A 61,394-nucleotide genomic window follows, 5' to 3' on the forward strand; every position below is an offset into this window, starting at 1 on the left:
GCAGCAGGAGCCTTCTTCTTTGAAGACGTGACATTGGCAAGATCACTGATCCCAAATTTGGAGGCTGATTTAACGGACCTGGCAGATTTTCCAGCACCTACACAATCAAAAAACAAGATAAGTTGCTTTATTAATCAAACAATCCTACATATAATTTATTTTCTGTAAGGATACTTACTTGACATAGTGGCAGATGCAGAGGATACTTCTTGAGAATCTTGGATGGTGACTTGGAAGCTTCTGACTTCAGGATCAAGCTTTTTAAAAGCTAACACTCTTTCTCTGGCAGCAGGGGTCAACTTTAAGTGAGCAACGGAGATAGCTGCATAAAAAGACAAAAGAAAAAAGACATCAGTGATCCTCATCATATGAGAACAGGACTGATAGTGATCCTTCGAGGATCCTCTACCCTACCATGAGTGGCCCATTCCTTGGGCAGATCCTTCCCATCCGGGATGGAATCCCTCTTAACAAAGAAAAACCGACGTTTCCAGTTTGTATCATTCTTGGTAACTTTGAAGATAGGGTGATCCTCCCCAGCTTTCCGTTTCAGCAGATACCGATGTGATCCAAACGTAGTAAGATCATAGAGCTCAGCTAGCTCCGCCATCCCCAGGTCAATTCCTTCCTGCTCAATGATCCTCTCGAAGGTATAAAGAACCCTCCAGATCATCGGCATAGCTTGGATGTAAGAGATGCCGGTTAAAGAAAAGAAAGACTGGGTAAAGTCTGGAAAAGGATATGAGTAACCTATAGCAAACGGAGTAGCAGGAAAAGCCACCCAGACATCTGAGACAAAGTCGCTCAAAGCAGTAGGATCAAAGGATTTAAAAACAACATTCGCCGGAAAGCAATGACGAATTTTATCTATGTGGGCATCAGTAAAGCAGCACCTCTCCGTAGGAGAATCCTTAATAATCCCCTGGCTTTTTAAGGGACTATCCTTCTTGGAATCCTTGTGCGGAGAATTCCGAAGCAGCATGTTTGGAACAGAAACAGGGTAGAAGCAGAAAACAGAGCAAAGAAAAATAGAGAGAAGAAGAAAGAGAAGAGTAGAATACCTGATCAATCTTCGAGTGCAGAATATAAAGGGAAGTATCTTGAATTTAAATACAAACTGATCCTCACCCTATCTCCTATTTATAATCATGATCTGCAGGATTGTCACATCTCTGACGTAATGATCACAACGGCTAGTCCGAACATAACGGCTAGTTTCTTGGAGTCGCCCGTTAGAGATAAGATCGAAACAAAATATAACTCGTTTATTTACAATTAACTCCTTATATTTTGGGGGCAATTGTTAGGGCTGGATTTTACTGTAGGTGATCCTTACACATGATCCTAACCAGTGATCCTTCTTTCTTTGGCAGACAGTGATCCTCAGCAGAACTTCAGGATCAGGATCATGGGACATTATGGTGATCCTCACACTAACGGCCACTTCCGCTTAATACAATATTGCTTTGCAGGAACATCTAGCAGGATATACTCTAAAGACCATGATCCAGGGACGCGTCTTCACAAATATGGCAAGAGCTAAATCAGAGATAGACGTTGCACAGGATATGGAAACATGGCTTGATTCATGGGCAGCAATTTAGGCTAGATTATCTTTATTTCTAAAGGGGTAATGAGCTGATATTTAGTCATTTTACCTAAAATAAGTCACCTACACATGTATAAGTACCACTCTTCTTCATTCGGAAGAGGACACACGACATACGACACAACTCTCAAACACTTAGACACTCAGTGATCCTTGTACTCAGCTCATTACTATCCGAAGTTGTAACTACATTTTTATTATATTGAAGTTGGTGATCGGTAGTTGCCATCACCCGAGGTTTTTTATGCCGGAGATCATACATTGATCAAGGGCTTTTTCCTCGTATAAATCATTGTGTCTTTGCATATTTCACATTGAAGTGATCCTTTACTTTTTCTACAAACCAAGCATCATACCCCGTTTACTTAAAGTTTGGTTGCATTATCCTTGTGTGATTTTTGACCAAAACAGAAACACGAAGACATGACAGGTATATCTAAAGATGTAATCACTCACAAACTTGGCATTGATAGATCCTTCAAACCAATCCATCAAAAGAGGATGAAGTTTGCACCAGAAAGAAATGCCATTATCCAGGAAGAGGTAGAGAAATTACTCCAAGCAGGTATGATTAGAGAGGTTAAGTATCCAAGATGGTTGGCCAATGTGGTTGTTGTTCAAAAGAAAAACGGAAAGTGGAGGGTATGTGTCGATTTCACTGATTTAAATAAGGCATGTCCCAAGGATCCTTTCCCATTACCCCACATTGACTCCATGGTGGATGCAACGGCGGGTCATGAACTGTTAACTTTTATGGATGCTTCATCTGGATTTCAACAAATTCAGATGGAACCATCTAATCAAGAGGATACAGCCTTTATGACTCCAACTGGTATATACTGTTATATTGTTATGCCGATTTGACTAAGGAATGCAGGTGCAACTTATCAAAGGCTAGTGAACATGATGTTCAAGGATCAAATTGGACAATCTATGGAGGTATACATAGACGATATGGTTGTGAGATCCAGAAAGGCTGAGGATCACCTAAGGGACTTGGAGGAAGCATTCGATATCCTGGACAAATATAACATGAAACTTAATCCTTCAAAATGTCACTTTGGTGTTAAAGCAGGTAAATTCTTAGGATATATGGTGACAAAGAGAGGCATTGAAGCCAGTCCAGAACAAATCAAAGCTATAGTGAACATCAAATCTCCTGCCAATGCTAAGGATGTCCAGAGGCTAACAGGCAGGATTGCAGCTTTGAACAGATTCATATCCAAATCCTCAGAGAAGTGCAAGGAATTCTATGATATCCTAAGGAAGAACAAGAAATTTGAGTGGACTGAGAAGCATGAAAGTGCCTTAAGAGCTCTTAAGGATTACCTATCCTCGGCCCCGGCCTTGATGAAACCAGAAAAAGGAGACGTGTTATCCTTATATCTTGCGGTATCCTCAAAAGCAGTAAGTGCCGTCCTTGTTAAGGATCACGAAGGTACACAATATCCTGTCTATTATGTAAGTAAAAGTTTACTTGATGCTGAATCCAGGTATTCACACCTCGAAAAACTTATTCTTGCTTTAATTATGGCATCTACTAAATTGAGACATTATTTTGAAACTCATGCCATTATTGTTAAAACTAATTTTCCAATTAAGAATGTCCTCAGGAAACCTGAAATGTCAGGAAGGATGGCTAAGTAGGCAGTGAAGCTTAGTGCTTATGATATAAGATATGAGCCTAGGACAGCCATTAAATCCCAAGCATTAGCTGACTTTGTAGCAGATTTCAGTAGTAATTTGCAAGAGGAAGCAGAATTAGAAGTCCAGTAGCTAGAGGAGACCAAGGATCCTTGGATACTCTATACTGATGGATCCTCAAATGTCAAAGGCACAGGGCTCGGAATACTACTAAAATCGCCACAGGGGGACATAATACCCCACTCTATAGCTTGTGAGTTCCAAACTACTAACAATGAGGCTGAATATGAAGCCTTGATAGCTGGTTTGTAAATCGCTAAGCATATGAGGATCAGGTATCTTGAGGTACATGTAGATTCATTATTAATCACTAATCACTTTAACGGATCCTATGCTGTTAAAGGTGAAAAGCTAACCAAATATTTGGAGATAGTCAAAGAATTGGCACTCTCTTTTGTTTCTTTTAGTTTGACACAGGTACCAAGGGAAGAAAATACAGAAGCTGATGCATTGGCTAATTTAGGATCATCTTTGAAGATCCCGGAGGATATAAGTATCCCCATTATCCATATCCTGGCTCCTGCGATCGAGGATCATGTGGCTATGGAAATAGGAGAGGATACTGCAATTATCCCTAGTGAGGATACTCAATCTCATTCAGGATCATGGATCCTCCCAATTATGAGATACTTACAACATGGAGAGATTCCTACATGAGAAAACCCTAGGGCTTTCAAAATCAAGGTATCTCAATTCACAATATTGAATAATATGTTGTATAAACGATCTCTTGCAGGACCATATTTAAGATGCATTGAGGATCCTGAAATCCAAGAAGTTTTAAAAGACTTCCATGAAGGAGACTGTGGAAACTACACTGGGGGCAGGGCATTATTCTCAAGGATCCTGAGGACAGGATACTATTGGCCAACTATGAAGAGAGATGTTGTGGAGTATGCTAAGAAGTGTGATCCTTGTCAGAGACACAGCAATATCCTTCATCAACCAGCTGAATTTTTGCATCCTATATCCTCCTCTTGGCCATTTATGAGATGGGGTATGGATATAGTTGGTAAGCTCCCTAAGGCACCTGGTGGAAAAGTGTTCATGCTTGCTATGACTGATTACTTCTCCAAGTGGATAGAGGCGGAAGCTTTTGCCCAAGTCAGAGAAAAGGAAGTTATATCCTTCATTAAAAGAAATATTATAACTAGATTTGGTATTCCTTCTGAAATTATATGTGATAATGGTTCCCAATTTATTGGGGGCAGAACTACTAACTTTTGTGACAGCTGGGGGATTAAGATGATAACATCAACACCAGTCCACCCACAAGCTAATGGTCAAGCAGAATCATCCAATAAGATCATCATCAACAATTTGAAGAAGAAGCTTGGATCCAAAAAAAAGGGAAATGGGCAGAAGAGTTACCTTATGTGCTTTGGGCTGATAGGACAACCCCCAAGAATGCTACAGGCCAGACTCCATTCTCTTTGGTATTTGGGGCAGAATCAGTGATCCCTACAGAAATGGTGGTCCCAACTGCTAGAACAAATATTCGTGATCCTGAGGAAAATGATGAGAACTTTGTTCAAGACCTGGATACTATAGAAGAAATCAGGGATTTGGCAAGGATAAGGATGGCGAGTTATCAACAAAGAATGGCTGGTGTTTACAACAAAAATGTCAGGATCAGAAAGTTCCAAATTGGTGATATGGTGTTAAGAAAAGCATTTCAAAATACCACCAATCCTGCTGATGGAAAGTTGGCACCAAAATGGGAAGGACCTTACTTGATTGAAGCTGAGGCAGGAAAGGGGGCATATCGATTGCTAACAATGGAAGGTGATTTGCTACCTAGAGCCTGGAATGTTGTCCATTTGAAGAAATACTTCATGTGAGCAGAACCCGTGATCCTCACATCATAAGTATCCTTGAAGGATCCTTAGAGCACAGATGATCCTTACTTTGGTAACATTCTAAGCTCAAACTATTTCATTTCCTTACTTTCTCACATAAGGATAAGGATCTTGTATCCTCTATCCACCTTTCACGTGATTCTGAGTTTTGAAGGTTCAGGTATCCCTAGCAAAAGGATGGTTATCCACAAAAGCAACCAGTTACTTGGGTTTGACCCCAGTTATTTAGGCCTGACCCCAGTTCCGCCTGTAGCGCATGATGATCCTGGTATAGTTCATGGCAGTGGGACCAGTACTCGCTTTAAGGGCTGATAATTCCATTGTACTGGCTATACCTAGGATCCTACGTATAATGGTAGACGTACCATACATCCGTTCCTAAGGTTTCTAACGTTTTCATGTTAGCTAAGGTTTTGGCATTTTCATGCCACTAAGTTTGGATAGTCGCCAGTTAGGGCCATACTCCAGTTTACACACGATCCTTGGGCTTGTCCCCAGTTATCCTTGGGCTTGTCCCCAATTATCCTTGGGCTTGTCCCCAGTTGCTAACTTTTATCTTATATTGGCTTAGTCCCAAGTCATGTTCTATTTCAGGTCTTTGAAGTTAAACAACCAAGGATCCTTGATCCTTACTTCTTACTAAGGTTTGTCTTATAATTATCCTGGTTGTGGTATTAAGGGTTAGGATCCTAACTTGGATCCTCAGGTATGATCCTTAACTATTTTAATTTTGTTCATTGTTTATTTGAATAACCCTTGTACTTTGACAACTGAACTTATGATCCTTAAAATATACTACTTTTTGGTCTTTTTCAACTGTAAGATATTTGATCCTGGATCATATCCTAAATATTTTTTATCTAATTTGTTCAACTTTTCTTATTTAGACAAGTGTATATCAGAACAATTGAAAATTAAAAGGATATACAAGGATAACAACACATGATAAGCCAAAAAAGATTAAAGTTATTTTATTAACAAAAAGTTTAACCGTCAAAAGTTGTCAAAATTGCCAACCCACGTTTCTACCAGCAAAACGTGGCCCGTCCACATGGGTTGGCAACGGGTGTCCATTGTTTGTGTGGTCATAGCATGCAGGAAATAAAAGGCGGCAGGATCACAATGGCTTCATCCCCTAAACAGAGGATCCCTCCACCATTTGTAATCCTACCTATTGTCCAAAGGATCCTAGATCCTTAACCCTAAAACTATTGTTTAAGTATAAACCAACCATTGTTTAACAAAAACTACCATCAAACCTATAAAATTGGGCTCCGGCTATGTCTAGAAGTGTCCATCATTGCCCAATCATGCAGCCTACACCTTCGCTGCATCACCATCCCCAACTCCACTAGCTTCACCACCATGATCCTTGCCACTGCCTCCAGCCTCGATCGTCAGGATCTCCTCAGCCTCCTCCTCGTCATCCAGCTCAGCCAGCCTTGCCTTCCAGCCTTCCACATCCCAGGTGCTCCTATCGAAGTTGGGATCCTGAGCTTCCAAGGCCATCTGTAATTTGGTCTTATACATCGCTATGGCAGCAGAGACTTTAGCATCCTGGGTTATCTAATGCTTCTCGTAATCAGCATTGATTAGCACCTTGGCCGTCTCATTTTTGGCATTTTGGAGGTCTTTTTGGAGGTCGGCAATCTTAAGATCCTTGAGCAGTGCAACTTGTTGGACGTCAGCAATCTTCCTGTCCTGCTCCTCAACATTCCCCACATAATCTTCAATCTCAGCAAATTTCTGCAAAGAAGATAAAGAACAGTTCAAGACCAGGTGATCCTCAAATAAGCTGGATACCAAGGCAGGGACAGTGATCCTTACATAGTTGAAATACTCAAGGAATTAGTGGCGGATCAGGGGCAGACCTTGCAGATCCTCAGCTTCAGAGGCTTTTCTTTTCTTGCCTCCCCTTCCTTTGGAGGGTGCCTTGGGGATCGAAACAATTGGGCTAGCAGGAAGCTTTTTCTTGGTGGATCGCACGTTATCCAGATCGGTCACGCTGAACTTGGAGGCAGATTTTGAAGCTTTTCCAGCACCTGCACAAACAAAGCAAGATAAGTATCCTTATCCTATTTCTATTTAACTATTTATTCAAATCTTTAACTATACAAAAAGCAGGATACTTACTTGACATGGTGACTGAGCCTGAGGATACCTCTTGTGAATCCTGGGTGATTGTCTTAAATGATCTTGTTTCAGGACTGAGTCTTCTAAAGGCAGCAAGCCTTTCTTTGGTAGCAGGAGACGGTATGAGGTGTGAAACAGTAACAGCTGCATAACATAAAATAGAAGGGAGTTAGTGATCCTATAACGCCAGCAAGATTATCTGGTGATCCTTCTCAGGATCCTCTATCCTACCATGGGTGGACCACTCCTTGGGTAGATCCTTTCCGTTTGGAATAGAGTCTCTTCTGACGAAGAAGAAGCGTCGTTTCCAATTTGTATCGTTTTTGGTAGCTTTGAAAATGGGGTGTTCTTCACCAGGTTTACGTTTAAACAAGTATCGGTGGGATCCAAAAGTAGTGAGATCATACATCTCGGCCAACTCTGACATTCCTAGGACAATCCCCTCCTGCTTAATGATCCTCTCAAGGGTATACAAAACCATCCAGATCATTGGCATAGCTTGGATATAAGAAATGCCAGTAAGAGAGAAGAAGGATTGGGTAAAGGCTGGAAAAGGATAGATATAGCCTATGGTGAACGGGGTAACAGGAAAAGCAATCCAAGTTTCAGAAACATGATCACTCAAAGCAGTGGGGTCAAAGAATTTGAATATGGTGTTCGCTGGGAAGCAATAGCGGATTCTATCGATCTGTGGATCAGTGAAACAACAACGTTCTTTTGTGGAATCTTTGATGATCCCTTGACTTTTCAGAGGGCTGTTCTTCTGGTGATCCTTAGCGGGAGAGTTCCGGAGCATCATTTTCGACGAGATGATGGTTAAAGAAGTAAAACAGAGTAAGAGAAGGAAGAAGAGGAAAAGAGAATACCTGATTGATCTTCGGATGAGAATTTAAAGGGAGTTTCTCTTGAATTTAAATGCAAATTGATCCTATCTCTAACTCATATTTATAATGATGAATTTGCAGGGTAAGTCACCTCAGTGACGTCAGGATTGCAACGGATAGTTCGATTCTAACGGCTATATATCCGTTAGTTTGTTGCGGATAAGATCGATAAAATACAACTCGTTTATTTACATAATCACTCCTTATATTTTGGGGGCAATTGTTAGGGGAGGATTTCCTAATGACCTGTGATCCTCAAGTGTTATCCTGTTTGGTGATCCTTACTTCTGTGACAGATAGTGATCCTCAGAAGTGCTTCAGGATCAGGATCATGGATCATCCTAAGGATCCTTATACTAACGACTGTTCACTTTGAATTCGGTATTGTTTTGCAGGAGTACCGGCTTGGACTTGGTCATGGCGATATTCCTGGAGAATATTCCCTTCAATTCTGCACGTGCTTGACCATTGTGAACGTTATGGAGAACGTGGGGAGAAGGCACGAAATGCGGACAGTTAGTTAGGCTAGATATTTTCTATTTTTAAAGGGGATAGCGAGCTATTTTTAGAACACTTGGCTATTTTTTGGTTACACACACTCGTACAACTGCACTCATCAGCTCACGGCTAAACACTTAGCAATTTTCATACATTTCTACACGATACACTATAATGATCCTTGTACCTAGCTCGCTATCATCCGAAGTTGTAAAAGAATTGTTGTTTAATTTGAGTTGGTGATCGGTAGTTTCCATCACCCGAGGTTTTTTATGCCGGAGATCATTGATCAAGGGCTTTTTCCTCGTATAAATCTTTGTGCCACTTGTGCAATTCATTTCTGAGTGATCCTCATTGTTGTTTACCAATTCAAGCATCATACCCCGTAACAGAGAGTTTGGTTGCATGATCCTTGTCTGATTTTTGACCAAAACATATACTAAGACTACATAACTTCATTCCTAAGTTAGTTTCCAAACAAGAAATTTGTCCATCAAACATGTCAACTAAAACATAAATTATACAAGGCTGAAAAGGTGTTCAAAGATCATGTCAACAAACTTCAAAGTGTATTTTATCTCCTCTTACACTTTTTTCTTCGACTAACTCAAACCTTAGCTTTTTCCCCACAGATATTCCTGTTTCATCCATGATACGATGCCAGTCTGTATGCATCACTAGATGGTTGTTGTCGTCAGGTGTTCTAGGATCTCTCCTAACAACCAGTTGTACCAAAAACTTCACATGACCAAATGACAGCACAGCTTTACGATAATCATTTAGCTGGTGTTCTCGAAAAAAGTTCCTCGGTATTGCATGTAAAGGAAAATTTTTTATTTAGTTATTCATTCAAAATAGCATATACTTTAAGTAATAACAGATAGATCCAAGATTATAAGTAAAATCAACTATATTAAAAGTGGATATGTAAATACCAAGCTGTGTGTCTGTAAAACATGGTATTCAAACTGTTTTTTTATAATGTGGGCGCCTTTTGCAGTGTTGGTGATTGGTACGGCTGCAGTGATGTTTTGTCTCTCCGTGAAGTGCAATCCCATCTTTGTTAAGAACCTTCACAGTAAAGTTAAAGTCGTCTTCAGAAGTACTTCCCGTCCATTGAAACAACAGTTCGCAGCTTTCCTCAATATCATTTTCAAAGCAAAAAGTTGTCCACCCTGGTCCCATAAAACCAGCAGCTAATCCCTTTTTGTTTTCAGGAGAGAAAACATAATGGACATCAACTTTACTACTCTGCTTTGGTCCATGTACTTTGGCAACCAAGTTATCAATTTTTAATCTCCTTTGCAACAACAGCTTCAGGAAATCGTGTGGTAAATGCTATAATTTTCATAAATTTTAGAAATGTCATATTAGATTTTATATAGGATACAAAATATAAATTAGAAGTTTTGGTAACAGTTCAAAAGATACACTGGCAATATATAAAAATAAGTAGGAATTTTTAACCTGCTTGCAGTATGTTTCTTCTTCAGCCTGTATCAAGAATCCATGAACATAATCTCTGTTCGATCCATCTTTTCTAATCTCCAATCCCTCATTGTCCAAAACATTTATCTCAAATTTTGCTTGCTTCAATTTTTTAAACACAGCTTGTCTATGTTTTTATTTCTATAAGTTTCAACGAACCGGGTCCATTCTGGCCCGTTTATCCTCTTACTTTTATGACCGATGCTCTGTACTGCAATCTTATACTTAAAACCCGTATAATCAACCAACTTTATCACTTCACACTTTCTTGGTAATTGGTTAGCCATTATCTTTGGAAGTATCTATGTATATAAAATACACAATATTTAATATATCTTTAATTATATAAATACAGTTTTTAGCATACAATTGTGATTTGAGCTAATTTGTTCTAAGAATATAGCTTACCAATCCCTCATTTAGGTCTGCCAATTGAGAGACGTTGATAATTATCATAAACTCCATCTGAAAGTAAAAAATACAATAACAGTTAAATACTATAATATAAAATCAACTGTATCTGAAAAGCATTCTATTTAAGGTATAAAATAATATCCAACACTGTCTATGATCAAACTTATATGTTGTGTATTTCAATATGGTCCCTACAACCAACAATTTGAATCTAACACTGTGTACTTAAATGGAATGAATCAAAATGTAACTAAATAGGTTGATATAAATCTTATTATAAAATAAAGAAAACAAGTTCATATAAGTTTATCTATTATAACATCAGTAGATTATGATTTTGATGTTTATATAATTTGAAATGAGGAAACTGAAAGGAGCATGTTAAAGCATACCTATAAAATACACAAGAGAACAAAAAAAATACCTGATCTAAAACTTCAAACTTCTGATCGTCAAGTCTGAGGAAGAAGAAATTGTAGAGTTTTTTCGCCGGAGAAGAAGAGGTGAGATTGTATTGGGATTGTTGAAAATAAGATATTTATCTATTAACTTCTAATTATTTATTTATTTAACTTATAATAATCTTTAATATCGGGATTTAAAAATTATTTTTAATTATATAAATATAAATATATTAAATTAATAGATAAGTTTTTCGTATTTACCAATATAAGTGGTTATTGCTGTCTAAAAATTGCGATGTTTCAATGTAAAAGGGGGTAAAGTATAAATTTTACAAAATTTAATTTCAACCAACCAGTGTAAATGTAACATCTGTATTAACTCCATTTAATATACTTTTCAACTCCATTATTGAATATGAGCTCTAGAAAAGATATTCGGAAGTTTTCTCAAATAACTTTCTTATCAAAATCGGTAAGGTTCTATTCCATATTATAGATAAAATCAAGTATTGTTTTTTTGAATTTATTCTTTGTATTATATATGTTTAGATTATTTTATGTTATGAGTATGTGTTTGTCACTGACGACGTTTCATATTCTCTCTTGAAGCAAATAATAGTTTCTGTAATCAGGTGTATTTTTATTGATTAAGTACTGCATTAACTTAAATGAAGTTACCGATAGCATTCTCTGTCACAATTTGTGCATGCATTTTCGTGATGTTGTCTTCTACATTACGATTGATAAATCAACTATATAATTTTTGGTTAACGCTCATTTGCTTAATTGTTGTGAGAGATGATGATTTTCGTTTTGTGCTTTGTTTTTATAATACCTTAAGTGTGTGAATATACCACTTGATTTTTATAATAACTTGTAAGTTTAAATTGTTTATTTGCAGATATGAATCTATCCAATCAAACACAATCCTTTTTACAATTCCTTAATGAAGATGATATTATATTTTTGGTATGTTTTTTAACTTTCTTGCTACTATTAGGAATCTACGTTAATTTTTGATGTAAGATGTTTGTTAAATACTGTTGCAGAATATACCACTTGATTTTCAGACTCTGTTGTGGGGCAAGGAGGTCCCGTATGGGCGACTCGTAGAGTTACTTGATGGTGACAAATCATGGTTAGTACGAGTAAAGAAGAGAGATGATCATTGTATATTTACAGATGGATGGACAAAGTTTGTTAGAGATTGTTGTTTGAAAACGAAAGATGCTGTAATGGTGAAAGCTATTGGACATTTGTCATTCATTATCTCATGTTTTAAAGAAAAAGTGTACGAGAACTCTTACATTTCAGCAAATATAAGCCCTGAAGTTGGAATGACTGTAAGTAATGATATATTATTTCGTTACTTACTCTAAATATTTTATGCTATCTCAACAGCTTGCTAACATCTATTTGCCCTTTTAACGTTTGTTTCCTTATAATCTTAACATCTGTTGACTAACCTTTTTAACTTCTGTTGACTAAGTCTTTTAACCTCGGTTGACTAACATCTGATATTTAAGATCTGTCCACGTTGCAACATCTGCTGGACATAATGGATGACAGTTGTTACGAAACCTCTGTTGGATAGCAACAGAGGTATGTAATAGTTGATAGCCAAACAGTGGTTAGGTTGTGTGTAAATACTGTAACTACTGTTTTCACACCCCGATATTTCCACGTATTACCGATGGGCCCGGTGGGGAGTATCGTGACGTAGTTGATATCATCACAGTCAAACAACACAAATTTAAATGCACAGCGGAAGCAAAAGATGAATCTCATTACAAACCGAACATTTAGTAATATCAAAGTATCACAAACGGACTGTAACGGATCCACAAGCGGATCAAAATAAAAAGGAAACATAGTTCATCAGACTTTAGCATCTAGAGCTTGCGAGACTTAATTAATGATGCCAGGAGTAGCCAGCCTATTTCGTCTAGTACCTGCATTTAGCCTTTTTGGAAAATACGTCAGTTTACACTGGTAAATACAATTAACTGACTCATTTTGAAAATGTTTTAGAAAATTGATTTGAATGCACATGGCATAAAAGTATTTTTATAACTTGGGATAATTATTAAAAATAATCTTGTATACAGTTTTTACTTATTTGTCGTCCGTCAGGGCCGGTTTGTGTTGGTGCAGTTGTCTGTCGACTACATCTTAGTTCGAGTCTTACGGCAGAGCTGATTGTATAGGAATAGGAGAGTGAGAAAGCTTGTATAGAATTGAAGTAATTGGACCGCTCATTAGTCCATTTAGGTTTAGGACCGCTTTTAGTGCATGATGATGGACCGCTTATGTGGTCATCATAGTGAACCGCTTATATGGTAGTCATGTGGATCGCTCATATGGTCATGTCCATATGAGCGGCCCATAACTTCTATATAAGTGGTCCTAATGAGCGATCCATATGGTGGCAGAGTACGGATGTGTGTGTAAAAAGGTGTAGCTCTGTCCGTTTGTCTCCACAATCTTGTAACTTGTTAGCGGATCAATAAAGGAGACAGTTAAATAGTGAAATCAAGCTTTACGAAGACTAATTCAATGAATTCCGCCTCTGAACTAGTCTAAGTGCTTTTCTGATCGACTCATCGGGTCTGCAAACGATCCTACATGTGGTATCAGAGCTCAGGAGGAAGAGTTCTTGCCGTTTAGCTCGATTTTCGCTTGAAATTCTCACTTCTACACTTTCTTTCCTGGTTCGATAAGATTTCACGGTCGAAATTTGTTCAAAATCTCAGGGATTGTGTGCAATAGTACTGTGACAAACCCTGGAAAGTTTCAAATCAAAACTCGAAGTTTAAGTGGGTTAAAATTGGAATTGATTGTGGACCGTTCGTTCGAATGACCTTGGACCGCTAATTCGGACAGTTCTGAATCGCTCATTCATACATTGATTGAACCGCTTATCCGGACGGATTTAGAACCGCTTATTCGGTCGAAGTGTTCTTGGACCGCCCATTCGGATATATTTGAATCGTCAATCTGTACATCAGGAACCGCTCGAACGAACAGTTGAAACCGCTCATCCGAACAAGCTTAAACCGCTTGAACGAACAAACTTAAACCGCTCGAACGAACAAGCTCAGATCGCTCGAACGAACAGCTTGGACCGCTTATACAAACGGTTGAATTCGCTTATTTGGATTAGTGATTTGAACCGCTTATTGGACAGTTTGTTTGGACCGCTTATTCGACAAACTTGTTTGGACCGCTTATTTGATTGAGTAATCTGGATCGTTCTTTCGGTAGATTGAGTTTCGGTCTGTTCATTCAGTTCGCTTGTTGATCAGATTGTTTGATTGCTTATTGGACATCCTTTTATCCGAACAGTATTTTTGAAAACATGAAAAGAATTCCGATATTTCCAGATCTCGGAAGTGATGTTGATACTGATGATGAGGAAGAGTATCTCAACAAATGCAGAAAAAGCACTGATCCTAACAGTTTTAATTTTTTCTATGCAGACAAAGTTGAGATGCTGAATCAAAAGAAGATTGCTCGGTTGCAGAGAGAGCTTGATGCAGCAAAGTCACTGGCTGATGAAAAGGTGAAAACTGAAGCTGTAGAAAAAGTAGTGGAGAAAATTGTTGAAGTCGAGAAACTAGTTGAAGTTGAAAAAATAGTTGAAAAAGTAATTGAAGTTGTTAAGCCTTGCGTGAAGTGCTCCGAATCTTGCAAAGAATGTGATGAGAAAGACAAAAGATTTGCTGAGTTAAAGAAAGCTGAAGGACAGAAAACAGAAAAAGAATCTGTGAAGAATGACTCTTCAAGTTCTGCCTCAGTGTGTTTCGAATGTGACAACTTGAAGACCGACAATGACAAACTTGTCAAAGATGCGGAGAGTTTGGCACTGGAGATCGAGAAGTTGAGAAATGAGAAACAGACTGATGATAAACAGATTCGTATTCTGAAGGAAAATAGTGCGAAGTTGAAAGCTGATAATGACAAACTGTTGGATGGTTTGAGCAGTTTGACTTCAGAAAACAAAGTTTTGATAGAAAATATAAATGGTTTTGAAAACAAACAGAAATCATCAGAAAATGAAGATTTCTGAATAAAATTGGAAAACAAAAATCTGAAAACAAATGAATCAAAGCTTCAGGAACAGATAAAAGTTCTGACGAATGAAAAGTCTGTTCTTGAAATTTTGAAAAATGAAAATGAAAATTCAATCAAGTCTCATCTTGAGAGAATATCTAAGCTTGAGGAAGAAGCTAAGAATTCGAGGATCAAGATTGATGAACTTGAAAAGAAATTGATCGGTTTTGTGAATTCATCTGACAAGCTGAATATTCCTTGTCCAAAACCAATCAACTCAGTTCCAATAAGTGACAATGTCACAAACTTTGACTCTGTCAAAGTTGAAGATTGTGATGAGACACCTGATGATGAAAATGTTAAAAAAGAAAAACAAAAATTGTTTTTAAATTTGAAAGAAAAATTTCAGAAAACTGTTCTACAATCGACTGAAAAAGGTGAATGTTCTAAACAGAAACCTTTGAAGAAGAAAGTGGAACAGAAACAAAAAGATAATAAAAGTTCATCGGGTCGATCGTCCAATCAAAAGAAAAAATTAGAAAAAGTAAAAAATGAAAATTCTAAAATTGTAGGTAATAAGTGGTGCAGGTTGGACCACAGTGCGTCAAAGCCAAATCCAGCAAATTGGAGGAGAGAATATCACCAGGCCAAACAATGTTACGACTTAAATGTTTGGTACAACGATGGTGATAGGTACGATAACAGGGTATGCTACAGCTGCGGCTATCAGGGGCATATTGCTGTTAACTGCCAGTATTGGAGGTATGAGACCAGAAGGTGCTTTAATTGCAATATCAAAGGTCACATTGCCAGAGACTGCCCGAGGAGATCAAGTGAAAGATTGAGGGCTAAGTCTCAGAAATTGGCAAAAATTCCAGTCAAAGTCAAGCCCCAGGAACAGAAGGTTCTGAAACCTAAAGTTCAAGATAAGTCAAAGCAATAAAAGAAAGTCAAACTTTCACAGGGGCAGAAAGACAGACTGAGGAAGAAAAGGAAGAAGGCGAGAGAGTATCTCGAGAAGATTTTGTCCTCGGGTTCACGGGATAAACAGAATAATAGTTCTGATGAATCTACTCCCTCAGTTGCAAAGACAAGCAAAAAGAATTCATTAGATACAAATCTGGGGACAAAAGAGGAAAAGAAAAAGAAGAAAGTGAAGTTTTTACTTCCTGGCGATGAATCTGTTTCTTCGGAAACAAAGGAGCCACGTGTCGGCGATGAATCTGACAGGTCAAAGTCAGACAAGCCACATTCAGGCAATGATTCTGGTATGGTAAAACCAGAGGAGCCGTTGGTTGAGGTAAAAAAGGAGAATTCAGGTTTAGCAATGGATGATGCAAATTTTCCACCATTGTTGAACAAGAATTCGAAATCACCCAAGGATCGTCAGGCTTGGGTGAATCTGTTTAAATGAAAAACCTGACTTGCTGGAGATCCCAAGTTGGTAATCGTGGATCAGGAATCGGCATCTTTCTAGTGTTTGAAAAGTTTGTTTGAAAGATTTTGAATAGTGTTTGAATGTTTACAGGTGAGAGGACTACGCCGGAGCTTCCAGGTTGGTAAGTGCGAAGCAGGAATCGGCATCCTGATTGGTAAAATGGTGATGTAGACGTAACATTCCTACAAATGGTTATTTTTACAATTGGTTTAGAGATTGCCTGATTGCAAATGGTAAATCAGGGACATTAAGTTGTACTTGATTTACTATATATGGGTAAAAGTAAACGAGATGAAGAGATAACCCCGAATCTACAAATGATTGTTACACAAACTAATTTTTCCAGAAAAACCATTCTGATTAAAATAAACTTAAGTGTTTTGAAATCATTATGGGAAAATAGTTTGTTGTGAGAGGGAGTTCTGATTGTTTATGCCAGATGGATGGAGAATTGATGTGATTCTCATCATGTTGTCATTTTTTTTTGTACAGTTTGTTTCAAATTTTCTCAGAAAATCAAAATTGAGACATATTTTGATTTTAGGGGGAGAAAAATTTTAAAAAAAAATTAGAAAATTTGAAAATGTCAAAAACATTGAAAAATTGTAAAAATGAGTTTTGTTGCAAAACAAGAGGAAATGATAGTAAATCAGTTGGACTATCACAGCACGCTAAAGAAATGTAATGCAAAAGGTGATAAACGATCTCACTAAAGATGTGACGATAGGCTCAGCTAAACTAGTAGATTTGCGATAACGATACAAATATAAATGAAAAAGCCTAGTTCTAGTGGGAAACATGGTTGAAAGCATAGTACTTAGTTTTGTCCTTCTTGACTGTGTGCCTACTCGGTAATCGCTGAATGCCAAAAAGCATAAAACTGGTTGAGTTTGTGAACTTTCACAACTTTGCTGAAAAGTCGCTGTGATTGTGCATTTCATTTTGCAAAGATTTAAACTTGTTTGATTTCTTTATTTTGTTTAAGCATCGGACATCCTCTGCGTATACGGAAGTATCGACCTGGATGTTGTTGCCTAAACGTTCTGCTTTATTTTCTTTGGTGTTTCGTTTAAGCTTTGGACCTCCTCTGCGTATACGGAAGTATCGACCTGGTGGTTAAAGCCTAAACAACTTCAACTTGTTTTATTTTCTTATTTTGTTTAAACATTGGACTTTCTCTGCGTATACGGAAGTATCGACCTGATTGTTAATGTTTAAACATTCTGCTTTGTTTTCGCACAAATCACAGTTGATGAAAGTTTAAAGGCATTACTTGAGTTAGTGTATTGCATGATGAGGGGATATGCTGAGATCGTGGGGTCCATAAGAACTTAGTGCATAATTAATATACCTTAACGTATCGGTAAGCATTTCGAAAGTTTTTAGATTGAGCTTAAGTGGACAACAATATCGTCAATCAACGTGAATCGTTTAGAACTTAAAACGATTAAAAGCTTAACGGTGCTTGTGTTATGTTTCAAAAACTGATATGATCCTCATACACAAACTCACAAAAATATGTTTGTTTGCATTTAATTTCTGTTTTTGCATTTATGTTTCATATTTTAAAAAATCTAAAAAGATTTTCGACAACTGATGGTGAAGAGCTGATTTTCAAAATCTCAAAGGTTAAACTTGATGAACAGTCAGTTTGGTTTGGGAGAAAGTGTTAGATTGTGAAGATTTAAAATGCAAAAGTGGTTCATTAACTTGATGACTATAATTAATGTTAATCAACAGTTTGATCTTCATAATTTTTCTTATATGATTTGCTGATTCATTAAGTTGAATTGCAAATTGTATTAGTTTGTGATAGTGTGGTTAAGTTTTGCAGGTTTCTGATCCTGTTGCTTCGGATAGCCAGGAGATAAATCAGAACCAGAGAAGATCTGAAATGGAGAAAGCCAGGAGTTGATTTCAATGGTGATAACGATTTCCAGACAGAGACCCCAGCATGATGATAGGGGGAGTCTGATGAAAGTTAGAGCCAGAGAATGATCCAGGCATATGATTCCAGGAGGAAATTCCTGAAGAAAAGAGTTAATTCCAGGCAGAGTTCCTGAAGAAGACCGAACAAGAGTGAAGAGCTGAAAATGATTGAAGACTCTCACTGAAGATTCCGTCAACATTCAAGGGGGAGTCTGTTGGTGCAGTTGTCTGTCGACTACATCTTAGTTCGAGTCTTACGGCAGAGCTGATTGTATAGGAATAGGAGAGTGAGAAAGCTTGTATAGAATTGAAGTAATTGGACCGCTCATTAGTCCATTTAGGTTTAGGACCGCTTTTAGTGCATGATGATGGACCGCTTATGTGGTCATCATAGTGAACCGCTTATATGGTAGTCATGTGGATCGCTCATATGGTCATGTCCATATGAGCGGCCCATAACTTCTATATAAGTGGTCCTAATGAGCGATCCATATGGTGGCAGAGTACGGATGTGTGTGTAAAAAGGTGTAGCTCTGTCCGTTTGTCTCCACAATCTTGTAACTTGTTAGCGGATCAATAAAGGAGACAGTTAAATAGTGAAATCAAGCTTTACGAAGACTAATTCAATGAATTCCGCCTCTGAACTAGTCTAAGTGCTCTTCTGATCGACTCATCGGGTCTGCAAACGATCCTACAGTTTGTAGGGCCGGACAAGATTAACTGACACGCCACAGGTATAATGCCCACAAGGTTGATTCCTTTAAGTGGATTACCAGTTTTTTTTACATATTGCAACTGTCAGGTGTACGCCTACACCTCGTGCTTAGGTCGTGGCGATTTCTTTGAATGATGCCAAGGATATACAGGACATGGTCATTTAACCCCCAAGGGCCATACACCAAATAATACAGATTAAACGAGATATGTAAATGCATTAATCACAATCCGATTTAAATGACTACATACCCGACCAAGCGGTATTATTATAATACCGTATCCCAAGCCCGTATAGGGAAAATAAGTTAAGAGTATTTACCTGAGCAAAGTATAAATCAAAAACAGCAAGTGCATGTAGCTTTTACCGGGCTCCTAATCTGGAACGAAGGTTTTTAATAACCTATTAGAATCCTAACGGGTCTTTAATTAGGCCTAAACTTAGACCGGTTAGTTTTAAAAGAGGATACGGTCCGAAAACGCATAATTAAGCGAAGACCGGATTAGAATGTGGTTTAGACCCGACAAGCTTGGATACCTTTTTAATATGGGTAAACTAAACACATTCTGGATTTTGAGATGAAAATGATATGGTTTGACCCGTTTCGGCTACTATATGTAAACTAGTTACATAAGCCGATCCGAACGCGAAAAGTGCGTGACGGGTAACCAAATGAGTCATATACAGGTTTCCTAAGTTAATATGCTTTAAATATGTCGTGACATCAGTAAGATATCTCCTATTATGCCCCAAATTAATTTAAACTCAAATTATGCCCTGTAAGGGCATTTTGGTCATTTAAAAGGTTATAAAAGAGTTTAAATATAAATCTGAGTTTCGGGTCTGATGTAATCAGTAAAAATACTTAATCTACTAAGTTATATCAGTAGGGTATAACCTATATGTGAAATTTATCATTTCTAACCATACTATGCACCGAAGGGGCATTTTGGTAATTTCACCTAAGGTTTAAAGGTCAAATCTGGAAAACTGAGTTTAAAACTTTTGCTTACTGCTAAAGTATAAAAATTTACTTAAAACTTCAATAGGTATCAAGTCTTATATATCTAAAATGGTTTTAATACATACTATGCGCTTAAAACGCGTAAAAAGGCGATTTTAAGCGATTTTCGGGTTTTATAAGAAAAGCTGATATTTTTATTATTCCAGAAGGCTTAAATTATTCTATTTATCATATTGGATCAGTAGAAAGAGGTTTGGTATCAAAAGGATTGGTAAAACTCATTTTATAGCCTAAAAGGGCAAAACCGGCAGTTACCGAATCAAGCTTAGAACTCTATGTTATGCTTAGCCTAAAAATAAATAAAAATCTCCAAAAATCCCAAAATATTATTTTATATCAGTGGGTAAAAAGTTTGGTATCAAAAATCGGGTTTAGATAGGCTATATGCTAATTATGCCATTTAATTACTAAAAAGCTTTCTAATTACGCTAATAACTCTTAATCTAGACCTCAAACTGATGTCAAATTTTAGGTACAAGTTTATAATTCAGTAATTAAGGTTTCTAATCTTTTACATTTTCAAAAATCACATTTTAAGGTCATATGGGCATAATAGTCAACATTTAAGCACTTAACGGAAACATGCATATGAATCGGATAACTAATGAACCAAGTTGTATAATCACAGAGGGTTATACTTATATGAAACCTGGTCCTAATTAAGCTCTAAGACATTTCTAAACTATGCTCTAATGGGTCAGAACTGAAAGTCAAAGCAAAAGTCTACTTTTGCGACTTTCGGTTCCGAACCGAGCTTAAACTGAAAATTGTCGAGTTGAACATGTTTAGACATGTTCTTACATTAATTACCAAGTTATATTAATGACAAAACAGGTTGCATAGCTTCTACATTGCTAATTATGCGTTTATTTGAAAATTAGCTTTCTGTTGACCTTTTAAGATTAACTTTGACCCGACAATTGACCTATTTGGAGTGGGAATCAGAGGGTGCCCTTTTAAGGGTTTATTGCCCACATAATTACCAACTCATAGGTACTTTCAATTTGAAATTTGACTGGACAAATTAAGATTAATGACGAAGTCAAATCTTAATTATGACGGTTTGACTTTAGGCTAAATAACTAAGCAAAACTGAATTAAGGAAGGTTAAGGACACTTACAAAGGTCCTAAGCACGACTAGAGATCACTAGGAAGGGGTCTTGAGCTCCAGGAACCTCCAGAAAATGAGTTGTGAAAGTTTTGAATGCAAGTGTCCAAGTCTTGCAACAAATGGGTCTTTATATAGGAGTTTAAATTCACCAAGATCATGCCAAATAAGTTTATGGGATGATTCCTGATCATCCCAAGTGTCCCTAGGCCTTTATAAACCGACAAACAAGCCCCTAGAATCGAAAACCATGCTTTTAGGTCCCTGGTCCTTCCAAACGTGGTTTTAACTTCATTTCTTGCACTTTTGGCCCTCTAACTTGACTTTTAAGGGCTCCAAGACATAACCAAACACCGTTAAGTCCTCGGTTAACTTTGTGATCACCCGTAAAGCCTTAGATTTCAACGTTGACGCTTTTAACCCCTCGTATACGAATATTATCATAACTTTCTCATACTTTATCGAAACCTTGTGAAATTTTTATCACATATTCTAGTGGATATAATTTATCGTTACAAAGCTTTGGGTTCGCTAAAAGGTCACTCAGAGGTGTACTTTAAACATGTTGACACATTTAACCCCTGTAGTTTGTAATCTCTCACTTTCTTTCACAATTAGCTTCGTATGATCCATGATTCATTCGTTTAAGGGTATAAACATCGTGTAGGGTTTTTGAAAGATATATTTATCCATTGTTAACACTTTAAACCCTTTTATTCACATACTTTCCTTGTTTGTCAACTTTAGTCCCTCTAAAGCAATTTTTTACACGTTTAAAGCTTATAACACGTGTCGATACATTATTGGACATGAATTTACGAGGTGTTACAACTGTTGACTAACCTTGTTGAGTAATTCTCATTTTAACTTTTGTTGACAAATTCCTTGTAACTTCTGTTGCTCAATAGTTCATATCAAATTTGCAAGTCTGCGCTAAATATTCCTTTGCTTATTCTATAGCTAATTGCTGACAAATTTTGGAAAAATTTCTATGGTAAAAATTACGAGTATGGGATGGCAACTATCTATGTTGGCGAAAGGTTTTGGAATGTGATGATGAAAGGATGGACTGATGGATGCGGATTTACTGATGGATGGTCAAAGTCAATTGAAGAAGTTCCCATACCAGTTGAATCTTGGTTGGTTTTCACCATGATTGCATCTAAAACATTTGTGCTTTCCGTTTTTCATTCCGAGACTGGAACTGAGGTTTCTTTCAAGAAGGCTGATGTAGTTGTTATGATTCAGTTTATGGAGATGATGGATTTGATTTATTGGCTGCGGTATAAAATTTTGATGATATAATACATTGTTTGATAACATGACGGTGATAAGTGACTTTTATTATATTATGCTAATAAGTTTTGAAATCTCATTTTGTAGGTTAAACACAAACAGCTTTTGGATTCCGGGGAAGTTGCTTTGGATGATGAGGATGCTGGAGCTTTGGTTGGTAATCCTAAGCAGCTTACGAGTTTTGAGGATATTTTTAATGTATATATACATATGTAATATTTTTATATTATTATGATTTAAAATATGGTTTCTTATATATGATTCTTTTTATAAATATAGTTTGCTGATGATGGGCTATTTGATTTAAAGATTGCGTGTCTGGTTGATGAGTCAGATGTTAAAAATGCTGTAAATTTATAATTTTCTACGCATATATTTTATTGTATTATAAGTATAAGAAGATTTTTTTTTAATTTTGTTGTAGCCTGAAGATCATTCTGTAAAAATAGCTGATGATGTTAACGATCGTCAACTACAGTCTAAATATTTTCCTGTTCGAGATATTTCCGCTTCTTCAAGTGTTGATAGACCATGTAAAGTTCGAAAGGTTTGTTTAGTATCATCCACTTGAGAATCAGTCTTACACTTCACCACACATGCTGAAGACAGACTTGTAAGCTTTTGCAGTCATTGCTTTGTTTCGTTATTTCAATAACTTCAGTTATATATCAATATTTACAAAATTCACAGTTCAATTTTCTGTTTTTTAGCAACTGCCATCAGATGTATCTTCTGCGTTGGATCTGCATACTGATAATCCTAAGCCTATCAAGATCCAGAATCTTAAATGTGAAGTCCAGGAACTGTTTACAACATCTCAAAAAAACCAATACCAGATTCAACTATGCAGTTGTTGGATGGTCTTCTTATCTGAGATCTTGCAATATTGCTTTTGGTGATGAACTTTCGTTAGAGTTTCACAAGTCTACTCAATTGCTGAAGTTAAAAAAAGTTGTGCATATCGTGACAAAGATAAAGTCCTCTTAGTTTCATGTCATGATTGTTTGTGGTTGTACATTTGGTTCGTTGCCGGTACTAATTTTGCTTCTTAGACATGTTCTTTATATAGTTATGTCTATAAACAAGTTTCATTGTCAATGGGTGGGTGCTACTTTTTTTGTGGATAGTACAATGGAAATACTCATATGTATGTTATATATGACCTGATGATGCATGTCTATAGTTGTCTTTTACCTATAATAGATGTCTTTTAGCTATAATGATAACACTTTTGGTACAATATCTACACATATGTATATGTTCTATCAATATTTGTTTATCTATCCACCTGGCAAGCTCTGTTGGAGATAATGGAAATACTCATATGTATATGTCCTGTCTATCCATCTGGTAAGCTCTGTTGGAGATAATGGATGACAGTTCTTATTAAAGTTTGTTGTAAAGCAACAGAAGTTTTTAAAAGTTAGTAGATAACAGTAGTTTGCTATCAACATAATGGAATTGTTGTTGAATAAATCTATTGACCATTAGTGTATATCAATTTTATAAGTCTGCACTAATTATTTTTTTACTCTCTGTTGAATTCTAAATGAGATGTTGATCAAAAGTCTAACAGATGTTTACCAAAAGTCAAACAGTTGTTAACCAAAAATCAAACAGATATTGACCAACAGATAAACAGATGTTGACCAAAAGTGAAACAGATTTTGAACCACTAAGAATCATAGTTTTGCCAACAGTGGTTTGACTTTGGTCAAAAAGAGTTTTTAAAAACAGTAGTTTCACTTTAAGCAATCATCAATGGAATTGGTCAACTTTATTTGCAAAAATTGGTTTTGACTTTATTTGAATTTAAATTACAAGTACCGTATATTTCTCATTCTTATTGCAAGAATTGTCTTCGATCTAAAGTTAATAAAATATAGTATCTCAAATGGTTTTGAAAACAGTGGTTTCACTTTAAGCTATCCATCTGGTAAGCTCTGTTGGAGATAATGGATAACATTTTTTAGGAAAGTCTGTTGGAAAGCAACTGAAGTTTTTAACAGTTAATAGACAACAGTAGTTTGCTATCAACATAATGGAATTGCTGTTGAATAAACCTATTGACCATCAGTGTATATCTCTTTTATAAGTCTGCATTAATTATTTTTTTTACTCTCTGTCAATATGGGCTATGCATGGTTTTCTAAGAAACGACCCGTGTTTGCACACGGGTCATACCGCTAGTTAGATATAATAAAGTAAACCAATGAGGGACACATGTCATTCTATGAGGTGATTTCCATGGAGTTTTTCTACCTAAAAAAATGTGTTATCTAGCTTTGTTTCTTTTCCGTATATCATCATCCCACCACCTACCTCCACCACCACCACCAACATCGCTTCCCACCACCACCACCAACATCGCTTCCCACCACCACCATTGCACCCCAACAAACCCTTAATCAATAGGGATCCAACAACTAACAACCACCAGCAACGCCACCATAACTTTCTCCTCTGTCGTGTATCTGAATCAGAGATCGAAGTGGGAGTGTGTGAGTAGGAGTAAAATCGGTGGCCGCCTAAGGTGGTTCCTGTTGTGGATAAGCAATGGTGGTCAGTGGGGTTGATTTCAATTGGAGATGGTGAACGGTGAATGAGTGATGGTGACTAGTGGCATTCGGTGGCAACGTAAGAGGGTTGGTTTTCGTAGATAGCGACTGAGTTGGTGGTTGAATCAGGCGGGAGCAGAGGGCGGATTAAGGTGGGAGTTTGACTTTGTGGTGGAAGTTGCAGGTTTAAGGGTTCTTAGGTAGGTTGTTTGGTGGTGGAAATGGAAAAATGGTAGAGGTGTCTTGAAGTGGTGGTTGCAGAGGGTTTGTGGCCAACACTACGTGACATCGGAGGTAGTGGTTAGGTGTTGTGCAGCAGAGTGGGATGGTGTGTAACAACTCTCACCAAAACTATTATTTATTATTATTTATTTGGTCCAATAGAAAACCCTAATTAAGACCCCCAAGTAGTATTGCACGACCTCTAAAATTTTCACTAAACGCTGCCACGACAAACAGGGTAATAACTCGATCGCTATTACGATTCAATGTCTGATCGATTGAAACTATCCAACGGATGTTTAATTGCTGCCCACATTAGGGTTATACTTTGTCATTCGTCGTGAACTCGATGGATGTTAAGTATCGCACTTTGTCATTCGTTGTGAGGGTTTGTAGCTCGTGAGTTATCGTAAATGCTGTATTAGTTACTGACCTAGTTTTCGTGTGCATTGTTATTTGAATTTAGGTTAATCAGGCTATAATCAGTAGGCTAAACGCTGCCCGTCTAAACTTACAATGTGAGTCATTCTCTTTTTATCAATCATGTTTTACAATACTCCAAATTATTTTCAAAAGTTATAATTACAGGGATTAAGTCGTGGTTATCTTAAATCACTGGCTAGTGGGGTATTGTGCACATTACTAAATTCTCACAGTTAGGCTAATCAATCTAACAGTGATAATCATCACTACTTGGGTGAAAGGTGTAACACCCTTGTTATTATTTAACGTTTATCGTATAATTTAAACTCATAATCATGTAATTATAGTCACAATTATACTGAAAATACGGGTTTGTTAAAAACTTTTACAATTTAAAGTGATACAACATAATGTGATTTTAATTCGCCGTTATTGAATAACGACGAAACAACATTGCGGAAGCTTTGTTTAACGTGTGTTCGGTTCTTGCTCGATGCTTGATCTTCATCCGGGACTCTCGACATTCACCTGTGATCAAAACCAACTTAAAGGTTAGTTTTGATAATTAAATAACCAATACAACAAGGAAATTAGGAAAATCCAACATTGAAATCTTGATCCAAAAACAATCACTTAAATTTGGCCTCCACCGTAACTTACGGTGGTCACCGTAAGTTACGGTGGCCCCTAAATACTAAATTCCCCCACCGTAACTCAGGGGGTAAATACCGTAACACTTTCAGCTCCACCGTAACTTACGGTGGACACCGTAAGTTACGGTGGCCCCTGTAACAGCCCAGTTTTCACTTTGCCCTTTTTGACACGAAAACTTTCGTATCTTTCAATCCGCTCGTCCGTTTGACGTACCGTTTCTTCCTACGAAATTGTAATTTGATTCTCCACCTTATGGAGTTAAAATCCAACATTCAAACTAATAAAATTCTGGATTTCTAAGTATTCGGCTTATTGTTCAAAATTAACATTTGACCTGTTTGTATTTAAGACCTCCCAAACTTGATTCTAGTTAATCAGAATTCTTAGACCAAGGTATTTAACTAAAAATATCTATCTTGGATTCATGAGTTTTGTGAATTACGCGGCAAACACCCAAGCTACGCGCGTGATTCATTTTGACCCGTTTGGGGGTTTTTATGCATTTAGGTATCAAATCCGCTCTTCTCTTTCACGCCTTATATTTCAAAATTTAAGTGTCTACTTATTTTCCACCACAACTATTTTTGCGGTGGATTTAACTTAAGAAAACCCGAAATCCCAATCTACCCTTTGTTTAGTTACTTTACGCTAATGACCCCTTTAGGGCGTTTAACTCGCAGAAGATTTTGGCCTAAGACTCATATACGTGTCTAAGGGCTACATAATCACAACACAAGTTCCTAAACAACCTCTAAGGGTCGTTTACCCGGTTTATCTAATAAGGGCCTTTTGGTCAATTTTAGTCCCTCATTTTACGACAAGGACTTTCGCTATAATTTTGACCAAAAAATCACTTCTACTAGAACTCTAAATATGCGTACCTGGCTCGGGTCATAGCATCGACCCGTATACATACTTTTTGCTTTAAATTTTCTAGTTAAAGCAACGCAAATACATGTTATTTCCTGTTATACAAAAACTCAACAAGTAGTCGTTAGTTATTATTGTCAAATGGTATTTGCACACTATTTGACCCGTTTAGTCGACATGACCATTTGTCAACGTATGATGGTAGATTAATACCATAATGCCCTTTGAACCTATTCCGGTTCGCGCCATGGTTCTTATTACTTAAAAACAATATTTTTAAATTGTTCGACCCATTATAACTTTTACCAAATGGTGTCTTCATTTTGATCACTTTTATTTTTAACTAATAATTTGACCCATTTGGTTGTCGAGTGAATCCCATCACTTCAATGACATAGCAACAACAACCATTTTCGCTACTATATACATTACACATATTTAAACTAAGCTTGTCTACATAAATGTAACGAGATGACAAGCCCCGTACCTTTAAAGCATTCCCTTCAAGCGCGTGTCCACTCCGGTTTGTCCGCTTAAAGACTCGATTCCTTTGTCTATAGAGTTCAATCAACGATTTTTTTAAAACTCCATTCATGACATATAACACATATTTCACTATGTTATTTGAATATGCGTTTTTATTTGAAACTTAACATTTTAGCTTTCTCTTAGGCATTCTAACAAACACCTTATGTGCATCGTTTTACAAAATTATTGACTAGTTTCAAGACTAGTTATTTAACCACTTTTAACATCCTCCTTAAGTTCATATGTCTAATTTTATTCATTAACATTCTAAGCTTGCTTCATAGAGCTCAAATAACACTAGTTTGACAATTTTAATTCTAGTGTTCATCCTATTTCTACAAGACCCATTTAACCCATGAGTGGATGATCATGAATCTCATAATTTGAACATCAATTCAACAAGATATTGACTAGGGTTTACTCCTAGTCATGATTTCATTCCTAATTTCATTCGAACATCAATCATGCAGACCCAATTTTCGACTTCAATTATTATCAAGAATTCAAGATGAAATCAAACAATGAAATTAAGCATACCTTATGATCCCTTTACTGAGGTGATCACAAATTTAGTTAAAGCCCCAATTCTCTAGCTCTATTTCCCTTTGATTTTGTTGAATTTGTGGGTTTTAGGGTTTTGAAGGAACCCTTCTTGTGCTCCTGATAATGTACGACCAAACACACACTCAAGTGTGTGTTTTGGTGTTTATTTATTTTAATCAAAAACAATCTTTCATCTTTGCCCCCTTTTGGTCCCTCTAGTTTCAAAGGTTATTTAAAAGGCTTAGAAGTTCATGCGTATATATTGTCTTAAAAGAAATAACTAACCAGGTTGATTATTCCTAGTTAACTTAGTGGGTTCCGGGAGTTATAACCCGTTTATTTTAAGTCCCGTTAACCCGGGCTCCTTATAACTTTGTTTTTTCTCAAAACATTTATTCTCCTTTTTTTATATATTAGGATTATTTGTTTAAGTCCTAATATTCACGGGGTTAATTTTACCACTAACAGTATTTTACCCGTTCATCACTAATAGCGAAGTTTGATTACCAGACCCGATTTTGGGGTGTTACAAGTCTACCACCCTTAAAGAGGTTTCGTCCCCGAAACCTTATTTACATAGTTTATCGAGTTTTAAACTCAATGCATTTGACCTGGGTAATCTTTTAAGCATTACTCATACCTTAACCAATTATTAGCATTACCCGAAAAATACGGTACTATCTTTTTGGTTACAAAACATCTACGTACCTCATACGACATAATGCAACTCGAAATAACGTAATTTCGTTATTTATACTAGTTTAGTTAACTTAGTGATATTCATTGCTTCTATATATTATCGAACTCTTTATGAATCCGTTACTTTGATCCATTTAAAGGTCTTTAGTGAATTTTTTTTTTCACTTTTAGCAACTATTTCTTTTGTTTTCAAATTCATTTATTCGGTTCAGTTATACTTAATCCACCACTTACAAGCAACCAAATTTTATTTAAATGACCTTAACCGGTCTCACTAACTAGACTTATTAGTCCAGTTACTTTTTTTTTACCGCTTACTCGGGCTACAATGTGATTATACTTCACATTACCTTTCTTGGCCGTGATCACGTCACGCCATGTTTGGGTTTATATTAACCTTTTATCATCGAAAATCCTCTTTTTGAATGCATTGTTTTTACACCTATCGGTGTCTAGACCTAAATCCTTTAATATTAACCTTTTCTTAACTTCTCTCATAATACTTATATATTTGTTATAACGTCATTTCTTACTAAAACTAAATTTTAGTTTAACGTTTTCTCTTCACCTTGTCTTATATCCTTTTCTTACTTCTAGAATTTTTTTTTTTAGTCCAAGGATTCATTCATTTCCGATATTATTTAATTCGTGGAATTAGAATCAGTTCCCACACTTAACTCAACCGACCCGTAGGTTCTTTTACTTATCCTCGTAGGCTATTCCTATAGATTTTTTTTTTTTTGCCCCTTTTCAAGGTGAGATGTTAGCAGTTCGTTTCTTTCTACTTATGACCCAAGGGTCTTCTTGGTCCCGTAGACCTTATCACTACGTTTAATCCCGTAGGTTATGATGATCTCGTAGATCATCTTTTATTCGTATTCATTTTCAAATGTATATATACCTATATAGCTTCGAGGCATCCCTTGTTATGTTTGGAATCATTTGTTTTTGCTTTTTGAACCTTAGTTGATCTTGACCGTAGTCTAAGACTTCATTCGTTTACTTTCGGACTAACCTTCCGACTTATGACTTCTGACGTTGCTTACGCGTCAGTTTGTCCTACGCTCACCGCTTCCCCGATTTATAAATTTATTTCTTTGAAACCCTTTACATAGGTCCATTAATATTTCGCACTTTTTTTTATTCGATTCACGCTTACTTATATTAGCAATCGTCATCATTTATTTAATTCTTTTGACTTGTTCGTATGAAATTTCATTGCTTATGAATGAAAATTTTCATTCTTTATTCAACCCGTTCAACTTTAAAATAGTTGAACATAATTTATCAAAATTTCAATTTACAGCTTCTTATCATCTTTTAGTCATGACCTGAAACCCGAGTCTTTTGAGTTTCCATCCGCGTTTCCGTTTCTCAGTCTCCGAATGCGTTTAGATCCTTACCCATCAACCGGGTATTTTACCGAAGTCGTTATTATTGCAACCCTCCCGGTATGCATTAAGACTTCGTTTCACTTTTATATTCCAACTTTATCCTCAAGTTTGACGTTTTACAAAAACGGCCCGTTAAGAGACACATTTTCATTCTCTGGGTTCGAGTGTAAATACACCCCCTCCCAATGCATATCTTAATCATTTTATATTGATCTTTGTCCCTTCACTCGGGCTCATTATCTTAATGTAATACGCTTCCGTCACCCGGCTGTGCGTTTACATTATTATCAAATGTTTTGCTCATTTGACTCATTTAGGTACTTTTTAATTTGTCCCATTCACCCCATCCTTACTACATCGGACGTAAATGTATCCGCTACAAGAAGTTCATGGTATCATATGCCACTACTTACTTGGCCAGAGTAAGCGATCGACACATGATACACATGACCTTTTTATAGTTTTCACATCACACCCTATGCAAGTAACGCCTCTATTTATTTCATACCTTTTTTTAGTGAAACTTTATTTAATTGTCAAAACAACAATCATTAGTTTTACTAGTTTTACATTTGAACATATAAAATGTTTTTTTTCTATCAAACTATTATATAATCGCACCCGTTATTGTGATCGCTACTTTTCTCAATAGCATTATATCGAGAGTTTTCCACTTGGAATATTACCACCGTCCAAGTTTCCATATGAACTAATCCTGTTATTTCTTTGTTATTCATCATCGTGAATAACACATTTTCTATTAAATTTCTCTTGGAAATATAATCCTGAATAGGTATCCTATTCAGGTTTTCTAAGTTCTATCATATATATACAACCGTCATTCTTTACGTGTTTGTTGCATATGACTACTTGTGCAAATAAATTTAAAGCGTGCACCTGTAATGCTTGCCCCGACGGGCGTTCCTTGCCATTATTCCTATTCACGATTGTTACGCAACTTGGTCCTTAATGAGCATGCTCCACTTGTCATACTTCGGACCGTTCTTCTATCCTATCCGTCACTTGTTACACCCTCGCCATCTTCGGATGCGAGTATCCTTTCATTTAAAACATTTACAAAGATTAGTAATGTCAACTTCACTAAACGCCCGTATCAAAATACAAGGCTTTTCAACCGTACGTGTCAACGCGCGTAGTTTTGTTAACTATATCTATCAATTATCGATTTGATTGATGTAACTTGAATTACACCATAACTCTATGTGTTTATTCACAACACTTTAATCGTATAGAACCATTAATATACATGTACTTACCGGATTTGCGATCAAGCCTCGAACCGAACACTAATCCTTATCAAGAGCGTAAGGTTTAAGTCCAAGCATGGTTTTCCACACCATACTTGAATCCCTTAAACTGGGGCTCTGATACCAACTTGTAACACCCTTGTTATTATTTAACGTTTATCGTATAATTTAAACTCATAATCATGTAATTATAGTCACAATTATACTGAAAATACGGGTTTGTTAAAAACTTTTACAATTTAAAGTGATACAACATAATGGGATTTTAATTCGCCGTTATTGAATAACGACGAAACAACATTGCGGAAGCTTTGTTTAACGTGTGTTCGGTTCTTGCTCGATGCTTGATCTTCATCCGGGACTCTCGACATTCACCTGTGATCAAAACCAACTTAAAGGTCAGTTTTGATAATTAAATAACCGATACAACAAGGAAATTGGGAAAATCCAACATTGAAATCTTGATCCAAAAACAATCACTTAAATTTGGCCTCCACCGTAACTTACGGTGGTCACCGTAAGTTACGGTGGCCCCTGAATACTAAATTCCCCCACCGTAACTCAGGGGGTAAATACCGTAACACTTTCAGCTCCACCGTAACTTACGGTGGACACCGTAAGTTACGGTGGCCCCTGTAACAGCCCAGTTTTCACTTTGCCCTTTTTGACACGAAAACTTTCGTATCTTTCAATCCGCTCGTCCGTTTGACGTACCGTTTCTTCCTACGAAATTGTAATTTGATTCTCCACCTTATGGAGTTAAAATCCAACATTCAAACTAATAAAATTCTGGATTTCTAAGTATTCGGCTTATTGTTCAAAATTAACATTTGACCCGTTTGTATTTAAGACCTCCCAAACTTGATTCTAGTTAATCAAAATTCTTAGACCAAGGTATTTAACTAAAAATATCTATCTTGGATTCATGAGTTTTGTGAATTACGCGGCAAACACCCAAGCTACGCGCGTGATTCATTTTGACCCGTTTGGGGGTTTTTATGCATTTAAGTATCAAATCCGCTCTTCTCTTTTCACGCCTTATATTTCAAAATTTAAGTGTCTACTTATTTTCCACCACAACTATTTTTGCGGTGGATTTAACTTAAGAAAACCCGAAATCCCAATCTACCCTTCGTTTAGTTACTTTACGCTAATGACCCCTTTAGGGCGTTTAACTCGCAAAAGATTTTGGCCTAAGACTCATATACGTGTCTAAGGGCTACATAATCACAACACAAGTTCCTAAACAACCTCTAAGGGTCGTTTACCCGGTTTATCTAATAAGGGCCTTTTGGTCAATTTTAGTCCCTCATTTTACGACAAGGACTTTCGCTATAATTTTGACCAAAATATCACTTCTACTAGAACTCTAAATATGCGTACCTGGCTCGGGTCATAGCATCGACCCGTATACATACTTTTTGCTTTAAATTTTCTAGTTAAAGCAATGCAAATACATGTTATTTCCTGTTATACAAAAACTCAACAAGTAGTCGTTAGTTATTATTGTCAAATGGTATTTGCACACTATTTGACCCGTTTAGTCGACATGACCATTTGTCAACGTATGATGGTAGATTAATACCATAATGCCCCTTGAACCTATTCCGGTTCGCCATGGTTCTTATTACTTAAAAACAATATTTTTAAATTGTTCGACCCATTATAACTTTTACCAAATGGTGTCTTCATTTTGATCACTTTTATTTTTAACTAATAATTTGACCCATTTGGTTGTCGAGTGAATCCCATCACTTCAATGACATAGCAACAACAACCATTTTCGCTACTATATACATTACACATATTTAAACTAAGCTTGTCTACATAAATGTAACGAGATGACAAGCCCCGTACCTTTAAAGCATTCCCTTCAAGCGCGTGTCCACTCCGGTTTGTCCGCTTAAAGACTCGATTCCTTTGTCTATAGAGTTCAATCAACGATTTTTTTAAAACTCCAATCATGACATATAACACATATTTCACTATGTTATTCGAATATGCGTTTTTATTTGAAACTTAACATTTTAGCTTTCTCTTAGGCATTCTAACAAACACCTTATGTGCATCGTTTTACAAAATTATTGTCTAGTTTCAAGACTAGTTATTTAACCACTTTTAACATCCTCCTTAAGTTCATATGTCTAATTTTATTCATTAACATTCTAAGCTTGCTTCATAGAGCTCAAATAACACTAGTTTGACAATTTTAATTCTAGTGTTCATCCTATTTCTACAAGACCCATTTAACCCATGAGTGGATGATCATGAATCTCATAATTTGAACATCAATTCAACAAGATATTGACTAGGGTTTACTCCTAGTCATGATTTCATTCCTAATTTCATTCGAACATCAATCATGCAGACCCAATTTTCGACTTCAATTATTATCAAGAATTCAAGATGAAATCAAACAATGAAATTAAGCATACCTTATGATCCCTTTACTGAGGTGATCACGAATTTAGTTAAAGCCCCAATTCTCTAGCTCTATTTCCCTTTGATTTTGTTGAATTTGTGGGTTTTAGGGTTTTGAAGGAACCCTTCTTGTGCTCCTGATGATGTACGACCAAACACACACTCAAGTGTGTGTTTTGGTGTTTATTTATTTTAATCAAAAACAATCTTTCATCTTTGCCCCCTTTTGGTCCCTCTAGTTTCAAAGGTTATTTAAAAGGCTTACAAGTTCATGCTTATATATTGTCTTAAAAGAAATAACTAACCAGGTTGATTATTCCTAGTTAACTTAGTGGGTTCCGGGAGTTATAACCCGTTTATTTTAAGTCCCGTTAACCCGGGCTCCTTATAACTTTGTTTTTTCTCAAAACATTTATTCTCCTTTTTTTATGTATTAGGATTATTTGTTTAAGTCCTAATATTCACGGGGTTAATTTTACCACTAACGGTATTTTACCCGTTCATCACTAATAGCGAAGTTTGATTACTAGACCCGATTTTGGGGTGTTACAAGTCTACCCCCCTTAAAGAGGTTTCGTCCCCGAAACCTTATTTACATAGTTTATCGAGTTTTAAACTCAATGCATTTGACCTGGGTAATCTTTTAAGCATTACTCATACCTTAACCAATTATTAGCATTACCCGAAAAATACGGTACTATCTTTTTGGTTACAAAACATCTACGTACCTCATACGACATAATGCAACTCGAAATAACGCAATTTCGTTATTTATACTAGTTTAGTTAACTTAGTGATATTCATTGCTTCTATATATTATCGAACTCTTTATGAATCCGTTACTTTGATCCATTTAAAGGTCTTTAGTGAAATTTTTTTTTTCACTTTTAGCAACTATTTCTTTTGTTTTCAAATTCATTTATTCGGTTCAGTTATACCGAATCCACCACTTACAAGCAACCAAATTTTATTTAAATGACCTTAACCGGTCTCACTAACTAGACTTATTAGTCCAGTTACTTTTTTTTTTACCGCTTACTCGGGCTACAATGTGATTATACTTCACATTACCTTTCTTGGCCGTGATCACGTCACGCCATGTTTGGGTTTATATTAACCTTTCATCATCGAAAATCCTCTTTTCGAATGCATTGTTTTTACACCTATCGGTGTCTAGACCTAAATACTTTAATATTAACCTTTTCTTAACTTCTCTCATAATACTTATATATTTGTTATAACGTCATTTCTTACTAAAACTAAATTTTAGTTTAACGTTTTCTCTTCACCTTGTCTTATATCCTTTTCTTACTTCTAGAATTTTTTTTTTTAGTCCAAGGATTCATTCATTTCCGATATTATTTAATTCGTGGAATTAGAATCAGTTCCCACACTTAACTCAACCGACCCGTAGGTTCTTTTACTTATCCTCGTAGGCTATTCCTATAGATTTTTTTTTTTTTGCCCCTTTTCAAGGTGAGATGTTAGCAGTTCGTTTCTTTCTACTTATGACCCAAGGGTCTTCTTGGTCCCGTAGACCTTATCACTACGTTTAATCCCGTAGGTTATGATGATCTCGTAGATCATCTTTTATTCGTATTCATTTTCAAATGTATATATACCTATATAGCTTCGAGGCATCCCTTGTTATGTTTGGAATCATTTGTTTTCGCTTTTTGAACCTTAGTTGGTCTTGACCGTAGTCTAAGACTTCATTCGTTTACTTTCGGACTAACCTTCCGACTTATGACTTTTGACGTTGCTTACGCGTCAATTTGTCCTACGCTCACCGCTTCCCCGATTTATAAATTTATTTCTTTGAAACCCTTTACATAGGTCCATTAATATTTCGCACTTTTTTTTATTCGATTCACGCTTACTTACATTAGCAATCGTCATCATTTATTTAATTCTTTTGACTTATTCGTATGAAATTTCATTTCTTATGAATGAAAATTTTCATTCTTTATTCAACCCGTTCAACTTTAAAATAGTTGAACATAATTTATCAAAATTTCAATTTACAGCTTCTTATCATCTTTTAGTCATGACCCGAAACCCGAGTCTTTTGAGTTTCCATCCGCGTTTCCGTTTCTCAGTCTCCGAATGTGTTTAGATCCTTACCCATCAACCGGGTATTTTACCGAAGTCGTTATTATTGCAACCCTCGCGGTATGCATTAAGACTTCGTTTCACTTTTATATTCCAACTTTATCCTCAAGTTTGATGTTTTACAAAAACGGCCCGTTAAGAGACACATTTTCATTCTCTGGGTTCGAGTGTAAATACACCCCCTCCTAATGCATATCTTAATCATTTTATATTGATCTTTGTCCCTTCACTCGGGCTCATTATCCTAATGTAATACGCTTTCGTCACCCGACTGTGCGTTTACATTATTATCAAATGTTTTGCTCATTTGACTCATTTAGGTACTTTTTAATTTGTCCCATTCACCCCATCCTTACTACATCGGACGTAAATGTATCCGCTACAAGAAGTTCATGGTATCATATGCCACTACTTACTTGGCCAGAGTAAGCGATCGACACATGATACACATGACCTTTTTATAGTTTTCACATCACACCCTATGCAAGTAACGCCTCTATTTATTTCATACCTTTTTTTAGTGAAACTTTATTTAATTGCCAAAACAACAATCATTAGTTTTACTAGTTTTACATTTGAACATATAAAATGTTTTTTTTCTATCAAACTATTATATAATCGCACCCGTTATTGTGATCGCTACTTTTCTCAATAGCATTATATCGAGAGTTTTCCACTTGGAATATTACCACCGTCCAAGTTTCCATATGAACTAATCCTGTTATTTCTTTGTTATTCATCATCGTGAATAACACATTTTCTATTAAATTTCTCTTGGAAATATAATCCTGAATAGGTGTCCTATTCAGGTTTTCTAAGTTCTATCATATATATACAACCGTCATTCTTTACGTGTTTGTTGCATATGACTACTTGTGCAAATAAATTTAAAGCGTGCACCTGTAATGCTTGCCCCGACGGGCGTTCCTTGCCATTATTCCTATTCACGATTGTTACGCAACTTGGTCCTTAATGAGCATGCTCCACTTGTCATACTTCGGACCGTTCTTCTATCCTATCCGTCACTTGTTACACCCTCGCCATCTTCGGATGCGAGTATCCTTTCATTTAAAACATTTACAAAGATTAGTAATGTCAACTTCACTAAACGCCCGTATCAAAATACAAGGCTTTTCAACCGTACGTGTCAACGCGCGTAGTTTTGTTAACTATATCTATCAATTATCGATTTGATTGATGTAACTTGAATTACACCATAACTCTATGTGTTTATTCACAACACTTTAATCGTATAGAACCATTAATATACATGTACTTTCCGGATTTGCGATCAAGCCTCGAAACGAACACTAATCCTTATCAAGAGCGTAAGGTTTAAGTCCAAGCATGATTTTCCACACCATACTTGAATCCCTTAAACCGGGGCTCTGATACCAACTTGTAACACCCTTGTTATTATTTAACGTTTATCGTATAATTTAAACTCATAATCATGTAATTATAGTCACAATTATACTGAAAATACGGGTTTGTTAAAAACTTTTACAATTTAAAGTGATACAACATAATGTGATTTTAATTCGCCGTTATTGAATAACGACGAAACAACATTGCGGAAGCTTTGTTTAACGTGTGTTCGGTTCTTGCTCGATGCTTGATCTTCATCCGGGACTCTCGACATTCACCTGTGATCAAAACCAACTTAAAGGTCAGTTTTGATAATTAAAGAACCGATACAACAAGGAAATTAGGAAAATCCAACATTGAAATCTTGATCCAAAAACAATCACTTAAATTTGGCCTCCACCGTAACTTACGGTGGTCACCGTAAGTTACGGTGGCCCCTGAATACTAAATTCCCCCACCGTAACTCAGGGGGTAAATACCGTAACACTTTCAGCTCCACCGTAACTTACGGTGGACACCGTAAGTTACGGTGGCCCCTGTAACAGCCCAGTTTTCACTTTGCCCTTTTTGACACGAAAACTTTCGTATCTTTCAATCCGCTCATCCGTTGACGTACCGTTTCTTCCTACGAAATTGTAATTTGATTCTCCACCTTATGGAGTTAAAATCCAACATTCAAACTAATAAAATTCTGGATTTCTAAGTATTCGGCTTATTGTTCAAAATTAACATTTGACCCGTTTGTATTTAAGACCTCCCAAACTTGATTCTAGTTAATCAAAATTCTTAGACCAAGGTATTTAACTAAAAATATCTATCTTGGATTCATGAGTTTTGTGAATTACGCGGCAAACACCCAAGCTACGCGCGTGATTCATTTTGACCCGTTTGGGGGTTTTTATGCATTTAAGTATCAAATCCGCTCTTCTCTTTTCACGCCTTATATTTCAAAATTTAAGTGTCTACTTATTTTCCACCACAACTATTTTTGCGGTGGATTTAACTTAAGAAAACCCGAAATCCCAATCTACCCTTCGTTTAGTTACTTTACGCTAATGACCCCTTTAGGGCGTTTAACTCGCAAAAGATTTTGGCCTAAGACTCATATACGTGTCTAAGGGCAACATAATCACAACACTTGTTCCTAAACAACCTCTAGGGTCGTTTACCCGGTTTATCTAATAAGGGCCTTTTGGTCAATTTTAGTCCCTCATTTTACGACAAGGACTTTCGCTATAATTTTGACCAAAATATCACTTCTACTAGAACTCTAAATATGCGTACCTGGCTCGGGTCATAGCATCGACCCGTATACATACTTTTTTCTTTAAATTTTCTAGTTAAAGCAATGCAAATACATGTTATTTCCTGTTATACAAAAACTCAACAAGTAGTCGTTAGTTATTATTGTCAAATGGTATTCGCACACTATTTGACCCGTTTAGTCGACATGACCATTTGTCAACGTATGATGGTAGATTAATACCATAATGCCCCTTGAACCTATTCCGGTTCGCGCCATGGTTCTTATTACTTAAAAACAATATTTTTAAATTGTTCGACCCATTATAACTTTTACCAAATGGTGTCTTCATTTTGATCACTTTTATTTTTAACTAATAATTTGACCCATTTGGTTGTCGAGTGAATCCCATCACTTCAATGACATAGCAACAACAACCATTTTCGCTACTATATACATTACACATATTTAAACTAAGCTTGTCTACATAAATGTAACGAGATGACAAGCCGCGTACCTTTAAAGCATTCCCTTCAAGCGCGTGTCCACTCCGGTTTGTCCGCTTAAAGACTCGATTCCTTTGTCTATAGAGTTCAATCAACAATTTTTTTAAAACTCCATTCATGACATATAACACATATTTCACTATGTTATTCGAATATGCGTTTTTATTTGAAACTTAACATTTTAGCTTTCTCTTAGGCATTCTAACAAACACCTTATGTGCATCGTTTTACAAAATTATTGTCTAGTTTCAAGACTAGTTATTTAACCACTTTTAACATCCTCCTTAAGTTCATATGTCTAATTTTATTCATTAACATTCTAAGCTTGCTTCATAGAGCTCAAATAACACTAGTTTGACAATTTTAATTCTAGTGTTCATCCTATTTCTACAAGACCCATTTAACCCATGAGTGGATGATCACGAATCTCATAATTTGAACATCAATTCAACAAGATATTGACTAGGGTTTACTCCTAGTCATGATTTCATCCCTAATTTCATTCGAACATCAATCATGCAGACCCAATTTTCGACTTCAATTATTATCAAGAATTCAAGATGAAATCAAACAATGAAATTAAGCATACCTTATGATCCCTTTACTGAGGTGATCACGAATTTAGTTAAAGCCCCAATTCTCTAGCTCTATTTCCCTTTGATTTTGTTGAATTTGTGGGTTTTAGGGTTTTGAAGGAACCCTTCTTGTGCTCCTGATGATGTACGACCAAACACACACTCAAGTGTGTGTTTTGGTGTTTATTTATTTTAATCAAAAACAATCTTTCATCTTTGCCCCCTTTTGGTCCCTCTAGTTTCAAAGGTTATTTAAAAGGCTTACAAGTTCATGCTTATATATTGTCTTAAAAGAAATAACTAACCAGGTTGATTATTCCTAGTTAACTTAGTGGGTTCCGGGAGTTATAACCCGTTTATTTTAAGTCCCGTTAACCCGGGCTCCTTATAACTTTGTTTTTTCTCAAAACATTTATTCTCCTTTTTTTTTATATATTAGGATTATTTGTTTAAGTCCTAATATTCACGGGGTTAATTTTACCACTAACGGTATTTTACCCGTTCATCACTAATAGCGAAGTTTGATTACCAGACCCGATTTTGGGGTGTTACAAAAGGACCCAATAGTGGTATGACCATCGTCACACAGCTGTGACACGACGCCAGATAAAAATAAGATAAAGGCCATTGTAATTGATCTTATGCTGTAATTCATAGCTATGTGGCGTTTTATGAAAAATTGAATGATTCACCAGCATTTCCCCACTGACAAAATATTTTTAAAACATGTTTCAGGCGACCTCCTGTGAATCAAGGAAAAAGTGCTACGGAGCACTAACCAAGCTTGAAATGGTAGCTCAGTAAATAAATAAACATGTTTTGTAAATCAGGGAATTTCCTCGGGAAATTCCTCTGTTGTAAATTACGGGGTTCATCCCAAGTGATGAAATAAAATAATCGGGCATTTTCATTTTTAAAGATCCTGTTAAAATCTTCCGCTGCTAAATCAAATAATAAATACCACGGGTTTTTCTGCCCTGCGGCTCCTGGACCGGGTAAACCGGGACGGGGGTCGTGACAGAAAAAAGGTGGTATCAGCGCCACTGATTTAAGCCAATTAAGTATTTCTAAATACTTAATCTTCTGATTGCCATTCTATGATTCTGTGAAATTTTAGTTACAAAATTTTAACTTAAGGTTGTGTGCGTCTTCGTGTGTGTGCTAACAGCATGAGTGAACTATCAGAAGCCCTTCAAAACTTTACTATCCATACTACAGATATGGATACTACCACAGGCTATCAGGCTGATGTTGAGGAACCAATGGTATTCCGGGCTCAACCCGAGAATAAACCAAAGGTGAAAAAGAGAAGAAGGTTTGTTGGCTGGAGGCGTGTGCGTAGAAAGAAACCCACGATATCAAAGGCAAAAGTTAAGAAGGTTGAGGATCCCAAGGATAAGTGAAAAGGGATAGAGATTGGAGAGTGTTCTGGGCAAGCTCAAGAAATGCCACCCTGGGAGGAGTTAGATCAGAAATTGGCACTTAGTGACCTCATCGGACCTGCCGATGAAGACTTTTTCTATTACCCGGTGGAATCCCAACTCCCAGTAAATTTGGAGCCGGCTATCCCAGATTCCATTGTGAACCACCAACCTCTACCCGCAAAACTGGAAGAATGGTGGACCACCGACTGGGAATTTCAGAACCTTTTGAATAACCCTAACACCTTTTTCCCTCAGTTTGACCCAGAGCCTGCACCAAACCCACCAATGAGCAATGAAAACTTAGCTGAACTCCGCCACTATGGCGAGGAGTTGGTGGATGCAGGGAATAGAATTCGGGAAGTGGGAGAGCAGATCTCCTGGAAGTACGACGAGAGGGAACGTCGTTTCTAAAGTACCAGCTGACGGGGACAGGATGTGGCTGTGTGGTGTGTTTGTTTAAATAATAAAATAATAAATAATATAATCTTGTAAAATAACTAAAATAAAACTTTGTAAGATAATCAGTGTGTACGAATGCATATTATTAAAATATATAAATCTGATAGTCGCAATGTCGACAAATTTTGACTGTACATGTTAGTGTGATTATGTGTTTTTTTTTTTTCTATTTGTCTTTTCAAGTTAATTGACTATTTGTTAATTTACAGTATGGGTAAGCAAAGAATTTCGGACATCTATCGTCAACTAGATAATTCACCAAAAGATAAGGGAACCTCATCTCAATCAAATTCCTCAAGAAAAGACGCCGAATTATTAGAAAAAGTCAAGAAAAAGAAATGATAAGTGATAAGGAAACTGAGGAAATAAGTAATAAACCCCCATGGGAAGACGAATTAGATGAAAAATGGGCAGATCTGTATATGTTAGCCACTACAGCAGTAAATGCCAATCTTTAATTAAGTTAAATTGCCAAACCTGGACCAATCAATAAAATTAGATCTCAACACCTTTATCCAGTACTAGCACTCATATCATCTATAAACCAGAAACTTTAGTAAACAGAAATAGAATAAAAGCATGCCAAGCAGAATATCCCTAGTTAGACTAAAATGCATAATCCTAGTATATTTTAAATTTCAGTTGTAATAGACATGTATATAAATAAAAGTTGACTATTTTAGCTATACGTGTTTAATGTGATTTTGTGCGATTACTTTAATTACATTTGGTTATATTTTACCAATAACTTATTTAGATATATTGTTAGTTATCAGATGGAACACGCTGGGAATGAACCGGTTAATGAAATTAATCAATCGGAAAACCATCACGAGGATCATTTCTTAAATCGACAAGATATAGAAAATATTGTCGCTCAGGGAATAGTTAACGCTATTCCAGCAATCGTCGCTGCAGTCAAAAATCCTGTTGAGCCTTCACAAGCTCACCATAGTAAACGCACACGCGACGATAATTTCAGTAATAGTGTTAACGGAGGAGGCAATGATGACAACTTAATTCAGGCCCCAATACTCAAAAGAATGAAAGCTGCAACACCTGGTTGCACTTACAAGGAATTTCTGGCCTGTAAACCAGTTGAATTTGCAGGCATTGAAGGGGTGACCGCCGTACTGCATTGGTTAGAGAAAACAGAAGCCGTAATTAAAATAAGTAAATGTGTAGAAGAAGATAAAGTTATGTATGCTTCTCACCTTTTCAAGGAAGAGGCATTAGAATGGTGGAATACGGTATTGCAAGCCAAGGGAAGTGACTTGGCCTATGCTATAAGTTGGGAATAATTCAGACAAGTGGTGGAAAGAAAATTTTGTCCTGAATATGAGAAGGAACAAATGGCAAACAAGTTCCTGAGTCACTGAATGGTGGATGTTAACTGTCACGGCCCCTGGGCCCGGTTTGACCCGGTCCAGAAGCCGCGGGACAGAAAAACCCGTGGTATTTATTTTTACAGCGGAAGTCTTAATAGGATCGTTTAAACTTGAAAATGCCCGAGCAATATTTATTTATAATTCGGGGTAAACCCCGTAATTTACAGTAGAGAAATATTATAATTTCTTTATTTTACAAACATGTTTATTTATTTATTCGAGCCACTACTTTAAGCTTCAGGGTGCTCCTGAGCACTTGTACTGGATTCAAAGTAGGTCACCTGAAACATGTTGTAAAAATATTTTGGCAGCGGGGAAATATTGAGTGAATCATTCATTTTAACTAAAAGACACGTTGTTATAATTTACAGTATTAAGAGCGATTACAATGTTTATATGTCAACCAACTACCCAACAGTATTTGTCACTCGACTCGTTTCGGTGACTGTGGTCATACCACTATTGAGTCCTGTTACCTAATAGTGACGAGTATTACAAATTTTAGGCTCGCCCACCTAAAGTAATAAAATAGTAATGTGCACAATACCCCACATACCGGCTGTAATTGAAGACTACAAAGACTTAATCCCTGTAATTATAACTTTGGAAAATAATTTGGAGTATTGTAAAACAGTTTGATAAAAAGAGAATGACTCACATTGCAAGTTTAGACGGGCAGTACTTAGCCTACTGATGAGCCGAATAACCTAGTTTAACAATAATGCACACAACCAGGTTAGTAACTAATACAGCAGTTACGATAATTCACGAGATACAACCCTCACAACAAATGACAAAGTGCGATACTTAATATCTAGCGGATTCACAACGAATAACAGAGCATAGCTCAAATATCCTGTTGGAATCACGACGAATAACAAAGTATAAACCCAGATTGAGCAGCACTTAAACACTTGTTGGATAGTTTTAATCGATCGGATATCGAATCGTAATAGCGATCGAGTTATTACCCGGTAATGTGGCAGCACTTCGCTACAATTATAATTTTTCACAATATATCTTCGTTTACAGAAGATTTTGACGACACCAAACTAATGCCCCTGAGCTAGGCTATTTATAGCCTGAAAACAGGTTCTACGCAGCCCGCGTGAGGTTACAGGCGACCTTTACGCGGCCCGCATTGCCGCCTACTCTACGCCTAGGGTTGCCGGGTCATGGGCTTAGACTTCACAGGTGGCCCATACGTGGCCCAAACCTGTTTTCGGAGAAGTTTGAGCTGTCGCGGCCCGCATTAACTTATGTTTAGTTTTTACGCGGCCCGCCCGGACCCTTAATACTTATCCGGGTTTGTTATTAAGTTGAAGCGGCCCGCGTTGAGATTAAGTTATCTCTTACGCGGCCCGCCTAAAACCCAAAAATTAGGTTTTTTTCTTGATTTTTCATGTAGGTTAGGGTTTTAGGGGTTCGGGTTTTTATATACGTATACTAGAGATGTTTTTGAAGGTCCTTACATCCTCCCCACCTTAATAAAAATCTCGTCCTCGAGATTTACTGAAATAAGTGTGGATACTTGCGTTTCATCTCCGATTCCAGCTCCCAAGTATATTCAGGTCCTCTCTTGGAATCCCATTTGACCTTGACTAGCACCAGTCGTTTATGTTTGAGAAACTTAATCTTTCTATCTTCTATTTGGAGTGGTTTCTCAACAAACTTCAACTTTTCATTTACTTGTACATCTTGGAGAGGTACTACCAGAGATTCGTCAGACAGACATTTCTTGAGGTTGGATACATGAAATACATCATGTATCCCAGATAACTCTTCTGGTAGTTGTAACCGATAAGCTACTGGTCCTATTCGTTGGACTACTTGGAATGGTCCTACGTATCTTGGACTTAGCTTTCCTTTCTTTCCAAATCGCACTACTCCTTTCCAAGGTGAAACCTTTAAAAGTACTTTATTTCCGACTTGGAATTCTAATGGCTTACGGCGGTTATCTGCGTAGCTTTTCTGATGATCCCGAGCTGTCTTCAGTCTTTCTTTGATTTGAGTAATCTTGTCGGTAGTTTCTTGTACAATCTCAGGTCCTGATAATTGACTTTCTCCTATCTCTGCCCAGCAAACTGGAGTTCTACATTTCCGTCCATATAGTGCTTCGAACGGGGCAGCTTCAATGCTTGCATGATAACTATTGTTATAGGAGAATTCAATTAAGGGCAAATGATCATCCCAGTTACCACCGAAATCTATTACACATGCTCTAAGCATGTCTTCCAGAGTCTGAATGGTTCTTTCACTTTGTCCATCGGTTTGGGGATGATAAGCCGTACTTAAGTTTAATCGAGTACCCATGGCTTCTTGGAAACTTGTCCAAAAATGTGAAGTGAAACGACTATCCCTGTCCGATACAATAGAGAGTGGAACTCCATGTAGGGATACTACTTCATCTACGTATAATTTTGTTAATCTTTCCATGGTGAAGGTTTCTTTTATGGGTAGAAAATGAGCTGACTTGGTTAATCGGTCCACAATTACCCAAATCGCATTATTACCTTTTCTGGTTTTGGGTAGCTTAGTAACGAAATCCATGGTTATAAGTTCCCATTTCCAAACAGGTATTTCTAACTGTTGAAGTAACCCTGCAGGTTTCTGGTGTTCTGCCTTAACTTGTGAACAAGTAGGACACTTAGATACATAACTAGCTATATCCTTTTTCATACCTATCCACCAGAAATTATTTCTTAAATCTTGGTACATCTTATTGTTTCCAGGGTGCATAGTGTACCTAGATTTATGGGCTTCCTCTAAAATCCTTTTCCTTAAATTTCCTTGCTTAGGTACCCAAATTCTCTTTTTATGGAATCTCCAAATTCCATCATTTCCTTGTTCTAGTTCTTTTATATAACCTTTCATTCCTTCAGCATTATCCTTGATTGAGGTTTCCTGAACTTTCTTCAGTTGTTCCATTAAATCTAACTGTAGATTTAATCTAAGAGCACGGACTCGCTTTTGCTTCTCATGATATTTACGACTTAAGGCATCTGCAACTACATTTGCCTTTCCCTCGTGATATTGAATATGACAGTCGTAATCACTTAGAATTTCCATCCATCTTCTCTGTCTCATGTTTAATTCTTTTTGCCCAAATATGTATCTTAAGCTTTTATGATCCGTATTGACAGTAAACTTACTTCCATACAGATAGTGTCTCCAAATCTTAAGGGCAAAAATTACCGCTCCTAATTCTAAGTCATGAGTCGTGTAGTTTTCTTCGTGCTTTTTCAATTGTCTTGAGGCATACGCAATTACCTTTTTACGTTGCATTAACACACATCCTAATCCTAGCATAGAGGCATCACAGTAAACTTCAAAATCTTCTGTTCCATCTGGTAATGCTAAGATTGGGGCATTTGTTAATCTTTTCTTTAAAATTTTAAAAGCCTCTTCCTGTCTTGGTCCCCATTCAAATTTTACAGCTTTACAGGTTAGCTTAGTTAATGGCACGGCTATCTTAGAAAAATCTTTAATAAAACGCCTATAATAACCAGCTAATCCTAGAAAACTTCTAACTTCCGTTGCTGATTTTGGGGCTTTCCATTTGGTGATCGCTTCAATTTTGGAGGGATCTACGTGAATACCTTCGTGATTCACCATGTGTCCTAAAAATTGCACTTCCTGGAGCCAAAATTCACATTTTGAAAATTTGGCATAAAGCATTTCTTTTCTTAACAAAGCTAAGAGTGCATGCAGGTGCTCACAATGTTCCTCCTGGCTTTTGGAGTAAATAAGTATGTCGTCAATGAAAACGATTACAAATTTATCCAAATAAGGTTTACAGACTCTATTCATCATGTCCATAAATGCTGCTGGAGCATTTGTTAACCCGAAAGGCATGACTATAAACTCGTAATGTCCATACCTAGTTCTGAAAGCAGTTTTAGGTATGTTTTCTTCCTGTACCTTTAATTGATGATATCCGGAGCGCAAGTCGATTTAGAAGAAATATCTAGCTCCTTGCAATTGATCAAAGAGATCATCAATCCTAGGTAATGGGTATCGATTCTTAATTGTAACCTTGTTTAATTCCCTATAATCGATACACATTCTCATCGATCCATCTTTCTTCTTTACAAACAACACTGGGGCTCCCCATGGAGAGACACTCGGTCGTATAAATCCTTTACTTAGTAATTCATCTAATTGTTTCTTTAGTTCTAACATTTCTGTAGGTGCTAACCGATAAGGTGCTTTGGCTATCGGCGTAGTTCCTGGAATTAGATGAATTCTAAATTCTACCTCTCTATCAGGTGGTAATCCTGGTAAGTCTTCTGGAAAAACATCAGGGTATTCGGATACTATCGGAATATCCTCCAGTGTCTTACTTTTGTTATTAATAACTACCGAAATCATATATACTATTCCTTGTTTTCTTGAATAACTAGCCAACTTCATTACTGAAATACATTTCAGTGGCTTTTGTGGCTTATCTCCGGTAATTATTACTAATTCTCCTGTGGGGGTATGAATTTCTACGGAATTTTTATCACAGAGAATTCGAGCATGGTTGGTTATTAACCAATCCATTCCTAACACAACATCGAATCCGGCTAAATTCATTGGCAATAGGTTTGCAGAAAATTTATGGCCTAATAATTCTATCTTTTCTTCTCGCAAAACCTTATCTATTTTAACAGAATTTCCATCTGCCGTTTCGACTGTAAAAATCTGCCTAAGATTAGTTAAGGGTAGATTAAGGGCTTGGCAGAATGAAGTATTTATAAAACTTTGGTTTGCACCAGAGTCAAATAATACTTTTGCAAAAACGTTGTGAACTAAAAACGTACCAGCTATAACATCAGGAATTAGTTCGGCTTCCTGAGTAGTTAATTGGAAGGCTCTAGCGTTTCTCTTGGTAGTTCCTTCAGCCGGTTTAGCCTTGTTGTCTGCTGATTTGGCCAGTTTAGGGCAGTCTGGTCTAAAATGTCCAGTTTCTCCACAGTTGAAACAAACTGTGGTTTTCCTTCTGCAATTTTCTTCCCGATGGCCCACCATCTTGCAAAAATTGCAGGTTTCCCTACATCTTCAGAAATGCTTCTTCTTGCAAATTCTGCAAAGCGGAGGAACAGAAAATTGCCCCGTTCCTCTTTTCTTGAAATTACTACCACTACCCACACGAAATCCTTGGGTAATTCTTTGAGCCAAATCTTTCCTTTTATTTTCTTCTCGAGTGCGTACCAGTCCGTCAGTCAAGGTGTTGGTGGTACGTGCGTGACTACACATATTTTTACAATGAAATTACACACGAATTGGTTTTAAATTTATAAAAGTGATTATTACTTTTACATCAAAACACACACGAAAGAGGCAAGTGTACCCCGTCATATATGTAGTAAAGTATCGGTAAGAACCAAGTATCGATCCACGGAAATGGGCGGAGAAATAATACTAGACCTTTGTCACTAAATTGCCGGTAAAAATATAAATTGTCTTGGTTTTAATTAATCTAAATTAAGCATAAATAAATACTTATAAAACATAGTAAAATATATATAAATAGCCTTGCTTAATACACAACCACAGCATGTCAACTAAGTCAGTTTTGGCACTAGAAGCATTCGGTCAATTTTCCATTTTGAGACAATTAGTATCCCTTTCGGGAATCCTAACATGACAATCATTCGGAAAGTTAAAACGATAAACACACTTTAATCACCTAAAATTGTTCTTTAACGTGCGATTGATTAATGTCTACAAAAATCTCCTAAAAATAAGTTAGTCATCCGTTAGGAGTTTTCTAACCTCACTTAATCAAGGAAAGCAACACCGATAAACACAATGCAACCACCGAGACAAGCATAAACTAGATTAAATCACAACCGAGTTCATTTTACAAATCTTGCACATAAATTCACCAAGATAGCAATTTTGGCCGAAACTACTAACTAAGCTAACAAGTCATGGCAATAATTCATAACAACACCATCTAACCCGTTAGAGTCCTTCCGTGAGGGCAAGCCTTCTTGATTAACAATAATTACATTTTATTAAACCACTAACCCGTTAGAGTATCATGGTGCCCACATTTTAACCAAGTTAAACTAGTTAACCAAATTAAAAGTTTACTAATACATGATTAAATAAGCTTCATTTTGCAACTATCTTACCTAAACAAGCACCAATCATCCAACACAATTACTTATAATCAAGAAATCAATATCAATAACAAGGTTGCAAACTAATCATCAAAGATAATCATAGAAAACACTTCCAACTTTCATTACAAACATAGATCAACATACTAATGGTTATAATCAAGCAAGGGATTGTTGTGTTTTTGCACAAAGGCTTACATTAATACATAATAATCAGTCTAAATGCTTGAAACATAACAAAATTATGGAAAGATTTGAGAAACCAAACCATAAACAAGCATAAGAATGAGAATCTGGATAGTAAATGAGCAAAACCGGGCAATGTGGCTTGAATCCGAGTGAAAGCAGCAGCCTTCGGAGCCTCAAAATCGCCTGCAGAGCTCCCAAAAATGTCCAGAGTTTTAGATAGAATGGTTCTGTTCTGTTTATATGCTTTTTCGGAGTCGCACGGTCGTTCTCCCGATCGCACGACCGTGCACTTTAAGCATTATTGGTGGTGGTCCACCATACCGCATGACGTCACAGATCGTTGACTGGTCTTCGCATATGCACGGGCGTTCTTGATATGGCACGGACGTTCCATACCGGCATTTTGTTGCACGCCTAGTTTTGTGGTCGTTCAGCTCCGAGGTTTTCCTGCGTTGTCGGATCCGCACGATCGTTCCGCATATGGCATGACCGTGCATTTTCGGATTGGCCTGTAATGCCTTGCACGCAGTGTTGCACGCCTCGTTCACTGCCGGGTCTTCTTGGTTTGTCGGATATGCACGGTCGTGCATATGGCCGCATGATCGTGCAACACGCCCAGGTCAGTTTTTCCAACAGAATCTTCGCAGCTTCGTCGTTTTGTCCGGAAAGTCCTCGTTTTCGCTATCATCTTGTCTGGTATGCTGTTTTAGGCCTGTAAACAAAAATGTAGATAATTAAGTATCCGAATGACGGTTTTACGGCCGAAAACGCATAAAATAGGGTAAAATGGGGGACTAAAATATGTGTAAATTAGCGAATATCAAATCTCCCCACACTTGAACCTTGCTTGTCCTCAAGCAAGCTGAACTAAAAAGCAATAAAAGACGGAAATAAACAAGAACGATAATTTACACACTATTTTATTGAAAACTACTATAAACGGTTAGCCGGTTTGTCGAAAGACAACATCAAAAGACTCAAACCCAACAAGCATATGCAATTATAAAGCGACAACCAAAAAGCCGTGACTTCACATTTAATCGACTCAACATGTTAATCTTCACGCGACTCACAATGTTCACACACACTCGGGTTTATTTATGAAACATACATATAATGTGTATGTGCAAACACTCAATGCCTCCTCAATGAAACATGCAATATCATAAGCTTGTCATAAGATCTCGTCTCCACCAACTAACATGCAAATAAGTGTAAATCAAGAGGTCTTTACGGGTTGTAACGTTAGGCTTGGGCGAAGGGTATGGAAGTAGACATATAAAGTGGCGAAAATGGTTAAAACTCGGTATTAGCGTTTAACTAGCAACAAAGTATACAACTATACATACACATGCCTTAAAAAGAAAGGCGACTATTGCGCAATCGAGCTTATCAACGAAATTTTAACATTTAAGTGTTCAAAATTGCTCGATTTCTATCAACTTCACCCTATTTTAGGGTGTGTTTTTTTTTAGATCATAGAAAACATACTATACAATAAACTGAAATAAACGCTAGTTAAACGATTATTTTGTCCGAGTTTCAACACTAAAAAGGGTTTAAAACATACAAAGGCTAAATTTGGCTAAGTGGGCGATAATGTGGGTAAACAAAGGTAAACGGGAAGGCTCGACATGGTTAATCCTAAAGGGTAATATAAGGTGAACGGGAAGCACAACACAAAGAACAAGGTTTACAACAAAGGGGTAATCTAAGTGCCTCTATCACTTTTACACAAATTCACAAGTTCATGGTCTTAACAAGCATACTAGTGACAAATTCTAAATTACACATAACATCCGGCTCACTCCTATATCTGAAATGAACAAACAAATTCTAAATTACTTGCATGATAGTACTCCCCTCAAGATGATATCTGATGAATCGAGACTTCCAAAGCTGCGTCTGTCATATGCTCCGGTTAAAGACTTGATAGCCAAAATCTGCAAGTATGTCATATGGCACAGCAAAACAGAACAGTAATAGAATAAACACAAATAAACCATAATGTACATAAATACTACTAGTCCAAACAAAGGCACAACATAAAGTAAAGTGTTTTAAAATACAATACAATCCGAGGGTGTTTGAAATACTACTAAAAAAGAACACCCGAAATAACAAGTACTAAAATAATAATAAAAACCACCAACGAGCATCACCACCAACTCCTACTCGTCATCACCGTCATCGTCTCTCGTGAAGGATGGGCCCGCACCGCCATAACCAGGTGGGTTCCACGATGGGAACTGTGGAGGGTGCTGGAAGTAGTCGGGATATGCATGGTGCATCTCCCTGAATACGTATGAGAATCCGGCACTCACCCCCTGGTATAAGCTCTCCTGGCTCTGTCTCAGCTGATCCTGCTTGGCCCTGAGCTGATCCTGACTAGCCCGGATCTGGTCCTGGCTGGTCCTAATCTGATCGATGTACGTACCATGCTGTTCCTGCGTAACACGCATTTGCTGGAACTGCTGATAAAATTCAGGCCAATCCTAATGCTGGTAGTACTGCTGGTGCTGCGCCTCATGTGGCGGTGTCTGGTGTGGTGGTGTGTGTGGCTGGTGCTGCTGCTCCTGCATCTCTACGTCCTCTTCTTCTTCTTCTGGGAGCGGAGGTAACGGGTCCCAGACCTCGTTATTCAGCCCCCTCAACCTATCCCCTCTATCTAACTCAACAATCACCCCCATCGCCTTCAGTGACCTGATGTCAACATGAACCCCCTCAGTTATCAGAGTGAGACCCTGAAGTACCTCCTCAGTCATAAGGTGTTCGTTGTACGCAATTTCGGTCACATACTGACCGCCATGTATCTGACTGTTAGAAGTCCTCCCTGAGCACTTCACAAAGTATTCAGCCATTCGCGCTGCTAAGTTGATGGGCGCCTTCTCCACCAATGCATAAAGAAAAATCAAATCTGGTGTTGGACAGTTACCAAGACTGTCCATGCGACCGCATATAGTGTGGCTAAACACATGGTGCATCACCCGCACCAGAGGGTCTTTAAGTCGTGAGGCCTTTGACATCCTTGGGTTGTATGGGTCCCCAACAGCATTTGCAGCCCAAAACTCATCCCTTGCTGCATTAGACGGGAAGGTGAACTGATCTATGAAGACTTCGGGATCATCCATGTCTTCCCTTGTGTAAATCCCGAGTCTCCTTCCCAAACGACCAACCGACCACTTGTGCCATCTTCCACACAATCTGAAAGCTATCCGATCCTTGTAGCGGAATTTGGGTCGTCGAGCAGAAGCCGGCTTTTCGTAGGCATATGATGCAAAGAACTCTATGGTCAGTTCCCTGTAAACGGGTCGGTTGCAACCGACCAGATTCGTAAGTGGGCGACTCATCATGTTTTCGAGTCGGTCATACTGATTTAGTTCTTGCATTACTTCCCAATCCAGCCATCTAGGGACTCCGAACTGCCCCCTCCGGGCCCATAACGCGTCTCTTTTTGGAATGCATAAAGCTTCACGCTCGTCGTTAGGATCGAACTGTAGGAAGGGATGGTCCATCTGTAATGGGGAACAGTGTTAGAAAGACAGAAACAGGAGAAAATTGAATTGAAAACAGCCGAGCAGCAAATTATGAAGCTGCTGTAAATCTGATCTGGGCCTCCGGCACGGTCGTGCGGCGATACGCACGGTCGTGCATCACCGACGATGTGCACCATCTGCCCAGGAAACTCGGAATCGCACGGCGTGCGGTCAATCGGCACCACCGTGCAACACCGGACACAAGCTGACATCGTGGAATCACCCGGATTGGCACGACCGTTCCATACAAGGAACGACCGTGCGTCAACTGACCTGCAGATTTCAAACCCCTGAACTTTGAATAGCCTGATTTTTCCAAAATCAACAACTTTTTTTGTACAAACAGGGGTCGGAAACTCAACCGGGTGTTCACGATAAGCATGATTCAAACAAGGGTTAGGGTTTCGATTTGCTTATGAAGAGAACCCTAATAAATCCCTTGTTGAATCGGATGAAATCTACCTAGAAAGCAAGAAAACAAGAAATCTAACACTAGAGACGTACCGTGCGAAGTTGGGTGCGAGATCGTGCGAAAAACCGTGCGATTTGGTGTAAAAACCGCTCTGGAACGGCTGCAGTTGCTAGGGTTCGCGAATGAGGGATTTTGCAGCAGATGAGGGTATATATAATGTGCAAAATGACAAAAATGCCCTCAGCCTGACGCACGGTCGTTCGCCGTTTGGCACGGTCGTGCGTCTCCGACGAATTCCATTTTTCTCGGTGATGCACCGAGGGTGCGATCCACCGTGCCAGCATCTCGGAAACGCACGGTCGTGCGGATCCTGGCATGGTCGTGCGTCAGCTGCAGATCAGAATTTTCTGCAGAAGGCATTTCCAGCAACTGTTTTGGCCGCTTTTCGCCGTTTTTTCGACACACCAACTGTTCTAACAATATTGCAATACAGAACCTTCGCTCGGCACGAATAGAAACTGTACAAACTAACGGAAACTACCTAACTAACCTAAATTACGCAAAAACTATAAAAAACATAAAAACGGACAATTTTGCCCCTATAGCGCCAAAGACGCTCTTGCTACATTTTTGTCGGCGAGTCAGTAGCGTAGACTCATGCTAAATTTTTGTCGACGAGTCCATAGCAAGACTCCAAGCTAAAACTAGAAAATAAATCCTAAATGACTAAACTACCCCTAAAGCGTAAAATACGCTCTTGCTGCATTTTTGATCCACGAGTCAGCAGCATAGACTCTCTCCTCCCCACACTTATGATGTGTGCGGGGTTTGGAGCTCAATGACCTCCATCACCGACTCTGTCGGCCCGGCAACGTACAACTTCAAGCGATGCCCATTTACTTTGAAAATAACGCCGTCCGCGTTCTCTATTGCAACAGTCCCATACGGAAATACCTCTTTAACCTTGTATGGGCCTGTCCAACGTGAATGAAGCTTCCCGGGAAATAAGCGCAACCGCGAGTTGTAAAGAAGAACAAGATCGCCCGCTTGGAATTCTTTGTGGTCCTTCAAGCGTTTATCGTGCAATCTCTTCGTGCGCTCCTTGTACAACACCGAGCTCTCATAAGCGCGTTGTCGCAACTCTTCCAACTCATGAATCTGGAGAAACCGGGCTTCACCTCCGACTTTTAGGTCCAGATTTGCGGTCTTTAGCGCCCACATCGCTTTATGTTCCAACTCAACCGGTAAATGGCATGCCTTTCCGTAAACAAGCCTAAAGGGAGTGGTCCCAATAGGCGTCTTGTAAGCCGTACGGAAGGCCCACAACGCTTCATCAAGCTTATTTGACCAATCCTTGCGGTTTGCACCTACAGACCGCTCAAGGATTCTTTTCAGCCCCCGGTTCGTGACTTCCACCTGCCCGCTTGTCTGTGGATGATAGGGCGTGGATAGACGGTGATGCACACCGTAACGGGACAAAGCTCTCTCGAGCTGAGTATTGCAAAAATGCGTCCCTCTGTCACTGATAAGCGCTTTCGGAGCGCCGAACCGGGCAAATAAGCTTTTCAAAAATCTCACGACCACCCTGGCATCATTGGTGGGTAAGGCTTGCGCCTCCGCCCACTTCGATACATAGTCAACCGCGACCAGGATGTACTTATTACCTCGTGAGGGGGGAAATGGTCCCATGAAGTCTATCCCCCAGATATCAAAGACTTCACAAACCTGAATCCAGGTCTGAGGCATTTCATCACGTGCCGATATATTTGTCGCCCTCTGGCAAGCATCGCACGCTCTAACCCAACTCTGCGCATCACGAAATATAGTCGTCCAATAAAACCCGGAGTCCAACACTTTCTTGGCGGTAAAGTTGGCTCCATGGTGGCCTCCGGTAGGTCCCTCGTGACAGTGGCGCAGAATATCGGTCGCCTCCTTCCCTGAAACACATCTCCTGATCACCTGATCAGCACCAACCCGAAACAAGTAAAGGTCATCCCAAATGTAGTGCTTGACGTCCGAAAAGAATTTCCTCTTTTGCTGGTGAGTCAACCCCTTAATCAGAATCCCGCAAGCAAGGTAGTTCACAAGGTCGGCGAACCATGGCGACTCATCGCATATCTCAACACTCATCAAAGACTCGTGTGGGAAGTTGTCATTTATGGAATCCCAACGCGCGTCCATGATGTCTCCATGCTCTAACCGGGATAGATGGTCAGCCGCTACATTCAACGCACCCTTTTTATCTTGAATTTCGATATCGAACTCTTGCAGCAACAAGATCCACCGGATCAGACGTGGTTTAGCGTCCTGTTTGCTGAAGAGATATCGGATGGCAGCGTGATCAGTATATACAACGGTTTTCGAAAGCACCAAGTACGACCTAAATTTGTCAAATGCGAAAACGACCGCCAAGAGCTCCTTTTCAGTCGTGGTATAATGCTCCTGGGCGTCGTGAAGAGTTTTGCTCGCATAATAGATCGGGTGAAAGTGCTTTTCTCTCTTTTGACCAAGAACGGCCCCTATAGCGTAATCACTCGCGTCGCACATAATCTCAAACGGCAAACTCCAGTCCGGTGCAACTAAAATAGGGGCCTCAATCAACTTTTGCTTGAGAAGGTCAAAGGCTCTCAAGCAATCATCTCCGAATATGAACGGAGCGTCTTTCTCCAACAAACGGGTCATGGGTCTGGCGATTTTTGAAAAATCTTTAATGAATCGCCGATAGAACCCGGCATGACCGAGAAAGCTCCGTATCGTTCTAACAGAGGTGGGGGGCGGAAGTCGTGAAATGATATCCACTTTGGCTGGATCGACCTCCATACCAGCATGCGAAATATTATGTCCCAGAACTATGCCCTCCTTCACCATGAAGTGGCATTTCTCCCAGTTCAGGACCAGATTCGTCTCCTCGCACCTCTTCAACATTTTTCTCAAATTTTCCAAGCAGTGATCGAAGGAATCCCCAAATACCGAAAAATCATCCATGAAAACCTCCATGGAATCCTCGATCATGTCATGGAAAATTGCGACCATGCATCTCTGGAAGGTCGCTGGTGCATTACACAACCCAAAAGGCATCCGCCGGTAGGCGAATGTGCCGAAGGGGCATGTAAAGGTAGTCTTCTCCTGATCCTCAGGAGCGATAGGAATCTGAAAGTACCCAGAGAATCCGTCAAGGAAACAGTAATACAACTTCCCCGACAGACGTTCCAACATCTGGTCGATGAATGGAAGCGGGAAGTGATCCTTGCGAGTAGCATCATTGAGCTTGCGGTAGTCAATGCAAACTCGCCACCCAGTGACGCTACGGGTAGGAATTAGCTCATTCCTATCATTTGAAACTACAGTCATACCACCTTTCTTAGGTACAACTTGCACCGGACTCACCCACACAGAGTCCGAAATAGGATAAATCATGCCGGCATCCAACAACTTCATCACCTCCTTCTTCACCACGTCCTGCATATTTGGATTTAAACGCCTCTGATGCTGTGCACATGGTTTGTACTCGTCTTCCATCAGAATCTTGTGAGTACAAAAAGAAGGATTGATGCCCTTGATATCCATGATTTTCCATGCGATGGCTCTCTTATGAAGTCTCAGAACCTCGAGAAGCTGATTTTTCTCGTCCTTTTCCAATGATGCCGAAATTATGACCGGTAGGCGACGCTCCTCGTCCAGAAATGCATACTCGAGATGTGGTGGGAGTTCTTTCAACTCCAAAGGCGTCGGATCTTCAACCGAAGGCTCTGCTTCCTCCTTTTTCACATGGTCAATTTCAAGAAATCTCTCCGAACTCTGGGAACCATCGTCACCAATCTGATAGACTGGCTGCTCGAAATCGTGGCCCTCCTGCGTAATGCCAATCAGGTCCCCACACGACAGACGTGTGTCCGAATCAATCTCGTCAATAGTACCTTGAAAATGAGAGCACACACATGCATCGACAATGTCGACATAGTAAAGCATGTCATCGTGACATTGTGGATGCTGCATCGATCTTTTGATATCGAATGTCACGTGCTCATCATTCACTCGGAGCGTGATTTGGCCAGCTGCCACATCAACAATCGTCCTCGCTGTATTGAGGAAAGGACGTCCAAGTATCAAAGGTACCCTTGAATCTTCGTCCATGTCAAGGATAACAAAGTCCACGGGGAAAACAAATCGATTTTTACAAGCATGTTTTCCACAAATCCGCGCGGATACTTTATTGAGCGATCTGCCAACCGAATGCTCATCCTAGTGGGTGACGGCTCACCCAGATCCAGCTTAGTAAAAACCTTATACGGCATAAGGTTAATACTCGCTCCCAAGTCAGCCAATGCATGGCTAACAGACATGTTTCCAATCAAACACGGGAGCGTGAAACTACCAGGATCTCCCATTTTCGTGGGCAGACGGTTTTGCAGAACAGCGGAACAAGTTTCATTCATCACCACACATGATATATCCTCGAGCTTCTGTTTATTCGAGAGGATATCCTTAAGGAATTTCGCATACTTTGGCATCTGGGCCAAGGCTTCAACAAACGGTATATTGATGTGTAGTTGCTTAAACAACTCAAGGAACTTACCGTATTGTTCTTCATTCTTCTGCTTCTTCAGCCTGCCTGGATAAGGTACTGGAGGAGTGTAATCTTTGACCGGCTCCTGGACTTGTGCTGTACTTGCTGGGCGTAGCCTGGCTTGCACCTCGTCCGGTGTGTCAGTCGGGACCGCTTCAGTGATCGGTGCTGAGTCCGATATGACGGGTCCGGTAGTTTTTCCACTCCTGGTCATGACAGCATTCACATCCATGTGTCCGCCCGGGTTTGGTTCTGTATTACCCGGAAGACCGCCTGGGGGTCTTTTGGACATCATATGTGCCAGCTGACCAACCTGATTCTCGATATTCTGAATCGAGGCCTTCTGACTCCTCATTTCTCCCTCGTTAGCTAGAAAACGATCTTCGCTTTGTTGGTATCGTTTTTCAGAGCTAGAGAGAAGCTGAGCCATCATATCCTCCAGCTTGGAACTAGACTGAGGGGCCTGCTGCTGGGAGCTACTCCCAGTGCCCTGATTCTGGTACGAATATGGACGCTGCTGGCAGGGTTGGTTGTACTGCTGGTACTGCTGACCCTGCTGAGGCGCTGGAGCACGCTGAGTGAACCCCAATAGGTTCTGATTTCCTGTGTTCGCTCGCCACCCAAAATTTGGGTGATTTCTCCAACCGGGATTATAGGTGTTGCTGTACGGGTTGTTCTACGGCCTTACCTGATTACTCACGAAATCTACTTCTTCGTGGCCCTCATATACGATTCCCTGAAAACATGCCCCAGGCTCGTGTGACAGTCCGCACTGGTCACATCCCGAGCCAGCATGCGCAATCATCTGGGACCTGTCGAATCTCGATGCAAGAGCTGAGATTTGTGCAGTAATGGCCGTGTAGTCGTCTACAGCATGAACTCCTGAACGAGATGATGATGATGATGCCCGACCTCTATCTCCGTCCCGACGCGAGCTGGATTTCAACGCAGCTTTTTCGATAATATCATACGCTTCAGTCGGCGTCTTAGTTCCAAGATCGCCGCCCGCGTTCACGTCTAATCGCTCCTGCGTATTATAGCTGAGCCCCTGATAGAACATCAAAACCAGCTGTCGCTTGGAGAAGCCGTGATGTGGCACATCAATCAACAAATCTTTGAATCTCTCCCAAGCCGCATGCAGCGACTCGCCCTCGTCCTGGCGAAAGGAAACAATCCGGTTCCGTAGTTTGTTCGTTTTCTCAGGTGGAAAATATTTCAGCATAAACTGCTCCGCCAACTGATTCCAAGTCCTGATGGACCCGGCAGGAAGTGACATAAGCCAAGCTCTAGCTTTGTCACGTAACGAAAACGGAAATAACCTCAACCGAATCGCATCCTCCGAAACACCTGTCATCCTAAATGTCGAACAAATAGCAAGAAAAGCCGCGATATGTCTCCCAGGATCCTCATGCTCACGTCCGTCAAACTGTACAGAATTTTGTACCATATTAATAATACTAGGTCTAATTTCAAAAGTAGGAGTATCTATAGTAGGCTGAAGGATACTCGGCTCCAGGCCTGCCCTTCCGGGCTGGTTTGTTTCATTCAGCGGTCGGTCGTCGTCCGCCATGACGACTCTCTCCTCGTCCCCTGAGCTTTCGTCTTCAGAGATAATCACCGGCTCGTCGATTGCATTTGCTATGCGTTGTGCAACGACAAGCGACATTTCGCGCAGCCTCTTACTTCTTCTAAGATTATGCGCTGGTTCGTCAGTAGGCTCAGCAATAGCGGGCGCGGGAGTTGAGGACATCAACCTGCAAACGAAAAACTGACACAATGAATAGTTTATTAATATAATAATGTTTTTTTAGCTGAATAGAAGCAGAATATGTATAAATATGGGCTGTAAAATTTATAAAAATCCGAAAATGGGCCGAAATTTTTACAAAAATTAAAGCAACGAAAATAATCGAATCGGCTAATATGAAAATGATTTTTAAGAGCCGAAAACTCAAAGAATAAATGAATAAATAAATCCGGATTTGAACAAATAAATAGAATAAAAATTTACAAATGTATAAAAGAATCACGAAAATGAATAAATTGAATTAAAAGCTAGAAATATTTAACAAATAAATTAACAAATAAATAATCACGAAAATATACACGAATATTAACAAGTATATACACCGATAACACAATGACTCGGGTCGTTCCTAAAACTCGCCATTCCCCGGCAACGGCGCCAAAAACTTGGTACGTGCGTGACTACACATATTTTTACAATGAAATTACACACGAATTGGTTTTAAATTTATAAAAGTGATTATTACTTTTACATCAAAACACACACGAAAGAGGCAAGTGTACCCCGTCATATATGTAGTAAAGTATCGGTAAGAACCAAGTATCGATCCACGGAAATGGGCGGAGAAATAATACTAGACCTTTGTCACTAAATTACCGGTAAAAACATAAATTGTCTTGGTTTTAATTAATCTAAATTAAGCATAAATAAATACTTATAAAACATAGTAAAATATATATAAATAGCCTTGCTTAATACACAACCACAGCATGTCAACTAAGTCAGTTTTGGCACTAGAAGCATTCGGTCAATTTTCCATTTTGAGACAATTAGTATCCCTTTCGGGAATCCTAACATGACAATCATTCGGAAAGTTAAAACGATAAACACACTTTAACCACCTAAAATTGTTCTTTAACGTGCGATTGATTAATGTCTACAAAAATCTCCTAAAACTAAGTTAGTCATCCGTTAGGAGTTTTCTAACCTCACATAATCAAGGAAAGCAACACCGATAAACACAATGCAACCACCGAGACAAGCATAAACTAGATTAAATCACAACCGAGTTCATTTTACAAATCTTGCACATAAATTCACCAAGATAGCAATTTTGGCCGAAACTACTAACTAAGCTAACAAGTCATGGCAAGAATTCATAACAACACCATCTAACCCGTTAGAGTCCTTCCGTGAGGGCAAGCCTTCTTGATTAACAATAATTACATTTTATTAAACCACTAACCCGTTAGAGTATCATGGTGCCCACATTTTAACCAAGTTAAACTAGTTAACCAAATTAAAAGTTTACTAATACATGATTAAATAAGCTTCATTTTGCAACTATCTTACCTAACCAAGCACCAATCATCCAACACAATTACTTATAATCAAGAAATCAATATCAATAACAAGGTTGCAAACTAATCATCAAAGATAATCATAGAAAACACTTCCAACTTTCATTACAAACATAGATCAACATACTAATGGTTATAATCAAGCAAGGGATTGTTGTGTTTTTGCACAAAGGCTTACATTAATACATAATAATCAGTCTAAATGCTTGAAACATAACAAAATTATGGAAAGATTTGAGAAACCAAACCATAAACAA

At 38.2% G+C, this 61,394-nt stretch overlaps 1 long non-coding RNA gene across 4 annotated transcripts; it reads right to left on the reverse strand.

Annotated features, from left to right (window-relative positions):
* Positions 1 to 26,096: 26,096 nt before the first annotated feature.
* Positions 26,097 to 40,231, reverse strand: LOC110934339. Of its 4 annotated transcripts, XR_002588248.2 has the most exons (7): positions 39,956 to 40,231; positions 39,378 to 39,444; positions 37,150 to 37,310; positions 33,574 to 33,640; positions 31,346 to 31,506; positions 27,772 to 27,838; positions 26,097 to 26,288 (listed from the first exon to the last, which is right to left on the reverse strand). It is a non-coding gene; the product is annotated as an uncharacterized LOC110934339 (long non-coding RNA). The 4 variants fall into 4 exon arrangements; XR_004883249.1 differs by lacking the exon at positions 27,772 to 27,838 and having other exon boundaries at positions 39,956 to 40,223; XR_004883250.1 differs by lacking the exons at positions 27,772 to 27,838; positions 37,150 to 37,310; positions 39,378 to 39,444; positions 39,956 to 40,231 and adding an exon at positions 34,152 to 34,388.
* Between the last annotated feature and the right edge of the window lie 21,163 nt (positions 40,232 to 61,394).

Source organism: Helianthus annuus, chromosome 2 (genome assembly GCF_002127325.2).
Source record: "Helianthus annuus cultivar XRQ/B chromosome 2, HanXRQr2.0-SUNRISE, whole genome shotgun sequence".
Lineage (NCBI taxonomy): Eukaryota > Viridiplantae > Streptophyta > Magnoliopsida > Asterales > Asteraceae > Helianthus > Helianthus annuus.